Below are 66627 nucleotides of genomic sequence, written 5' to 3' on the forward strand. Positions count from 1 at the left end.
TTTGTGTCCTGTTTCTATAAAGCAGCAGCCTTTAAATCGGCATAAAACAGAGGAGCAAATGTTAAAATGTTCTGACTAAACACACCCCGTTCTGATTGCCTCATGGATTTGTATATGAACATTAAAGCATGTATTAAAACCTAGTCCTTTGTCTTTATAATATTGAGGATAGAGTGGTACCTTAGCCATAAAGACAGATATAGAGCAACAGAATAAAAATATTGCTTTGAAGCAATGTTTTTAAAAAAAAAAAAATGCAGTGAGAAATTAAGAAAAAAAATGTCCCCTTTGGCATTTCTCTCTAATGTGTTACTAGAGCATTAGAAGATACCTTCGTTAACATCAAGGGGAAGGCGAGAAGCATTTTTGCTGGATGTAATCGCAACAGATTTTGTTACATTTCAAGTCCGGTAATCCAGGAGGGGATGCGCTTTGGAGTGTCCACTGGGCACCAAACATCACTTTTACTGGAAGCAATCCCATTCTCTGCCTCCGTTAATGTGACTCCATTTCAAAGTCGCAGTTCATCAATTGTGAAAATCAGCGTGTGATTTTAAAAAGTCCTCCATAGAAATCTCAGCAGTACTTCTCACTCCACAAGGTGGGGTTTTCTCAGTTCATCTCCTGAATTAGCTGGGCCTGCATTCAGCCCAAGAATGGTCCTTTACCAAGCCGTGGTTTCTCCCATCTCCTGGCCTTGGTGGGACATGGGAGCACTGTAGCTGGAGTTACTGGCCAGGGAGAAAGGAGGGCTGGGTCCACCTCCATATGCTTCACCTGGGACAGCTTGGAGGGAGCTAGGTAAGCCCGGCTCCGGACTGGGGGTTTCTGCGTGGGAGATCATGTCCGTGAACCTTTGGTCATCTGCGGGGTGGGGGCCTGAGCCCTCCATGGCTCCAGGCCCAGAGCCTAAGATGTAGGGCGACTCAGCCGGAGACTGAGCCTGTGAGGAGGGGGGACCGTGTGGGAAGAAGTCGTAGTTAGTTCCTGGTCCGTAGTAGTCTCCTTGGTATTCTGTGGAGGGGCAGAGGAATAGGTGAGGTTAGACTAGAAATATACATAAAAAACCCCACAGCAGTTTTACACAGCTCCACCTCTACCTAAGTGGTGAAATTGATCATGTCCAATTTCCAACCATCCAGTCTCCAACAGCCTCATTTGAGTGTATAAACAACTCCACACCTCTCCACCTCAGTTCTCCCGCCTTTTGCACAGTGCATTCATCTCCCTCACTCATTCAGCCCGCAGCCATGCGTGCACCTCGATGGATTCCCCTGCTGAAACTTCTGGACTTGGATGAGAAACTCCAAAATGAGATTCCATCCTCCCTGCAGCCCAGCCAGGTCCTGTGCTCAGCAGCCTTGTTGCCTGAATCTCTGTCATGTCTGGTGCAGCTTCCAGCCCCAACCCTCTCCTCTGGCTCTCTGGGCTCTTACTATTTCCTGAACTACACACTCCACTCTGTATCTTTTCCAGCAGCCACTCCACAATTTTAACTCCTCTAGACACATGCATTCATTTTCCATCTGTAACATTTTGCTTTTGAGGTACATTTCAGGTCTTGTTTTCATTTTCATTTTCACATGTCTCTATTTTATGCATCTCACAAAGTTTTGCATCACAAACCTAAAAAGCTTTGTATAGAATCCTGATTATGTTCTCCTCATAAAGATTTGCAATATTGTTTCTGTAAATTTGATTTGATTTTGATTGATTGATAAAGCACTTTGTGACTCTGTCTGTGAAAAGTGCTTTATAAATAAAATTTACTTACTTACTTACAATATTCAGTAAAATAATGCAAAAACATATAAGAACTAGAGGAGGAATTAGAGGAGGTGGCTGGGGAGAGTGTAAGATGGATGGATGGATGGATGGATGGATGGATGGATGGATGGATGGATGGATGGATGGATGGATAATGCAAAAACATGTAGGTGTAAATGGGTCATTTCAGTCTATAAAATAAAGGAAGTTTACAACTGTATATGACAAAGCCTGTCAAATCCTTAAAACTTTCTTGCTCAGCTGTATCCCAAGTGAAAGTCTGATTCATGACAGTAGCCTCTGAAGTCTATACTTTTTTGGCATTTATCAGAATTCACCTCAGTGCACTGCAGAGAAAACTGGCATGTTAATGACACAATCCATTCCCAGTTTGTTGTTTTTCATAAAAAAATCTATGAAACAAACTAAGATTCTACAACATTTCCTACTTCACTTGTGACAATAAGTTACATTGTTTTTACTCCTGAGAGAAGCTGACACAATTTCAATCCCAGAAAATATTGGACATCTTTTGAAATGGTCCCATGGTAAAGTTGTTATTCAGCAGATGAAACATACGCATTTTAAATTAAAGGAACATTTCACCCAAAATACAAGGTGCGATGTAGACTTGCATATAGTTTTGGTTTTATTTACTCAGATACTTGTGTCTGATTTTTTTTATCCATTTATATCACTGTAATTGGGACGGATGACATTTAATTTACCTCTATCATAGTGGACACAAGCACAAATCAGAGGCTGATATTAAAATCTGGTTAAATAAAACCAGTATGCATGGCTGAAAAGGGTTAAAACTGGATGAAAACTTTGTATAATTTAGGAGAACAGGCACGTTTCTATTACTACGCACTATATATACAAACAGAGACCTGAATTAACACCACTTTGACCGATTTTATTGTCAAACATCTTAAAATCTGTCACTGCAGCTTTGTAGACACAGTGTGTGGTGTATTTAGTGTTTTTGGTGCCACATAGTTTCAATTATATTATTATTTGATTTGGTACTGAGACTAGACTAGACTAGAATCATTTAGATTGGAATGAATGCATAGATGAAAATGTGAATGAAAATGAGAATGCACCAGACTAGAACAGAACAGAACAGAACAGAACAGAACAGAACAGAACAGAATAGAATAGAATAGAATAGAATAGAATAGAATAGAATAGAATAGAATAAACCTTTAACATCACACTTAAAGGAACAATGAAAATCAGTTTAGTAGCTCTGTTTCTGTTTAGCAGCAGATACTTAAAGTCCAAACGAAAGACTGTGTGCAAAAAGCATCACACAAAATTATCCTGAAAACATATACTGAAAAATACTGACATTATACAAAACTACAAAAATATATTGAAATCTACAAAAGGCTAACTATACCACAGAAAGAAGAAACATATACAACATATAAAGATTCATAAAAAGGTAATAAAATATGTGTACAAGGTAAAATTAAAAACAAGGTCCCTGAGTGCTTAAGATCTCTATGCGCTCAAATTCTTATAATACAGCCACAGTCTTACAGCAAGGGGATGAAACTAAACATCTGTAACAATGCTGAGGTGGCAAAAAATAGAGAAAACCCAATTTCTAACGACACACTTTCACTAAACCTGTGTTCTGTGATTCGTGAGTTACAAATAAAGCTGCCAAAACATAAAAACACTTACAAAGCCTTCATTTACTCCACATAAAGGCAGCTGCTCTGCATAGCGCTTGGCCCCATTAAGAACTGCAAACCTTTACCTGCCTTCTTCTCACCATTTCCACATTCTCCTTCTAAATTTATAGCCTAAGATCTGTTACATTAAATCCATTCTGTTTCAACGCCACCTTGAATTGAGATCAATGGCAGACTTTTCAACCTAGTAGCCCAGCTGTTGCGCGAGTATTTCTCGAATCATACCATATGTTACTCTCACTCCTATTTCTGTCTAAATATGCAGAATCAGCAACTAATCGGTTGGATATCAAAGCCTAATAATCTAACGCTGCTTTTTATTTGGGTATGCGTCACTATGTGGCACTGTGGCTGGTTGATCCTGGATCAAGTGAACCACCATCAGCTGACATGAGTTTCACAAACAAGCTAATTATTTGATGTCACAAACAAGCCCCTGCCAGTTTGGCTGACCTTGAGAATAAGCAACAAGCTCATGTTGTGTGTTTTGTGTTTATATATGTGTGTGCGGTTGTGTGAGCGGTAGGTGCAGTGGTGGGGGTTGAGGGAAGGCGTTGGCTCTGCAAACCATAATTACGCTCACGCATCCACACCACCACACACAGGCATTCCAGTTTCTGAGCAGGAGCAGAGGAACATAAGGAAGCGGCGAGCTCAGATAAAGGCGAGCAGACTGGCCTGTGCTACTGCGGCACAAAAGGGTGTGAAAAGCAGCGTGTGAAGAAAGCATGAGAGATGAAGGTTTTGTCCTCTGTTTTCCCCTCCCACTCCCTGTGTGTTAGCCTTGACGGCTCCAGTTGATTGCATCCTCAATGCCCAGGCCCTTCAGGTAAATGTGCAGGAGCTGTATAGAAACAGCAGCTCTCAAACTGTCCATCAAAACAAACTGCTAATATACATGACAGGTGCATCTGGTTTATTCCTTCAGTTCAATGGAGAGCTGTCGCAGTGTTAGTGCTAGTGTTGTTATCTGCTGCCTACCTGGTATTGTCTTGAAAAATTTTTTTTTTCAACAACCAGGCTACCAATGGAGTTTCTGTAAACACCTCACAATTGTGATATATTTTTTCCAAGTGTTATGACAATCTTTTTCGAAAGGATATTGATTTGAGGCTGCCTCTAGACTAACAGGAGATCAAACTGTATTCTGTCACACGTGATTATAAAGGAAAAACTACAGTGTGAAAAAGGCTTACTATCATATTAACAGCAATTCATTTTCACGTATTGAAAAAAAAACATATCAGTTACCTTTTATTGCCAGTGTTGAAAAGAAAAAACCTTCGCTCTTTTCATAACTACAAATATTGTCAAAAAACAGATGTCAAATCAGTCTTTGATGCCAGGTTTTGATTTACAAATTCAACTTGACTATGCAAACTATTTTTAATTTGCAAAACCTGTAACAAACAGCCAATCAACAGCCATTTCAATGTATTTTCACACCATTTTAGCTGTCTCATGACTAAATCTACGACTAATAAGGAGGCACTGATCATCTGCAGATTGCAGGAATGCAGACAGACATAGATGTAGGATAAAAAATATATTTCAATACGAAGCTGTATGTCATTACATTGTTAATAAGCATCTGTCTTTCCATGTGACAAGCTCACATGGAAAGACAGCTATTATTATTTCACCATTCTATTATTTCTATAAAACTTCAAGAAACTAATCAAAAGTTTGTTTTTTCAAGGTAATTTACAGTGACAAATCTTTACCTTGAAAAAAAGTTTCTTTAAACCTAGAGCTGTGGCAGCTTTGTTGTGTATGAACGAAATTGGCAACTTCTCAGATAGAAAGTGATGCTCAAGAACTGAGTTTTTGTCTAATAATAATGTAAATATAATTAAAGATACCAGAGTAAATACCTCTCTGTTGGCAAAAGGCACATCATTAAAATCCCATAAAAGGCATTTATTTACCTGTTCTTGATATTTGTTAGGAGTGTCAAAATACAAACATGTCAATGCCATTAACTTCTTTAAGAAACTTTTGTCTTTTGACGAAAGTATGCGAGTGATGCTGAAGAAGGTTACTAGCTTTAAGCATTGACTAACTTTTTTATGTTAGTGTGTTTGTTCTTGTTTGGAATTAACCCTGTTAAAAGTGATTTGTGCTTACACATTATACTTTTTACCTAATACACTGAGGTAAATCAGAGTAGTGTTTTGTTTCATTTGGTTACTTAAGAATATTCATTTTAGAGCTAGGGGTATAACTCCTAGAAACTTAGGCTACATTCTGACTGAATACAGCCCAAGGCTAGTGGCTAAATAATTACTGATCATGAAATACAATGGTTTAAAGAAAACAATATGCTGCTAGTGTCAAACAAGCATTGAGGTTACATCTGTACTGTACAATGGATGTACAACAATCTTTATGTTATCTCCTTGGAGCCTGGTAACAGGCGGACACTAGTCCAGCTCCCTTTTGGTGCTGCTGAGGTTTTCATTTTAGTCACCCAAAGTCACCTTTTACGCTAAAACTGAAACCAAGGGGGATTTTTTTTCTCATAGATTTTGTGAACCCAGACTCATAATGATAAAGTGCATTTAAAAGATACATGAACTGAAAAAATAGTTTTCCATTATCATAAGATAGTACTTTGTGTTTTACCTCCGTAATAACCATAGGCTCCAGGTCCCAAAATGTCATCTTCTATCCTGCCACCCAGCGGCCTCATCCTCCTCGGGCCCCTGAAGAAGGCATGCCGTCGGGCCCCTAAAGCACTCAGCTGCTTCATTCGTCGCTCTTTGGATCTTCTGTTCTGAAACCAAACCTGCAAATAACCAAAGACATTTACACACAGTTATCAGCTGTTGTGATCTTTCATTTCTTTTTCTACCTTTTCTATCACTCTTTTCTTTTCAGTTTGCATGTCACCTTTCCATTCCTCACAAACTCATTTCTTGTCTTGTTAAGAAAATATGTTGTTGTTAGATTTTGACACTAATCAAAATAACAACATGACTGTTGCATCCTACACATGAAACGTGTGAAGCAGAAATGAGAGAAAGGAAAACAAATTAACATGTATTAGCTAAAACTGATTGTAGCTCTAACAATGATCATGTTAGATTTAGTTTAGGGTGTGTTGAACAAAATACAAAATACTGTTTGTTCCAGCAAGATTAGCATATTTAAGACTTTCCAAAAGGAACATTAGGTATGATAAAATCAATATTGGCCCATAATTAATGGCAACACCAGAGGCATTTGTTTCTGTAAATCTCTCAGTTGGAAAGGGTTCAGTTTATGTAAATACATCAAAAGTAACAGTGTGTGGCAAAAAATGAGAGAAAAGTTAAGAAGCAGGCTTTAAAACGAAGCATCTTATCTGAGACCAAGTAAAAATATGACGCTTCGACTCAAAAAAACCTGCTTTATTTTTCAGTCATTAATACATTTTCCTGTTACAAAATAGGATTAATAGGTAAGTAATTTAAATGCACCACAACTACACGTGTTAAGAGTTCAAATAGAAGCTATAAATCAGGCTACAAAAGAGCTTATCACAGACATTAAATAAACTGTTTCTGCAGAGGAACAAAGATGGATTTCAAAACTGCAAAACTACACACCATATGGAAGAATGTCTTTGCAATATAAGCACATAACACATCTTGTTTCGCCTTTGCATCACTGCTGCATAATGATGTATGTTCACACCAGCTAGGCTACACCAGAGGCAGAATCCCACTGTGCTGCAGATTAACAAAAACACACACACACACACATAAAAAAAACACCTAAAACCACTTAGGCACTGCTCTCTGTACTCCAGCAGCAAAGGCGACACCTGCTTATTGAGAACAATCGTCTAACTGTAGGGTACATTTTTATGGAAATGCTCTCGCTCCCCTCGAGAGAGCGTTGCTTAGGGATTACATACACATGCTGGAGAAGCAGCGTGGCTCACAGGGCTCCCCGCGTTGAGAGCAGTGGTATTTAACACACAGTGAACGAGGAGGAAGATGACGAAACAGAACCTCCATTTTGGCTCAGAGCATCATAGCAAAACACACACACACACACACACACATATACAGGGGTGGAGATCACAGATGGAAGGATGGACTGCATGACTCTCTGAATGCTTGATTTGCTTTATTGATTGATTGACTGATTGGCTGGCAGATTGATGAGCTCTGTTGATGCAGTTCACACATACACACACCATCATATGTGAGGCCCTGGTCTGCTGTAATAAGCAGTGGGAACTGGCTGTAAGTGAGTAAGAGCAGAGAGGTGGGAAAGGGGAGGGTGGTATGTAAATCTGTGAAATCAGCGATAATTACAGTGAGTGCACAAAAAGCCACATCACAGTTGGCAGAGATGGTGCTAATCATCCTGACACAGTCTGCACCCAGACACCAATCGTGTGTGTGTATCTGTATATGTGTTTGAAGAAGAGTGAATGAAAGAACAGCAGAGGTCCACAACACCGTGCACTTGTTTTGTGTTTGTGTCAGGGCTTCCTCTTGCTTTTGGCACAAACAAAACCAACCTATTACCAAATCAATGGCTGTGCAATATGTTTTATTCTTAAAGTAAATTGCTATGTGCACATATTTGGGTTAGTCCTTAAATAATCTATGCACCAATATGATGGATACATTTTAATATCAGACAATATATTAAATAGGATTATTTTGAACACCTGTGAGTTAGAAAATATGTTTAAGAGAGTATCCACACTGACAATAAAATATAATAAGAAAAATAATATAATTTAAATTAAACACTACATTCCTGCAATAATTACAAGCATGATTTCATTTGTTAGGCATAAATTTACATTTCAGTTTCATGTTAATCAAATCTACAGTATTTTGTTTTAATATTAAATTATTCTTTTATTTATTTCTTACATACAATTATTTTTATTCATAGGCATCTGTTAATTTAACCAAACATTTTTCACGCAGCACGCGCCGTGCACTGTGTGACTGTGGATCCTGCTGATATAGACCACATCATGTTTGGACATTTCTCTAATAGATAATGAGGCCTTCAATTAAACGTCGGTGCTTTTCAGTAGAATTAAAAAGTAATTTCACTGATTTATAATGTGTCGTTTCTCTCCCATTTGTCCTTGTCTCGGTGGATCGTCCCTCGCAGCCTTTTCCGAGCACCGTGGACCCGGTTTACGCACCGACAACGCACATCTGGTCTTACCTGGATGACTCGCATGTTTAGTCCCGTTTCCTGGGCCAGCTGTTCTCGGATGTGTCGAGTCGGTTTCGGCGTCGCCACAAACGCGGCCTTTAACGTTTCCAGCTGCTTGGCCTTGATGGTGGTCCGGGGCCCCCGCCTTTTGGTTCCAGAGTTCTGCTCCTCGTTCTCAATATTGTTCGTTTCCTTATCAGAGGACGTTGAATTGTCCGTTTCTTTTATGTCGTCCTGTATTGGGTCCTGCAGATCCGGCGATAAACTCCTATCTGTACACGACGACACTGGGGAGCAGGAGAGCAAAACAAACAGAGGAAGGTCACGATCCCAAATGTCAGGGGGTCTGCATTAATTAGAAAAGGAGATGCAAGCCTGCACTAGAAAAAAATCTGCATATTAACTGTGCGTCACTATTATTCCTGCAGCATTTTGTTAAAAAAAAAAAAAAAAAAAAAAAGCTTTGTTTTGTGTATTTTCTTTGCAGAAAGTGACCAAAACAATTTACATTTTTTTTTCCCGACAAAAATATCCAGCTAAATTATTATTAAAACTGCAAAGCACAGGGTCACAAGAACCACTAAAATAGCCTGTAAATAACAGAGAGAGCGTGGGGTGAGGGACTGTCCTTGCGGGTTTTCTTTCTATAAAGCTGAATAGACAGGAGGAGAGGAGCAGCACACACGGACAGCCTGCGTCCTCATCCCCACGGACCCTGGCGTGAAGCTACAGAAAACAATTGTCCTGTGGAGGCAAATATTGAAACCATTCATCTGACAAAGCTGTTGTGAAATGCTCTCCACGGATTACGGCAAATGTGAAAAACAAATCATAGTCGCCCTCATAGGACAGTATAAGCCTTCACCCCTGCCTTTGTCCCTTTAAGGTAATTAAACACATCCTAGTTAATATCAGCCTCCAAATGTGGATTCACACAACATGCAATATCTATATAGACAAAAGGGAGTTTTTTTTTTTTTTTTTTTTTTAAGATATAATAGGAAAAAAAGCAAAAATCACACGCATCATTGTAAATATTGACGTGAAAGCTGCAGAGCCATTTATTACTGTGTTGTTTACCTGAGTTCAAGTTGACTTCCTTAATGGCCCCAGAGCTCAAATAATCTTCTTTGCACACAAACTTATTTTCGTCTATCACATAGAGTTCCTCTCCCGTGGACAGCTGCTTGTTACACACCATGCAGGTGAAGCAGTTCAGATGAAACACCTTGCTGCGGGCTTTGCGGACCAAGTCGCTTGGTGAGATTCCCTGCAGACAACCCGCGCATTTTGTGCCAAACCGCCTAAGCAGAAAGGAAAAAAAAAATATTTCTCTTAAATTTCTGTCTCAGTTGCACATTGTTTAGGCCAACAGCAGCAGCAGAGTTCAAGGCCTGGTGAAAATGAGGCATTATAATCAAATGTACACCCATTATATGTCCAGGATAAAAAATATTACTGTTAGTATCACTGTTTGTCGATGCATTAAAATTATCCACTGTTGACACTTATGAGCATGTATACAATAATAAAAGTAACTAACGCCATAATACTTTTGGAGCGATTAATATTTGGCTATGATGCATTAATAATATTATTATAATACTGAAAATGTAACTGTAAAAATATACAAAAGCTACGAAAAAAGCTTTTAAATCTGTAATAATAATAATAATAATAATAATAATAATAATAATAATAATAATAATAATAAAATATAGCCTGTATATGCTAGTTGTATTTAGTTAAAATATTAAATGTACTATAAACGATTAATATACAATAACCACAAAAACAAACATAAGCATATTTTAGAATTGACTAATTATTTGCATCGGCGACCATGAAACAGAAAAAGCCCATACCACACGTATAAAAAAAAAAAGAAAAGAAAAGAAAAAAAACCCACACACACATCCTCATAATTTTGATGGAGGTGCTCTGACAATAACCCCACGCAAAACGTATTAGTGACAATCAACACATTGTAGCCAAGGATATATTATGGGATTAAGCAGAGTAGGAGCATCTTAGCGTGAAAATCTTCTCTTAATCCATATTCACCCTCTTAAATACTGGGTGGGAAGACTCATCAATTTGATACACAAATAGCCTCAAATAAATTCATCCAAATTTCTGCTCTGATTTGACAAATCTGAGTCAGTGTGAGTATGAGCTGGGCACCACAGAGGAGGTGCGTTTGCATTTCATATTCCAAACATGTGAAAGAAGCCCTTTGTCTGCTCTTTACAGTATCTGCGGGTTTGTGTCGCCTGCATCGAGGCTGTTATTAATATGAAGAGTTTTACAATGTGCTGGAGGCTCACACCGGGCCTGCTCCACTTGGAATTTGTCTCGGCCTTTCGGGGGCTGCTTAAGCCTTTGGGTGAAAGCAAGCACTCCCTTTGTGGAGCATTGTTTTTACACTAATGTAGTCTTGTCTCTCCATTTGCAATGGTATCGCTTCACCATCCCCTTTTCACATGCATGGCCAAACCTCCCCCAGTGTAAGGGCACAACTCTACTTACACAACAAATGGACACATTAGGGTGATTACTGTTTCGCCTGGCTAATGGCTGGCCATTTAAATCCACCGCTTGATGGGACGTGGGTAATATGACGGCCAAGGCCGACCGAGGCCAATAATAGCCCGTCCCAACAAAGGCTTATGTGTGTTACATGTCATTAGACAATTTGGGGGAAAATAACTGACACATACAAATGAAAATGATGCTAAGAGAGTGTGACGAGACAAACAAGGGCTTCACTTATCTCTCAATTACCTGAAACACTTTTTAGGAATTGTGAAGCGGTTAATGGCATAATGGGTGTTTGAAAAGTGTTGTGTGGCTCTGACAAATAGATAAAAGCACAACGGGCAGAATACCCTGGATACGGATACGCACAAGAAATAAAATTATTAAATAAAATTTTAGATGGCCGGTCTTTTACAGGAAAGGCCCACTTAAGGGTCAGGAAGTCCAAGACCTGATCAGTGTCTCATAGAGACTGATTTTTCATTTTAAAAATAATTATTCCTACAGTATACTTATGCGCTTTTATTAAATGTGGAAATATTTATCTCTTCTATTTTTAACATCAGTCTCGCTTTTAAATTTTGACATCTGAACAAATTATATGTCTAATCGAACTTTTCTTCTTTTTTTTTACTCACTGTCGTTTTTTCTCTCTATTTTATTTATTTATTTTTTTTTAACTATGTATAAGTCTCTAGATATTGGCTGTGGTACGATGATACATTTAATGTCAGCTGGAATTTGAAGAACTCAAGCTTGCATTGCTCACTCTGTTACCTGAAAAAGTCCATTTTGCAATAGAGCTTTCCGTCCCTGGAGAAGCACTTTTCAGTGAGGTTGCAGTTGCACTCACAGCACTGGACGCACTTGGCGTGCCAGGCTCTGTCCAGCACGTTGAGGAGGAACCGGTCCAGGATGGGCCGCTCGCACCCGGCACAGTGGACCATCATGTTTCCGGCCTGCAGGATGCCGAGTGCCGACCTTCCCGCACGGACTGCGCTTCTCGGACTGGAACAACCCGGGTCTACGCGGAACAACGTCTTGGCTCCGGGACGTGGGCTGTCAGGCTGAAAACTGGACGAACCTCCCGTTCGAAGGCGGAACAGTGTCAATCCGGGGTGTTGTTGTAGTCCGGGTCCTGTGAGGCTGATGTCCTGGCACTTGTCACAATCCACAATCCAGAGGAGAGGCAGAGGTTTCAGCCGCACCAGCTGCTGGACAGCCGAACTGACAAAGCGCACATGTTCTCTCACTAGCACACTGTTAAAACAACATCACTCAAACCGTTTCTTTCTAAACCCTCATTCTTCGTTTAAGTCGTGTTTTGAGTCCACTCATTTCCTTAAGGCTCATCTCGCGTCGCCACTTTCACATCACTGTGCCGGGGTTATCACGAGGTTTTGCAAGAGCGACGCGCACCCTGCGCTCAGATTGGATGACGCCCTCGTTAATTCCCGTGCCAGGAGAGCCAATCAGAGCACAGTTGTTATGGTTACACGTTCATAGCCTCCGAGCGGACCCGAATCACACGCTGCCCAAAAATACCAGGGCCGTGGATGCAGGGTGTTTCTGGTAACGCTTCTACAGACCAACATGGATGGTTTCATGGTGGGTCATGGAGGCGTCTCTGATTTCACAGGGATAATTAAACTGCAGGATGAAATCCAAGAGCACCTCAACAACAATCTGAAGGACTTCAGTGTCCATAAAAATGTGAAGGTTAGGAAATACCTGCAGCACCACGATGCACAGATGCAGTGGGAGTAGCAAATGCTACACAACTATTTAATGGCCTTGTGACAAAATGCCCCTGCATTACATTGTGGCCGTGTGGGTGAGGGGGGGGGGTCTTTTCTCATGCAGAAAGCTATTTACAGGGAAATGCGATGGATTAGCCGCAGCTCATCAATAGGGAAAGCCTGGTCACCCGGTGCTTTAACAGAGTGGCCACCAATCGAAGGGAATTTCAATATTTACCAACAGCCTCATTTTGTTAGTTGCTGTTAAGCAAACACGCACTACGCTAATTCATGTTAGCGGAGGGGGGAGACATGTTTAAGCATTATTTCGCCATGTTAATGGGTCATTTGAATGATATTAAGTGTGAATTTTGACTCATTTAATTCGATTATGTGCCATTCAAGACAACATTTAGTGGGCACGTAGACAACAGGGATGTTAGTTTACCAAAATGAAGGAAAAATACAAATACTATCTATCTATCTATCTATCTATCTATCTATCTATCTATCTATCTATCTATCTATCTATCTATCTATCTATCTATCTATCTATCTATCTATCCATCCATCCATCCATCCATCCATCCATCCATCCATCCATCCATCCATCCATCCATCCATCCATCCATCCATGTTTTATAGCTGCAGTGCAGGCACATTCTTTGGTGACAATCTCTCAGGTGTCACTATGATTTTTTCCCCTCAAAGGTAGCGGAAAAAGGAACATCACAAAAAGGGGGAAATATAGCAGCATATAGGTTTTCACTCTATATGGGCCTGTGTATAATTACGGTATATCAAAAATGTGTTTCCATCAAAATAGGCTAAAATGTCCACAAATGCACATGGTTTTGCCTGTGTAATTACAAAAAAAAAAAAAGAATAAGGGTAATTAACATTTTACACTGGAAACGTTAACCTCAGATAGTGACTAGGGTATTTTTTTTTTAACCTCATTTATGCCAACTCCTAACACTGCATCCTTTGCCTGTCAAACAAGGGAGAAACAAAAAAGATGGTAAGGAGGGGCTGATCAAAGAGGTGCAGATAAAAAGCCTGTGGTGGGAAAAAGAGCATGTGATTGTGTCCAATCACCTCTTGTTTAAATGTAGCCACATCTCATTGTACAAAGGAATAAAAAGCGCTGTTTGCTTTTGCTTTTTTGCCCTGCTCTCCTGCACACAGCAAATCTACCCAAAGACCCTCACCTGTGGAGGAAAATAAGGGAGCTGTCCAAGGTACTGGAGGCAGGAGGAACCAAGGACAGCTACAGGCTTTTGTATTTTCAATGAGACTCATGATCACACGGTTTATACTCAGTTCTGTAGACACAGTGTAAATATTAAATGAATTCTGACACCTTAAGCATTGATACACCATGACCTAATGTCAGTGATCAGTCCTGTAGGAACGGAATCTGTTTTCACTTTTCTGCATTTTTCTTCAAGGTCTTTTTATCTTCATATTGGTTTTCTTTATGATATATTCCAGAGCCTAAAGATTTATGTACATCTGTGGTTTATTAATCATGCTCACAAGTGTGACCTGGTTATAGGTCATTTTAGATTTTCATAAGACTAGCAGAGGTCTCTTTTTGAAACATGATGATGTTGACTTAATATACACGTCAATAAAAATTTAGCTTTACAGGAATAAACCAGAGATACTTGTTAAGTTATACAAATTGTTATATTAGAATATCCTCAGAGATACCAATTTAATGTCTTTACAAAGTTTCTAACTTGACTAAAAGCCAAACAGCGACATGACTTCTTATAACCCCTAGATTATTCAGTCAACACACAAACTGAAAAATATCTGATAGCATATTAAAAATTCAAGGAATTTAAGAAAAATATTGAGCAAAGCTCAGTTACCTGCATATACCTTGTAATTCAATTTGGGATTCAACACATTTAAGCTCAGTAGTGAAATCCTTTCTCATTCACCTCTTTCCAAAACCTTACACTGTAGTATTTCAGAGAAGCATTTATGTAGCACTGAAGAATGCATTGTTCTTATTCAATTTGTAAAATGTGGATCAAAACGGCTTTAAATTTGTAAAAACTGCAAAAAGGAACTCTTAAAAAATACAGAATGGCAATGTTAATTGTTTTGTAAACTGCTTAAAATATATTTTTTGCAGGATAAGAGGTTTTTTTTAGTGTACCACAACTGTTTATGCATCATGTGTGCAGACCATCACAATACATCTTTTTCAAGGACCAACATGTGAAGTGGGTTGAGCATCACTCCCCTTTCTTCACAAAAAGGCCTTCATGAAATATCTGTGCAGCTGTGCATCTCTCTCCCCTTTCTCTCAAATGTTTTTTTTTTTTTTTTCTAATTATGTAATGCACAGAAAGCTAATACTACAATTTAAACACTGCAGGCAATGTCCACAAACCCTGAACCTTCAGTGTCTTTTCAGCACAAACTCCTACTTCATTTGAACAAGCTGGATGAATGAAGTAAAGGTTAATGTTTCCACATATTGAAAACCAGAAAATATTTGTGAAAACAGGAGGAAAAAACCTTTCCTATGATGTGGCTGTAAGGAAACTTTGAAATGGTTTCAGTGCGATATTAGATCTTGAAATTAAAGATAATGCAGAGATGAAAAAAAAAGCACACCCAGAAAAGCTTATAGAAACTTATGGAGATAATAAAATTCCCTATGCCCAAAATCCATCCCCCACTTTTAAAACTCCACACCCGTCTGCCCTCCACCGTGACAGCCTGGACACCTGAGCAGACCAGTTCCTCCCCCTCCTCCTTTTCCTCCCCCTCCTCCTCCTCCTTTCCCTGCAGCCGCCATTCCATGCATGCGGTGTCACCCCAACCCCAGAGACACGCACACATGCGCGTTCACACACATGTACGCCTAAGACCACCTCCAGGGCCCCTCTTTGGCAGGGCTGGTCCCAAGAGAGAGGTTAGTATGATGGATGTCTGATTGGTAGCCCTCCCTTAGGGCCTCCCTCTCCGTCACCTCTTTGCGCTCTGAATTAAAAGGCCGTTTGTCTCCTCTGAGTCCTCAGCTGTAGAGCGCCGGCCTGCAATTTCACAGCACTCAGAGAGAGAGGGAGACCATTACAGAGGAGGTTGTCAGGGGAGCCATCAGAGCCCGGACACGCCTGAGGGACTCTCTCTTTCCCCTCTATCTTTCCCTGCTCCTGTCTCCTCCTGCTCAGCCCACCAACACCTCTATCTCACTGGAGGCAGCCAACACCGTGCTCACAAATATAGAAATATTCAAGGCCTCAGTTACGCTCAAGCCTGTATGTGCCTACATGCATATGAGCACACAGCTGGACACATGCACCCAAGTATGAATATACAGTTGCAGGAAAAAAATTATTAGACCATCAAAAGTCATCAAAAACAATGGTTATGCAATCAAGTACTAACTCCTGTGTGTATCATGTTGAATAAAACAGACAGAAAAGAAAACATGGAATGCCTACAGGCACTGTTTTTGGCAGTACAATGCCATAGCTATTGATATAAGAACTTCAGTGATTTTGGTTATTATAAAGAAAACATGGAAAATGGATAGATATCAGAGAGATAGGCTTGACATAAATTAAACTCTTATGAGCTATTTTTGTTATCATTATATTTGTCCAAACAAATGTACCTTTAGTTGTACCAGGCATTAAAATGACTAAGAAATTGAAGAAAACAAGGGTGGTCTAATATTTTTTTCCGTGACTGTATGAACATACTCACATAATTTGGGGATTCATCATTTTCACATCTATATCTCTGTTTCAACTGATTCTCAGGATGATACACCCAAATAATAATTATAATTAAAGAAGGAAGTGCAACAGTGTGAACAAGTGATGTATTTTTCATATGTTTTGTAAAACAATAAAGCCTTATGGCACAGGTGTATATTTATACCACTAATGAAACTAAGAATTATATATAATAACAAAATAAAAACAACAATAAAAATGTTGTCAGCTCTGCTCTTAAAATGAACCAAATAAAGTCAGTGAGTTTGCAATACACTACACTTCATCTGATTTGGAATGCAAGCACCTGTTACCTGTTTTATAACTACAAAACTGATCCCCCCCTCCCACGCATTCAGCATTTCCTTTTTAAATTCATCTATATTTAAAACCACAGGGAACTTATTTCCAAAGATGTGCATGGAATTACTTTTGTGTGAAACGCCTCTGCTCAATAGGAACCTGCACTCATGTGAATAAATGTGTTCTTATTAGATGGATGTGCAGAATGGGAAGCTATTATCAGGGAAAACAAGCATGGTGGGAGTCTTGACTAACAAATATAACCTTCTCAATTACCCACAAAAAAATTACTTAATCCAACAACTACACTTGTCAACCACCACGTGAGTATTAAACCTCACATGATTCTGCATCCAAATAAATGGATGCAGGCCTTTGAGTACATGTTTGATGCTGTATCCTATGTAAGCCAACATGTGAATACATAACTGGACTATTCATCTCTGGGTGATCAGGAGTCAGAAGTCCCGGAACATAAGTATTCATCAGGTTGAGTTTCCTCCTGCAGTCAACCGCTTGGTAAAGTGGTGTGACTTTTTATGGAATGGTGGAAAAAAGACAGGTGGATGGGACCTGAGTAGTGTAAAGAGTAAAAGCCTGACTGGATGGCTCATACTGTGCTGAGTTCAGCCCCTGTCATTGAGGTATAATGAGGGAGATCACCTTTTGCAGTGGGCCATCCTAATGAGGTAATGAATGGGGGTGTGCATCACACCTTTGCCCTCACCTACTCTATTAATCAGAGTAGGGTCGCACACAGCCGCCAGGACCCAACCTCCCCCATCTGGCAGCACTAATGGACCAAGCGATGGATTGAAGGTGCTTTTAGTTAAAGAGATCTGGTTAGCAACCAGAAGAGGAGAGGCTTCCCTCCTCTAGAACAGAAACCAGAGGAAAAAAATAAAGGGATGGTAATGTTTGACTGGGAAAACCTTTTACACCTCCAAAGTAGGAGGAGTGAGGAAATGTGTTACGTTGACCTTTGATCCCATCTTAGACACCCTAAGGAAAGATTAGGATTCAGGAGGGTCAGCCAGCTATATCTGGTTTGGCACAAGCCGTATCAGCATCTGACAGGAGTTTACACTCTGATATAAACTACAGTGAGCAACGGTGGCACTGTGTACAGTGTTGTATTGGGAACATAGACTGTATATAATTAGTGCACCTCACACACTGATTTCTGAACTGCCATTTGAAAGCCAGGAGTTTGTGATTGTCTGCCACCATGAAGGCTTTTAGGAGCTGGGTGTGACCATGTTTGGCATGAGCTACTGTACGTGTTAGCTTAAAGCAGTAAACTTCACTAAGGCCTGAATTACAAAGATATTTTACAGTCTTGTTAGTGGAACATGCTAACCTCAACTACAGAGTGTCAGGGAAACGTGTGTTTTATTAGATAAACTGCATTAGGAGGCAAGCAAACAGTCATACAGACCTGTCATTTTCATTTTCAGGTTTCTTAAAAGAGGGTATAAATAAAATGAATAAGACTGGACTGACGCTTTAAAAAAAAATTCTTTGTGTATTTTTCGAGCCAAATGGAGCCGTCAGCGGTATTCCAACTTTAAGATACCTCTGCAGTGGCCTCATCTTGGAGTTGAAGTACTTGCCTCTTAGTTGGGATGAAGAGTTACATTTATTTGATGAGTACAAATACACACACACACACATATTCAATGTGTAAAATAAATGAAGAAATAAACACTTTTGTATTCTTGATTATCATGAGTAAACATCTCACTTACCTATGTCTCTGACAGCAGCCTGTACTCTGATCTCTGTTTAGAGGTACTTGGTCAAATTCTCTGCAAAAGCACTGATGCTTTCTCATGAGTACTTCATGGCTCCTCTTGTGCTATCAGTAGCTTATAAATGGAGTCAGCCAATGTCAACACTGTGTTCCAACACAACACAGACTGCAACACAAAGATCAAGTAAACACGTGAATCTTACATTTTGCACCTTTAATCACAACCAGCAAATACAATTAAATCAGCAGCTAAATATTTCTTGAAGAATGGGATAAGACTGCAATGAAACCAAATGCCATAGAAGCTTTGGGAACATAGACATCAGAGCTATAGTTTATAAAGCTCCAGCTAGCAAAGAATAAACTGTTAATGCTGTTGTTTCTGAGAGACAAAATTGTTATTATAGAATCATTCCAGTCAATAGAAATGGCAAAAACACATTTTAAAGCATTATAACTGTTTCAAGACAAAAGTGTAACTTTTTGCTTCAGAAACAGGTTGTGTCTGGTTTGCAGAAATATACAACAGTAACACTTAACTGAGGCAAACTTGGAAATCCAGTATGATATTCTACTCAGAGATTTAAAAAAATGTATTTAATCCACACATGCTAAAAAAAAATATATATATATATATACATATATATATATATATATATATATATATATATATATATATATATATATATATATATATATATATATAAGCATGTTGCATTGCACAGTGTGTACATTAGAGTAATCTGATGTTGTTTATGGTTTAACTAATACTTTGGATTTTAAAAACCAATGATTTTCATCATCAGTGACTGGTGGTGTGGATTTACTGTATGGATTTTGGACTTTTAATGTAACTAATAATATATTCTTTTGTAGTTATTAAAGTAGATGGACAGATACGTGGCAAAGAAATCTACCTACCAGGAGCTGTGAACATGAACTTTCTAATCAAAGTGATGTTTCACTTCTCAGCAAAACAAGATCAAAAGGACAAGGAAGATGGGAAAAAAACACATTTATTACATCCACCAATAAAGACTCCACACAAACAAATATCTGACAAAAAAGGTCTCCAATCATCTATTCAGAGGTTGTTGCCTCCATCTGTATGCTAGAAATGTTCAGTGCCATGACCTTTCCATGAAAATACTGTAAAAGAATTCAGCACATTTTCCGCTACTGGAGGTGTTTGTCAAAATTATTCAGAAATGGGTTTGTTGTCGTGTACTTCTTTAAGGCTCACCGGGTTAAAAAGCAGCTTAATTACCAGTGGTTACATCAACAAAAAGATAATTACAAGATGTAAACAAACAAGATAGCAATGATTTTCTGATCGCAAACACATTGCCAGTTATGTATTTTCATCACGTTTTTTTTTTTTTAATCAGTTGAAATAACCTACTTATACTTTTTACATTCATCTGCTCTGTAAATTTACAAGTTTTTTCATTGGTCAGTTGTGTACAAACAAGAAATATCAGAGGTGAATTAGACTACACAAAGTACCGAGGCAGGGCAGGAAAAGAGGGGAGGGGGCAAGAGACATGGAGGGGCGGAAATAATCTCGGCTGTGTATGTGTTCTCAGCATCCCGTCCTCCCCTGGCTAACCACACTGGCGGCCACTTGAATTAGCAGCAGAGGATTATGGGCAGAGAGCCTCATTAATCTGGGCAACAAACAGTGGCCAGTGTGAATATTTGCACCCAGAAATTGAAAAGATTAAGTCCTATTTGACAATGACTGGCAGGATCTATGCGGCGAGAGGCTACTGTTAAATATTCATATCCTGGATTCCTTCTCTTTTTCTGTCGGTCTGTGTGTGTTTGTGTGTTGACGATTAAATGTAAGTGATGGGCAAAGACAATGTTAGTCATTAGCAATCATGCACTGATAGTTGATATTTTTACTCTTAACACTGGAAAGACATAGGTTAAAACTGTCACAGGAAGTAATTAAAGATTCAGTGATTGATTGATTTATTCATTAGGAAAATTTTTACTATTATCTTTCATCATATTGTCTTTCTTAAAGTTTAGAGTAAAGACCTCTGAACCTTACCTAGACCCTGTTTACAGAAGGAAGAACCTCAAACATGTGACACCACAGGGTGAAGATGACCAATCTCATAGATAGATGGGTGGGATTTAATAAAAATCACAGTTAAGATTATGACAAATGCTAGTCTGCTTATCCATGGCTCATCACGGAAGCAATATGGCAGCTCCTGTAACAATGATATTTTGGCATTTCTTTTCCACCCTGTAGTGGAATGATATCAGCTCATTTATCTTTATATATTACCAGTGTTGCAGTGAATTCACTCTTAGTGTCATGGGTTTGACAATCCAACATACATTTACATAACACATAACATGATAAAGTCAGCAGTGGAGGTGATAAAATAGAACAACATAATGTGACAAAATGAGCGTAACAGTTTCAATAATGTCCATATCTTGTTGATATGTGAACAAGGAGATGGTCTCCCTCACAGACATCTGCAGCTGAATGTGATATGAACATGACTTTATAATAGCATTCAAACATTTTGCACAATGTTTTGCAAGTTTTAACTGAATGGACTTTCAGTTTTTGTGCTTAAAGGCTAAAGAATCACTAAAAAGAGAGAGTTAAAGAGACTGTTACCCTAGCCACAGTAATGCTAATGTCCCATGATGCTGCTGGGCTGAAGATAACACTGCTATTTTAACAGCGATGGTATTGTGTGTATCAGGACACACCACCTCCTGTTTAACATTAAAGATAGCGTGACCTTTTGTACAATTACCTTATTGCTCGCCACTGTATAATTAAAAAGACTGAATGTTTGAATATTAAAGCTGAGAACCAGATGTTCCACCTGCTGAATGAGTATTCCAACAGTCGGGGTCCAGGCCCAGTTTTCACTAAATGCAGCTTTAATTGTCAGTTTAAAGATTAAACTATGTGTATTTTATGTTAGGTTATGTTATTCAAGAGAAAAAGAAAGGATAAACCCCAAAAGTCAGTCATGCATGTACTTGTAGGGAAATGCCGTCAAAGCCTCTTCTCTTAAAGTGCATATTAACAACCAAAAAGGGATGAGGATCTGCTGTGACATCCCATCATTCTGTCCGCCTTGTCAGCCTGGTAGGAGATTCCCTCCTGCAAACACTCAGCAAATACACCTGCTATTCATTTCCTACAAGGCAGAGAAGGCTCGCCAGACCTGACAAAGCTATTTACCCACCTCCAGCCCAGCCTGTGCAGACGCTATCGCTAATGTTTTCCCTTCTGCAGGAGATCAATATGTTTGGAAGCAGACAAACAACCCTGCTCTGCCAGGCAGGCTCTTCCCGTTTAGCAGGCCACCACTGGGGGCCCTGACAGCAGATGTACACAACCGAATCAACAAGCAACGCCTCCCCTGAGTCAACACCGGACACAATAAACAGCGCAGAATCTACAGTGCTAAGAATTAACACTGTAGGCCCATATGTGCCATAGCAAGGATCAACAGTCATCCTCGCTCACGTGCCAAATAATGTCGACACTGGATCCAGAAAACAAACCACAGACGGAATATTGATTTAGGCACAAGCAGGGAGAATCATCGCTGAAATTTTAAAGCTGCTGGAATAAACAAAAACACAAAAGCTTCATTCAGGTAAACATCAGCAGAGCGCAAGCTGAGAGCTGAGCGGTACAGTATCTTTAAAATGCTTAAGACAGGTGAAGCGAAACGATTCACACAGACTCAGAGCTGCAGAGAAGTTTAGAGCAGACAAAAAAACAATGATATAAGCTTGAGTAAACAAGAGCAACCAAACCAGACAATACAAACAGTGAGAGCCAGACTAAACCAACATCCATACGTCCCCTGATCTTCTCCTCTGGATAAGCCTTCTGGTCTCCAGGGTCACCTCTCCTCTGCTCTTACATCTGTAGTGACATCAGCTTTCAGTGCGTCTGTCACTGTGGTATTTTACATTGATAAATCTATGGTAAGAGGGTAAATGAGGGGGGGAGAAAGTCACAGGAAGCAACTCATTTGTGTGTGTCGTGTAGAAATGCTACGAATCAGAGTGGTCGGCACTGAGAAAATGAGAGTGAACTGGTCAGTCAGTGTGCATTTGAATAGTCCTTTTGACGTGAAGCAGCTGTGTGCAAATGTGATTGTATGGGCTGAAGGTGGTCACAGGGTTGATTTCTAGTTTTACATGCATGGATGTGTGTGTGTGTGTGTGTGTGTGGGAGCGCTGGGGTGAGTGTGTTAAATTGTTCTGTGTTGTGGAGATAACACTGGATCCTTATCAGCTGCATCAGGGGGCTTAAGACCCCGATGGGCGTGAGGGGAGAATGAATTTTCCTCACTACTCTGCATATTACAGGATTACACTGCACCTTTAGATATGCTTGGGTTGAGCCTATCTCTGCCTTATGGCTATACGCATGTAGATTATTGAAATAGACTGTCACAGTGAATGAATTGAAGCAACACCACGGGGACTGCACCAGGTCCTGAAATGAAATACACTGAAGTGAGATAACTCTGATAGGATTTCGGTTTTAGAACATTGTTCGGACAGAATGGCACCGTATAATCCAGGCTTGTAACTTATTTTTTCTATTATTATTTTTATTTGGGTTATAAATAGTTACCCATATCATAGCAACTATTAAAATCTTTTTGTATGAAATGTCAATCTGAAATGCTGCCGCTAAAAAATCCTGATTCACCTTAAAAACAGCTGATTTGAGCCTGTGGGGGAAAAAAACAGATCTGCAGAATCTCAGCATGCTTCGGTTAAAGGAACAATGTGTAACTTTTGCACCTGCTTGCTTTGTTGAGTTTTGTGTTACCAGCTATTAATTGTCGATGTTAAGACAGGGGCATCAAACTGATTTTATTCCAGGGGCCACTTTCAGCCCAATGTGATCTGAAATGGGCTGGACCAGTAAAATTATAACAATAAGAAACAAGAAAAGCACTTGGAGAGCGCAGACCTCCGCCAAGACAGATCTGCGCCCCCCCCCCCCCCCCCCCCCCCCATTCACCACCAAAATTTAGTCATTTCTTCCTTGTGCCAGTATCAACATTTTCTGAAAATTTGTGACAATCCGTCCATAACTTTTTGAGTTATCTTACTCACAAACAAACACACAAACAAACAAACATGCACGCAAACCCACAAAGCAAAGTGATCACAATACCTCCTGGCAGAGGTAAAAATCCAATTACATCATAAAAATGTTTACATCTACAAAGTTTCCTTAAAAATGTGCATAACATGAACAACCTGAAATGTTTTAAGAAAAATGACAGCAATTTTCATATGCTTATTATATGCTATTTCACATGTGCAACAGGCTACAGCTTACAGATCACAGTGGATCTAAAAATACACAAAACATTTAGCAACAGGCAGAATATCATTGAAATTAGACTTACATCTCTTAAGACATTTCAGGTTGTTCATATTTTGTTCAGGTTATTCGTTTTTTTTTTGTAAAAGGATAGTTTGTAAATGTAAGCATTTTCATGTAAATTAACTTTTTTTGCACAAAAACATAGAGAAAAATTTGTACTTGAGATCATATTGGTCTGTATGTGTCCCCTGAACAAAACTGAGTGTTAATATCCTCAGTGTAATTTTTGCACTTAACAAAGTCATCGCACAGGCCAGATTGGACCCATTTGGAGGGCTGATTTTGGTCCACGGATCATAGGTTGGACACCTGTGTGTTAAGAGACGCACTTAAGAGTGGATCTGACGATCACCCATTGGATTTTCATGGAGAATTTATCTAAAGTACTCTACACAGAAATCAGGATTCATGCTGTTATTATCATATACTGATGCTTGGTGGTGCTTGGGTTGCAATTGAAGGTGGAAGTAAGCTGGTGAGTGACGTGGGCCAGGTGATGGAGTTAAGTAAGCAAAAATGAGAGGATGTGGTTGGGGTGATTATGACAGAAAACAAAAGTTTATATCGGAACACATAGAGGACCGTGGTTTGTTTTCCATTTCATGCTGTGTTGAATTTACTTCCTTCTTGTTTTAGCCCTTCCCTGCCCATGACCTTTCAGACCAGACTGAGTGCAGAAAACTGACATCCTAAGAAAATGTGTACTGTTATGCTTACTTTGTTTTGTTTTCAAGTCAGAAAACAACACTGCTCATAGTAAAGCGAAAGGTCTATTGGGTTTGGGTTAGAAATAGGAATCAAACAGGGAATTCCCATTTGACAGACTAGTCCATTGAATCTCACCACTTGTCCATCTAGAGTTTGTGGCATTGTTGTCTTCACTTGGCATTTGCTGCAACAACCAATGCTGTCATTTTTAGTTTTGCATCACACAAAGAATATTTCCTTCATCGGACTGAATGTTAATACTGTTTTGAATTTTGAGATGTACAGTTTTAATATATTCTTGGGGTTTTTAAAACTTTAACTTACATCATCACTGGCAAATCCACAGGCCCCTATCTATGTCTGAGTTATTCCTTAGACTCATCACTCCAGATCAGATCAGATCTGACCGTGTCCTTGAACTATTATAAAACTGGCACCAGAGGAAGTGTGTGGACCAAAGTGGACCTGGCCTTTGGCTTTGATGGCAAACAGGGGATGCACAGAGCAAGTACGGGCCTTCTTCTTTTTCGTCTTCTTCTCTTTTCCCTCTTCTTTGCCTCCTTCGCTCAGCTCACCACCCCCCTCTCATAGCCTTTGGCTAATTACTCCTTTTTTCAAATGCAAAGCAGCGGCAGAAAGTGAGATGATTTCTCGTCGGCCGCTTTAAGGAAGAAGCGAGGAGAAGAGAGAGAAAGAAAGCCAGTGTAAGAAAAGAGGAGCACAAGAAGAGACGAGAGAGGCTGAATGGAAGAAAGAGGTGACTTTCTTTCCTCGGCTGGCAGAGACCTTTGAAGTTGGGCAAGATGGAGAGGGGAGGGAGTCTTTCTGTGAGGGGATGGAGGTAAGAAAAAAGCGAGGGAAGATCGTGTTAACGAGATGGCCTCTAAAGACGAATTAAATGGCGAGAGAAAAGAAACACGATCAGGCCTGGCCCTACTTATAGACTCCTCACAGACTCACTCCTTTCAGTGCCGCAGAGGTGTTCCAAAGCCTGAATTCCTTAGCTCAGCTTTTTAAAAGGCTTGAAGTGTGGGGTGTGTGAGGATGGGGCTGTGTTGGGGGCAACAGGGTGTGTGTATGAGTGCAAATGTGTGTGCGGGAGGGTCACTCGTACTTTAGTCACACATCCCGGCCCCTCAATGGGGAGGTCAGGGACTTACACACCGATGAAGGGTCAGAAGTGGCAGGGATTACACGTCTGCTCTAAGCCCCCTAGATCCTAGTGTTTTCACTCCCTCTCGCTGTTTGTTGTTTTGTGGCGGAGCAGACGAAGGAAAGAAAAGGAGACGGTCGGGGGAATTAGTGTAAAGCTCAGGAGATGAATGGGCATCTTATTCGCACCTCTTGTTGGCTGTTTTTCAGCACCCCCCAAAACAGCCCTCCCATTCCTTGTCGCAGTGAAAGCGCGTTAGGGTTGCCTTTGTGTGGACAAAAGGAGACTCCCCTCCTGGCTTTCATGCTCCTGGTGGAGCAACAAGAGGATTTGGCCCGCCGTGCAGCGCCCAGAGCTGCTCCAGCTTTGATTGGACATCGGCAGGAGAGAGCTCTGCCTCTCTTTCTTGATTAATCAAGTGATTCCAGTGCTCTCAATAACACCTTCTCTTTTTTACACACTCTTTCTGTGTCTCAATAATCCTACCCCCTCCCCCCCCCAACACCTCTCTGACAACCCACGTCTGTCTTTTTTCCCCTCACTGAAGAACATTTTTATTATCTTTTTTTTTCATGTGTGTCGTGTGACTGTGCACTAATCTGATGTGTGGGTGTTTTTATTTCTCTGTACTGATCACCACTGACACATGAAACATTAGCAGGACTAATTTCAAATTTTTATCTTTTTTTAGATAGAGTTTAAGAGTTGACCAAGAGTTGACCCATAGTGTCACTCAAATACAAGTACCTTCAACTGTCTGGTTTTAGATGACATTGTAAATAGGCAAACAGGGAACCAGAGATGATCGTTGAGTATTTAATGCCTCACACTCATGCATTATTCTGTTGTTGTATATGATTTATACACTTTTAAATGAAGTTACACTCTAAAGATTATTCTTTTATTATTTCTGACAATGCATTTGACCATTGAGCAGATTCAGTTCAATTCAATTAAATTCATTTTAGTTTTGTTCAGTTCAACTCATTTTAAAGGCGAACACACACTCATTTGCTGGTGTGAATGTTGGAAAGAATGAAATAGGAGGTGCTGAGCACTTGAAATTGCAAATAGTTTTTGTTATAATTAAGTGGGTGACTGGTCATTGTACTCAATCCACTTGAGCTACACAGCTCTGACAATGCAGAGAAGAAAATATGACACTTTGTGAGAATACATATGTGTATGGAAAAAAAAATATTTGTAACTTGTCAGTTACCCAGCTCTTCCAAGTTCACTTCTTGGTGCCATATTTCATCTGTTTCCAATCAACGTTATAATACTAGAAGCTGTCTGGTAATACACTGTACATCAGTAAGCAGCATCTGAATAATGAGTGTTTTGCTTAAGAGCACTGCAGCAATGTTAAAGGATTAAATAAACTTGGAACTAGCTCTTGTCAGCACAAGAGCATTTTGTTGTAAATTGTGGAGAATTTTCTTTAAAAATAGTGGCAAGACGGACACACAAAACCAGAACCATTGGATTGCACGGTGAAATATGAAAGGGACAAAAGGAGGAAATGTAATTTTCATCACTCGAATGAGCCAAGTAACAGGTAACAAAGTAAAGTACAGTTCTCAGGTACCAACGAAGCATCACCTTCCCAAATTATGACCACCTTTGCAACCTATTGCATATCTCAGTTCAGTTTACAAGTCCCATAATTCTCCTAGAAGGCTCCAAAAAGCACCAGGGTGACTGTGTAAAAGCTGTTTTTTCCAAATGAGAATATGCACCACTAAAATAAAGAATCATATTTGGCTCTCATGTAGGATCTGGCTCAATCCTTCTAACATTAGACATCTATTATTTCAGCTAAGCCTTTACATTGTATACATTCTACAGAGACAGAAGGAATAAGAACACAATAAGAAAACATGTATACAGTACACTCTGAGAGGAATGAAGATTGAGTTCGTATAGGGGCCTAGTGGCTCATTGTGTCCTAGTGTCCTCTGTAAGAGAAATCAATCCCTGCTGATATGTCTAATGCATACTGTGTTAAATTCAAAGTGCATCAGTTATGCGATCTGTTTTATTCAATGCACAACTATTGTCAAGGTCTCTGATGCCTTTTATTTGCAGAAAACAAATATTTGCTGGTGTTGTACACTGTCTTCAATAAAAATCGTAGTTCAAAAGCAAACTAGATAAGGTAAGAATTAGATCAGATAGGTACAAGTCCACCCATTAGAAAGATAAATATCTATGATAGGGATCTGCAAATTCAACAAAATTGTCACTGTTCTTCATTCAACTGTCCTGTTAACAGAAAGAGTGTTAAATGTTCTCCATGCACCATCTTACCTGTGCCTTTATGTGCTCAGTCTCACATTTTACACCTGTTCTTCAAGACAGAACTTCCTTCTTTTAATAAGGGACGTTGAATAACAGTGTTGGTTCAACATCCCTTTGCCTTATCAGCCCAGCAGCATTGTATCTCTTCGTGGGATTTTCAGTGAGTAGGTGGGTGGCTGTTACAGATGCTACAAAGACAAGAGAAAAACACAGTGAGGGAGAGAGAGAAGGGGGGGGGGGGGTGAGAGGTGGTGATAAACAGAGTTGGGTGGGGGGCCTTGCAACGATAAATCAAGTTCCAGACTAATCTATTTAGCATGCTCTTACCATTATCCTGTCACTGAAACAGCTAATTAATTAACTGATTCCACAATGAAGAGGTTTTGAATGAGCCCATTTAGATAATTACTACAAGGAGCCGATCGGGCCAGTCATTTACAACTGTCACACAGGTTCCAGCATTGGCAGCTGCCCTTCACTCTGGCCCCTGCCTTCACCATCAGAAACATACAGTGCAATGACACCATCCACAAACCCATAACGCTCAGGTTCATACAGCAGGTCAAAACACAATCGGAAAAAACAAACCTTTAATGTTGGGTTGGATGATTACGCTGATATGATACGCTTAAGAGACAAGACAGTATGTTGAACAAAGTGTGATGTAAACTATCAGTTTTTATCTGTAACATCAACATAGTGCACTTAAAAAAGAATAACCTGAACAAAATGTGTGTGCAATATGAAGAAGGATGTTCACTGGGTCTTTATGTAGTTTGCTGCATTTTTTTTTTTCTTATGTTAAAATATTCTTATTTTTTTCAGATGGTAACGTATGTCAGCGGTGATACAAATGTCATTTCTTATATCATCTACAGAAGAAATTAAATTAAATAAAAACACAATATGTGATGCTTTTAACTTATTCTGTTTCTCTTAAAGTGATTGTTTATGGTGATCCTGTCCATACCACAACACTGGTTTAAAAAGAATGAGGTGAAACAAATAAGCCAGAGTGAGATTCAGACTATTTTAAGTCAAATTAGTACCAAAAATAATGGGGTGATAAAGGTGTTGCGATTTGTGTAAACTTATTTTTACCAGGACAATTGCAAATAAGTAAATGGACCATTGCACATTTTATCTGCAGAAAACAGGAAAATTTACTTTGCCCATGTAATACATTTGGGATTACTGATGAGCAAAGATAATGAGCACAAAATACAAAAGACGCATAATGAGATTTTCCCTTTTGGGTGTGACATTTATTAGTGTCATTGGCTCCAAAGTTAAAGCAGGATGATTAAATGTAGTTTTAGGTCAATTTCAGTGAATGTCATGTTGATTTGACAATAAACAGAAATAATTCCATGTTCTGCGAAAATAGTGTTGACAATAGCTGACTGGTATTTTCAAAATAAAAGCTGCTGCCAGAGACTTGGCAGGAGTGCAAACTCTGCAGGTAGTTCTGCAAATCTCCTGCAAATCTCCTTGCTCGTGTACCCCAGTGTCTCTGCTGGACACTGTATGAGCTGCTCTTGATAACAGCCAGTGATTTATGAGGTGCTGAGGGAACTGTGTGAGTAAGATTGAAGTTGGTTTTATTAATCTAAACAAATGACAAAAATCTGGGTCTTTTACACAAACAATGCCAATCTCTGCTTCATATAGATGAGTGTCAGTTTTTTTCTTTTCTTTTCCTTTTTTTTTTTGTTTTTATCAAACTTTAAAGTCTACTTCTCATGAGGAACACATCAGAGTGGGAGATCCCACAGCTCAAGACTTAAAAAGGTAATGTGATGTTTCCCTGGAACTAGCACAAATATAATGTGAGTCACATTTTTTACTGACTCTTCTACCTTCAAAACAGTGTTGAATATATGCATTATAATGCCTGATCCTGGGATGCTGTCAGTAAAAGTCTGTTCTTTGCAAGGGAAACACTCATTAGGACAGCGTATTAGTAAAACAATATTTGTATAGGAGTCAGGGGGAAGGAAAAACAACCAAAACAAGTTATTTATGGTTTATTTGTGAGACTTTTCTTTAACGTGAGAGAATATCCCAGTTTTCTGACATGTTTATGACTTAAATCACTGAGAATTTTTTTAGTGTTTCATGTAAATTACACACACACACACACACACACACACTCACACACACACATATATATATGGTGAAGTCAGCTTTAGAGGAAGTCAGTTTATACTAGCTCTGATTTTACACAGTTTGTTTTGACTTTTTCACATGGGATTCATTATGGTTCATTTTACACTCTGTATGTATTCTTATAATATATTCCCTGTGATACTGACTGACTGGAATGTGCAGAGGATAGAAATCTTAAGTAGTGTGATGGTCCAAGATCAGGACTCAGAAGAAACATCAGCTGTCTTACACACTGCATGTAGTTTGTAGTAATGTAAGAGCGCTTCTGAAGGTGTCCATAAAAAGATATTTATAACACAAAGCAGGTCATCCAGTGCTTTTGTGCCTGTATTTGACAGTGGGCAGCAGAGGAGAAGACAAGGATGGAGAGATGTGGGACAGACGCAGCAAAGGTCACCCAGACTGGGAGTCAAATGAAGGACGTTACTGTTTCACCACTGTTACGAAGCTGCCTTTAATGTGAGTAATAATCTGTGAAGCCTGTTAAAAGTTCAGTGTGTGATTTTTAGTGGCATCTAGTGGTCATTTGGAAGATTGCAACCAAGTGTCTGCCCCTCGCCTTACGCTCTGTGGTTACTGCTAAAATCACAAGAAAAAACCTTGTCAGAGGCAGTACATGGTTTGTCCCTTTTAGGCTTTTAAGAAGAAAGAAAATATAACAGCTATGGTCCACATGCTAATAACAGGACTATGTAGGTTCAACATGACAACCTGCTCTGTCTGTAGATACACATGTCTCATTCTAAGAAAATAGAAGCACAATGACTGTGATTTTCATATGATTATACAGTAATGAAAATATAATAGTGAAAATTTTACTCTGTCTCTGCATTTAAACTCCTCATTAACATTACACACTGAAACTTTAAATGTCAGAAACATCCCAGTTGTTTACTGACAGACAGTTAACACCACCAGAAAGTTCATTCAAGAATAACTGTAGAACCCTACAAGGTGGTGAGCTGCCATTTTGTTATTTTATTACATCAAGCTACATAAGCTATTCCATACTACAATAGAACATTTACAAAGACACAGAGCACTTGTGCGCTTGTAACTCAGTGGAAATGATGAGTGAATGAGCCTGTTTACATGCACACCAATACTCCGGTCATTATCCGATTTCTGGAGTTTTCAGATTATTATTAGTCAGATGATTTAAGTGACAATATAAACAGGATAATCTGATATGCTTTATCGGATAACAGTAGTAATCTGATTGTGTGAAAAAACCCACCTGGATTTGTCCCCAATACTCCGAAGTCTTCCTGCATGTATACGGGTTAAAGGGACTGTGAGGACTTTCTAAGTGATCTTGAAGAAGTCTAATATATATATATATATATATATATATATATATATATATATATATATATATATATATATATATATATATATATATATATATGCCTGATCATAGTCCACAGTTTAAAATGAGATTATCAGCGCCAAAATAGGTTATTTCCGAATGCTATTTCTCAGCTTCCCTGGTCGGGTCGGACAGGACCAGACTGATTTGCGGCAGACTTAGGTCTCACAACACCATGCCAACTGGTAAAGTTTAGCAGTGAGCAGGAAGCTGACCAAGCGTGAAGAAAGATCTGTCCTTTCTCATGAAGAAAGGGATTTCTTGGATTTATTTTGTTGTAATGGTGGACACTGGAACTGGACTGGCAAAAAGAAAAAGGACAGAAGAGCAGAAGGAAGCTAAATGCTAGAGTGATAGAGAACGGGCTAAAACACCGGTAAACTTCTGCATTGCTTTGAACCGATGGAAAGAACTAAGGGAGTTAAAAGGAATGAAAACAGACCTGGAGTTGGCCCTCTTCCAGACAGGTATGTAATGCTTCTTTTCTTTATACATATGCATTTGAACATTGCATTTGACTACAGTGGCTGGTGGTAGCTCAGTCAAACATTTCGTAAATGCTTCTGCGTTAGCCACATGGCTAATAGTGCTAATATGCTACGGTCACAAGGCATCAGTAATCTGTTTTATTTAGATCATTGTTTCAGTCCCAAACTAAGGGCTTCATAAGGCGAGACTGAAATGGTTATATACGGAGTACAATGTTCATGCCGGGGCCTGGATACTAAACTGCCCTTTGGGAACAAGATAATTCTAAAAGTAGAATACTGTGAATGCAGAAGGCTGAGGCAGCTAGTGCTGAACCGCTAATGCAGAATGATGAAGATGTTGAAAGACTGAAGTGATTTCTGAAAATGGTTGAATACTTTGTGGAAAAGCTAGTGCCAGTTTATATTATTGGGACATGTCTTAGAGCACTGGTCTGTGACTAACACCAAACAGATGGACACTAAACTAACAAACTGACTTTATGAAGTTGGCTTGTTGTCTTGTTTCAAACTATAGCGCTATGTAACACAAATAAATAGATTACCTTGTCACTTTGCATCCTCCAAGTTATTGTCTTGAAAAAAGATGCAGAGCTGTAAAGAATAAAGTGTTAAATCAAGGTTTTTCCACATTCAAGCTGTGGGCTCCTTATGTTTTACCTTAGAAATAATCACATTGTGACATTGTAGTGTAGTTTTTTTTTTTTTTTTTTTTTACCACCTGTACAATGCACATGTTTCCAGTGAATGAAGACATGAAGAAATTTGCCTTCAGCAAGAGATCAATATGAGCAGTGTCATGCTAAAGGATATTTGGTCAAGTTACACTTATTGTGCAAAACTACTGCCCCGGATTTCATGAAACTTGGTGGTAGAGTAGGGTGTGGGCACAGGACAAACTCATTAGAACCAAAAAAAGTGGTGGCTCATGAAATGTAATTTCAGTGTTTTTAGCTTTTTAAGATTGAGAATTAGGTTGAATCACAGGACTGTGGGGCCTTGGTGGAGGCAGCAGCACCATGCAAGTCATGATCCCATGATTCACCCCTTTCTTCAAAAGAGAAGGAGTTCTTGCTTTTCTTGTGTCCTACACTTCCACCAAGTTTCATGAAAAACAGTGTCACATTATCTGTACAATACAACTAACAAACAAACAGACATAAAATGTACATATAATCTATATTATAAAAAGGGAAGTGGACTCTGTCTGTGTGTCTCGGGCATCACACAAAATCTGGAAAGAGCTGACTGCTGCAGTTTGGCATACTTATGTCTTTTTGGTCAAGGAAGAGACTAGTGAAAAAGGCAAGTTGATAGGACCAATATTTTTGGAGAAATGAGTAATTTTGGAATACAATGGCCTCCCAATGGCCAATCACGTTGCTATGCCCAGAATCATAGAATCATCATTGAAGTGGGTTACCTAGCAACAGATAAACCACAGGGCCCCGTTGCCATGGTGTCAAATTTCATGTGCAGAAACAGACATGCGTGTGGAATTTACCAAGGAAGTAAAGGAATGACCTGTATCAGTGGGTCAATGCACTAGTTACATATATGCATAAATAAAAGATTTTTAAAAACTGCCATTGTAGGAGGTGGTTACTTAGCTTTTCAAGAAAAATACAAATACTTGACAAACTATTCTTATCAGACAATTACGTGATCATTTGTAACTGATTAAAAAGAACAAGTATAGAGCGGCTCATTCCAACTCTGATTTATATTTAGAAGTTCTTCAGCTTAGAGTCCATGTAGGTGGCTTGTTTTTGACCTTTGCTATGGAGAACAAGAATCAGGCTTAAGCATTCATAATGACTTTGAGACAAAGTGGATACTCACAACCCAAGGCAAGAAAAGAAAGTTTGTGTGCAACTTAAACCAAATAAGCTTAGTAGATTAAAAGAAGAATTAAAAGTGTAATTCCTGCATTGTTGCACTTACATGTCACTTGATCATTCCACCATGTTTTAATTATCTCACTTTAATGTCTTGGTTGCTGCTTCATTGCACCCACTGTGTGGAAATGAATGGAACTTGAGGCTGCTGTGATCATGTGAGCTGATGAGGGTCTTCGCTGATCTTCACCCACGGGTCACTGTGGTCACATCACCCTTCATCCACACACACTGTCCGCTCCTGTTCATAGTGTGGGAAAAACCAAGCGAAATTCAGACCACCGCTCTCTGCGCACAATGGCCCAAAGGTGGTTATCTCATTGCCTGAGTCAGTGATCAGGGTTTTGTCTTGTCACCTCTCTTCACTTCAACAGCAGCAGACAGCTCAATCCACTCCATCAGATCAGTGCTCTTCTCACCATATCTCCCCTTTTCCCCTTTTTTTCCATTCCCTTTCTTTCAATAATGGTCAATCCCACATCAATACGCAGGCCTCCTTTCACTGTCTACTCCCAGAGGTGGCCTCATTACCCTGGGGTGTTTTGTTTGTTTGTTCCTCAGTTAAAGAAGCTGAATTGAGCAGCCGGCAGTGGTGGACTGCAGGGGGACGAGGAGTAAAAAGCTGTGATTTGAGGTGGGGGGTGCTGAAAAGACAGCAGAGGGCTTGGTGTGGCTCAGGAGAGGACAGAGGGAGCAATCACATCTCAGGGGGTCATGGGAGGTCATGAGGACAATGACAGGAACAGGTACAATCATGGTCACACTCAAGATGGAGATGAAGATGGAACACAGATAATGGTTTCACAGTTAAAGAATTCTAACTGTTGGCTTCATGAAGACAGTGATTGCAACCCTCTGCTTCCAAAACACTGCAGGACAGAGTCATTTCTCTCCACATTCAACCTACAGCACAGGAACATATTTTTTTGGAGGGTTGATACCAATTATTAGTAATCAAGGAGACTGATTCCCAATGTTTACCATTACAAATATCCAAGATTTAAGATTTTTATTAGTCACATGCTCATTGTATGAACAGTGAAATCAAGGCAGTGGAATGGAAATTAGACAAACTAATAAAAAAAACCATACTCTTAAGAAGTGAAGATTAAGCAATTATATACATATTTAACCCTGTAAAGCCTGAACCATTAATTCATTGACAGAAAATTCCAGTTCTTTTAAACCGGAGCCTTTATTGGTCCTTCTGAACAATGCCACCCCCCCCCCCCCCCAAAAAAAAAAAAAATTCACTTTACAGCTTAAATCCCTTTTTTTATTAATTTTGTTAGATTACTTTAATGAAATAATTAAAACCATTACATTGCTTATTTAATTTTAGTGATTCATAACATTGTATAAATTTTAAAAGTAACCTCATAACACCAGATATATTAACTAATACAGTGCAATGATTCAGTAATAATATATTACTGAATTGTATTAATGTTCATTCTTACAGAAGTTAACACAAAATAGTCCAGGATCAAGGTTCGCTTGCTCGCTTTTTTGAAGCTTTCAAATGTATAATATGTCATTCATTGTACCTGGTGTTATCTTATCAAACGTCTTTAATCATAACACATCATCTCCATGACAACTGAACAAGCCTCTGCTGATGTGACAGGCCTGGGAAGCTCTGGGAGAAAGAAAATAGGACAAAAACTACTTTTAATGGTGACACTGAAGCACATTTTGATGATTGTAATATATTTTCTTCAAGTGAAATGGAGTGGTTTTGAAGTCATTCACATCTACTTTTACTTAAGAAGGTCTAAATAGTTTTAAAGTCCCTGAGAACAGTGTTAGTTTTATAGAGGTTTTCTGCGATACCACTCTGGCCAACCAAGGAAACAATATGTGTGCCTCATTTCAGTGACAATGATTTCTCATTTTTGTGATTCTTAACAGACGATGACACATTCACACCTGTCTACACACACTCACACACAGATGCACACTTTGCACCTTGTGAAGGACACTCAGGCCGATTAATTACTAGGAGCAGGTCGTTTTAAATCTGGTGGAAGGACAGCCTGTTGTTCCTGCAGAATGGGTTGTAATTAAAGGAAGCTGAGCTGCAGCAGTGGAAAAGGCCACACATCAGAGCTTCGTGGACCTGGACGCCACTGATGGGAATTTATGGTTCCCCCTCGCTAGTGTACGTGCTCCATGCACACCTTCAGTCTGTGTAGACGGAGACCAAACATGTTAAGTTGCACCAGGGAGTGAACAGTACAGGTGCAAAGGAATCTGAGGGTGCAGACTTTTGTGAAAGATTTCAAAGGCTCTTCTGTGCACAAAATGTCAGAGTCACATTGTGATATAGTATTTATTCACTAAGAAGAGGTTAGTGAGGGATAACATGCAGCTGTTGTCAATGGAATGAAAGTCAACAGAGAATAGGAAGCCACAAATCAAAGCTCCCATACAACAAGGAGTACAATTTAGGATAGACAAATTTGAGCATGCTCTCTTCCCAAACAAACAGTGAATTGATTTTATATGACTCCTCTTCAGCAGAGGGATTTATTTGAACAAGCCAAAAGTGTCTACTTCACTAGGCAATGAAAACTGGATCCCCCCCACACCCATATTAAACACCCCTTCTCTCTTTCCCTCTCACTCTCTTTCCATAAAAATTATTTCTATTTCATCTCTGTCTTTGCATTCCTGCAATTTCCACTTTTCTTTCATGTTCTTTGTCATCATGTTCTGTCTCAAATACACATCCTCTCTTCATTTCCATCCTCCCTCTCCTCCCCTATCTCCTGGCCTGTGTATATGTCTGCCTGTTTTTTGTTTTTTTTACCTCTCTGTGCATTTTTACACTTCCATCTCTTTCTTTTGCCTCGCCGTTCTTTCCCTATCGCTCCATAAAACACTCCTTCTACCCGCTGCTTTCTGACGTCTCTCCTTCCACCTCCATCCATCTCCTCCTCACTCTCTCCCTCCCGTTCCCTCTCTATCCCCTCCCAACTCTCACCCCCTCCCTCCTCCCTCCCTCCTCCTCCTCCTCCCCTCACCACCACCACCACCGCCACCTCACTCGCTCTCGCAGCCGTTCACTCCATTTTTCTGCACATGAGATTTGCCTAACAATAAGTGGCTCTGCCCAAGGTCAGATAAGAGAAGCACAGCCCAGGAAGCCACAGCCACTGTTTCTTTCATCCCTTTTTTCTCCTCTCTCTCCTCACAGCTTTCGAATTATCTCTGCAGCACATAATAATAATTACTGAGGACGGCAACATAGAGATAAGAATGCAGGAGCTGAAATGGCGAGAGAGAGAGAGAGAGAGAGGGAGAGAGAGAGAGAAAGGGAAGGAGAGAAGGGGGACAGGTTAGAAAAACTAGAGAAGTAAGAAGGAGCGTAGTAAAGGTATATTAGAGGGAGACTGAGGCATGAGGGAATAAGGATGAAAAGTAGAAGTTAGGTGATAATATAGAAAGGAAGAAAGAAAAAAATATATAAAGGAAATCATGGAGACAGCGGCAGAGCTTCATGAAATGAGAAACTAACCGAGAGAAAATGGAAATTAATAAAGGACAGCACTGGCACATACTTCTTTTCTTGGTACTGTCAACAAATCTCTGTCTCTGACTATGTTCCTACAGTCCAAGTCCATGTATGGCACCAAAAGTCCACTGAATCCTTGTCAAGATCTTTAAAAAGAAGTCGTGCATATGTGTTTTAATATATACATACATAATGCTGGATGGTATTTTCTAAAAAGGCTGAGCACTGTCGCTTTTCACATAAAAATATTGTAATAATTCCCAATATTCAGTGTATGGTGGACTCACCTTAGTCGCAGATTTATAAAGTGAGCCGTGGAGTATTTATTTACAGCAGCAGGATGATGGTTTATGTGGTAATGACCCAAAATACAGCACAGAGCCTCTTTAAAGGAATAGAGGATTATGTTCAATGAAGTGGTTGATTCATGTGTTTTAAAAGTCAAAAAGAAACTAAATGTTGTCTTATTTTTAATGAAGTGTAAGCCACTGTAGATTTCTCCACCCAAGATGCTGGTTTTTGGATATATTTGAGGAAACAGTGTGGCGGGTATTGCTTATTGGTTATTGTCAGTGTACCTCTGTAAGTTATTGTATATACAGTCATGGAAACAATTATTAGACCACCTCTTGTTTTCTTCCATTTCTTGGTCATTTGAATGCCTGGTACAACTAAAGGTACATTTGTTTGGACAAATATAATGATAACAACAAAAATAGCTCATGAGAGTTTAATTTCAGAGCTGATATCTAGACATTTTCCATGGTTTTCTTGATGATAACAGGAATCACTTCAGTTCTTACATCAATAGCTATGGCATTGTACTGCCAAAAACAGTGCTTTTAGGCATTCCATGTTTTCTGTCTGTTTTAGTCACATCATACACTCAGGAGTTAGTACTTGATTGCATAACCATTGTTTCATGACTTTTGATGGTCTAATAATTTTTTCTGACTTTATACAGTATAGTAACTATTGTTTCTAACAGCACTTAAGTTAACTGTTTCTTTTTTTGTTTTGTTCTGGTTTTGGTACAACGGGATGAGATATTTTGGACTGCATTTTACTGTCAGTATACTATGTAATGTTCCTATGGCTCTTTCTCTTCCATGAGTCCAGATATATGATGACTGGCAAATCTAACACCACTTTCTTTACATTTCACTCTTTTCTATAACCTCATTCAATGTGGGAAGTACTCAAACGACAAAGACCAGACAAAACAGATTCTCTTCAATTACTGTAGGTACTTTACTGTACTTATTACTTTTCAATAACAAGAGGTCAAGGCCCTTACTAAAAGAGTTTTTTGGAATTTTTGTCTTATCTTGTTTCCATGAGGTTTGTTCTCAAAAATCTATAAAATGTTTTGCATTCACATCCTTGGCCTTAAATGTGAAACAGCAACAAACATACTAATGAAAACAAATCTTTGTTTCAGACTCTATCGTTTCTCAAAGACAAGTTACAAGACAATTTTCTTCATTAATTTTTCTCAAACTTTTGCCCAGTGTCGTCAAATCCCAACGAGACGAAAAAACCAGTGGACACCAAACAAAGGAAATTGCTTTCTTTCTTTTTAATGTTGGCATGTGGTTCGGGAGCATTTCTGCACCTGTGACAATACACCACTCAGTGTCGCATCAGACCTGCTCTCTGTAGGGGTCAAATTGCCATTTTGCTACAAGATGAAGTGTCCCTTGAATTCATTATATCTCCACAATCACTCTGAGATGAGAAGAAAAGAAGACAATTTCTCTTTATGAGTTGCTACACCTGCGCACACACTCGTCTGCTGAGCTAACTGCGGAGGATTGGCCGAAGACACAGCCGCAAAAACCTGCCGTGTCAATCATAATGTACATATTTAGATCTTCATAATCATCCACTTAAAATATATGACACACTCTATGAGCTAAAATAAGTAGGTATGTTTTAAACCCAGGGACAGACAAGTATAGAAATACACAGCTGCACACACACACACACACACACACACACACACACACACCAATTGCCTTCCTCCGCAGCATGCTGGTCTTCCTGCCCCTCCTAACCCCTGACCTCCATATCTGAGGGAGCAGGGTAAGCCTCCTAGTCCCTGAGCTGCTGCTCCCAAACCCCTCCACACACATGCACACACCAGCATCGCCACGGCCACCTCCACCCACCCATGTCTCACCCCTCAGTACTCCACCCCCAACCCCCAGAGGACCTGCTATCAGCTGGGCTGAGCCCTTCTGCACCAGCCTGATATCCACACAGGATTGGAGGGAGGGGCAGTCGCTGGGTGGAAGTACAGAGAGCTGTGATTTACAGTGAGAGACAGACAGAGAATAAGAATCAGCCTCTTTCTGTATTTTCTGTTTGTTGTTCCTGTCTGTTTGTCTCAGTCTTTGTGTGCAGCAGACATGTGTGTGTGTCCTCTCTCTCTCCATGTAGTGATGATTATCACTAATGTGTTATTACTTCAAACGATGGCAGATTAGCCCCCACCTCTCTTGCTCATTCCCCCTGTTTCATCCATCTCTCCATCCAGCCACCGCCCTGGTGTCACCCCTCAGAGTGTTGGGTGTAGTAATGCCATTCTGGCCTCTTCTTATCTCCTAACTCAGACCCTGTCACCCAGGTGACCCATGAACTACCTCAAGAGGGGAGAGGAGGAGGAGGAGGGGTTCAGCTTTAATGGGTAACTAGAGGGTGGACAAGACAAGAGGAAAAGTGGAAGAAGAGAACGTGAAAGAAGACTGAAAGGTTTGGCAGAAGGGCTTTTCCAGGGAATGGGATGAGTTAAAATCTGCCTAAATGATCTGAATCAAGTCTTAAATTGAGTTAGACTTGACTTTGGTTGTAATCTGAGTTATTATGAGTCATTGTAAAGAAACTTGCATGTTCTTGGTCATCAAATCATAAATAAAGTCATTCCAATCTAATACAGAAGAGTGATTATGATAAACATTTGTCTATAATATAAGTGAATGAAAGTGATAGTCTCTCTCACTTTACAGTTTCTAAAACAATGTTGCAGTTGTAGAAATACTAAGGAAATTCACCACATCATTGTTCATGAGCCACAAAGCACCTGTCATTACATCCTTCATTAAAAAGGTGTAAGTAAATCATTTCCAGGAGTTAAAGTTACATTTTCCATTTGAGAGTAAAGGATGTCAGATGTTTAAGAAACTGTGCCAAATAGGATTGTGTTTCTCTGTCTTTTTGTCATTGAGACTTACATAATAAGCCAGTAATTAGACTTCCTCTACAGCTTCTACAGAAAGACACCCATTGAATCACCTGGTACAGTTTCTATACAAACACTGGTTTCTTCAAAGACACCAGTTAAGTGTGTAAAAAAAAAAACAAAAAAAACCCCACAATGAAATGTTTCTTTTTACCCACTGTATTCTGTTTGTTTCACATGCTAAAATCTTTTTGGGAAAAGTTGAATCCCTGCTGTTAATGTTGTTGCTCTCTGTCCCTTTCTGTTTGTCCACCTCCACAATAAACACACGCCATCCTTAAAACCTACTTTAACAATCTGGTGTCTGTTTCTGCTGATTATCTCAGATTGTCCATCATATTTAGTTAAGGCTGGTTAGTTACATGTACATGTTACATGTCACAACCGTGTTTAAGGAATTATGTGCATAGTGTCTGATTGCTGCCGTAAATCAGTTTTATTCATGGTAACATTTAAGGAACAGGCTTTTTAAAAAATGGCTGAATAAATTTAGGTTCACTTATATGGACAAAAATACAGGGAAACCTCACTCCTACAGCTTGTAGAGTTTCCTATTCCCACTGATCTGAAATATTATCATAACAAAAATGTTCATGTCAGTTCTTGTTAGTAATTATCATATTAAATCATCATTTCTTTCAAGGCTGGTTTTCTTCCTTAGTGAGAATTGAATAAACCAGACAGTTACTTGTGGTTTAGGATCATAATTATTATTCATGGTGAAATGTGATGAATATTTCAGAAATCTAGAGCCTTTAAAGCAATTATAGTAATAAAAAAAAAAACCAAAGCAAGTAAAAACAAACTCTGTTGCATTTCATGAGCATTGTAGGTGACAATGTAGACAAACTTAACCCTGAAGGTGAAATAATATTGCAATGATATTTATTGTAGTGGAAAATTATTCCTTATTGTCATTATATTCATTATCATTTTGTAGCAAAGCTTTTTGTTATCAACAAAACACCTAAATTCAATGTGTTCCAGGTTTTTATCCATACAGTGTATTTCTGTGCTTATTTTTTAAAGCAGAATATAATTTGTTTAAAGAAACTGTACTTTGGATTTGAAAATCATATTTCTGTACCAAAAATAACTGTAAAGTCGTGTAAATATCTCTTGGAGTGTTGCATGTTTGTGCTTGAACAAATCTGTAGCTGTGTTTATGTGTCTGCAGACTGTGATTTTGATCTCTCAGCGCTGAATGAATATGTTGTTTTAAGCAGAGATTAAACAGAGAACACATTCAGATGTGTCAACAGTATCACAACAGCTACTCCATAAGAGATTTAAAGCAAAGCAGCTAATAGAAATTTTTCAGTGGATAAAAATACAAATGGCGAGATAGAAATGAAATGCCTAAGTATTTGACGGCGACTGAACATCTGATTTGCATACTTGTCTATACGTTCTCCCCGCTGATTCGGAGGCAGACCTTATCTCTGTGTTTTTAGCTTGAAACCTGCCAATGACTGACTGTTAACCCTTCAGAAATTCATCATTTGGCCGGATTGATTAAAAGATGAGTGAACTTATTATGCATTAAAGCGTCATGTCAAAGCCCTGGCACGGCGAGATAGTGGCCTTATCTCTCCTCTACCTGATAAGAGACAACATGGGAGAGAGACGGGGCAGTGGGGGGGGGGAGGAGGAGAGGGGGGTGATGGAGAGGTAGAGGAGGAAGCAGAGCAGGAGGAGAGATATAAGAAGGGAAAGAGGGGTGGGAGGTGGAGAGGTGAAGGCTGTGGAGCTGTAATAAGAAGGGAGGGAGAGGAAAGACAGCATGGAGAACATTTAAAGCTGAGGGGAGGAAGAGGAGGAATTGAGAAGAATGGTGGAAGAGATGGGAGACAGAATGGGAGCGTCTAATGTTTCCACCGTCATGGCATCAGCCTTTCTTCATTCACTGGCCTTCCTTACATTGCTTTTTTCCTGCCTCCATTTGCATTTTTCTCGATTTCTCTCTTCACTGTTCAATGGTCTGCCTCGCTTTTTTCCTTTTTTGTACAATTTCTCTCTCTCTGTGTCTCTGTATTGCTCTCTCGCTCTTTCTCTCTCTTCCAGAGGTCTTTGAAGGGAGGTCATGAGGGAGACAATGCAAACACAGGCCCTCTGAATAGAGAATGGGAAGAGGACAGCTGTTGGAGATGACAGCGATGGCTGTTAAAACGCAATCTGTCTCTCTTCCCACCGGCCTGTTGCAGAACACACACACACACACACACACACACACACTGCACCTCATGTCTTTTCACAGAGGCCACAGTGTCACGGTGACACTCCCAACTGTCAAACACAAGTGTGAGAGCACACACTTACTGGCATGTGTCATCACACACACACACACATACACACATATGTTAATTCAAACACACAGGCTGTATAATGTGCAGTGGCTGCTCATGAACAATGAGCACACCATGAAACACATCTATATGTACGTCCACTAGTACATGAAGTGTCAATGTCAGCTGAATAACAGGCTTAGATAGCATCTTATAGGAATGTGTTTAATAGAAACTCATATATTATGCCCTAATAATATCATGTCATATGTTTTATTAAATTATTTGACTTTGGGACTCACATTTACCCTGGTCATGAAGTCATGAACAACTTATAAAGAATTCAAGTAAAGGAAGTGAATATAATCTCAAATAGAGAATGTAAATGCATATTTTACAAGCAAAAGCTATACATTTTCATCACTGAATTCAGAGCATGTGGCTATAATATCAAACATGAATAAGAACATCACAACTGGATGCTGTTAATTCACATGAAAATGAAGGAAATTATCATTAATTACTCTGTTTACATACAAAAGTGCAGTCAGCAATACAGTGAGTTTTCTCTTAAACACATACAGTATGTGGAAGATGTTAAGACTTTGCCTTTGCAATTTTAAAGGTTTTAGGTTTCTGTCCCTTTTCACAATAAATTTACAAAACCACATGACCAGGCTGGTACATTTTTCAGTTGATTTACTGCTTGTCTGTCAAAAGGAAAGTCCAACACAAAATAAATGAGCATTTAAATTGATTTTTTAAAACCACATATTCATCCAGAACAAGTCCTCAGCCCACTTTCAGGTCACAACCCACCATTTGAGACATCTGGCACTACATAACATCATGAACATTATGAGACACTGTGTAAGCATTAAAACCTATTGCATTTTGAGTTTTTATTACAGCAAGAATCATTTTACACATGTGCATCTATAGTTTACCACAGAGACAGAAAAGCACTATTTAATATTAATGATGTACAGAAATATTGTTATCCAGTGAAGTTTCACATATTCTTGTTTCAGTGTGATAAGTATAAAAATTAGATATGAATATTTGAACTGCTTTAACTCTGTAAGATTAATAGCATCATAAGTCAATTTAAAAGTTAATTAAAAAGCTGAAATGATTAGCTGACTAATTGCTAGGTTAATAGACGTAAATTACCAAATGAATCGATTAAGGATTTTATCAGGGAAAAATGCAACAACTTTGATGTTTCTGTACACTAAGGGGACAAACTTCCTTACATTTCAGTAAATTTAACTTCTGTTTGACATAAGAACAAAACCTGGCAGCCAACATCATTACTTGTATTTAACCCCTTCAAGACCAGGAACATCATGTGGATGAAAATGGCTATTTCTCAGAAATGTTCTATAGCATTTGAACCTGCTTGTAATCTTTATAAAGTCAGGTAAAATGGAGTTCTTACCTTGCCAGAGGTAACGCATATGTCCTGTTTGCACATTAACAGGCTTCATAACAAATGTGTTCAAGCCAAAACATTAAATTTTTCATATTTTCTTAATTTTAGAAAGTAAATTGCTCTAACTTACTTAGAAATGGTTAGACGTACACAAAAAAAATGCATTTGGAAGTCTAAAACATCCACATGTAGCTTTTTAAATAGGAAGTTTAAAAAGACAAAAACTCCCTGAAGGTTCTATAAATCAGTGTTTTTACTGCAGGTTTTGAGAATATTCCTGGTCAGTGTGGAAAACTATAACATTAAATGAACCAGATGAATGAATGTTTGACACCTGACTCTGACTGATGCTAAAAACTAAATTACATAAAGTATGGATCCAACATTAGGATTGCTCTGAGGGTTAATAAATGAGGCAAGTAATTGTTTAGTTAAGGAAACGAAACAAGAAACAATATCTTACCCTCCTACGGCTGCAGCCAAATTCTATACTTTGTCAATAAAATACATTGAAAAACATGGACTTTATTAACAAGCAAACAGCAAAACAAAGCTGCAAATTGTATATTTTTTGTGTGTACACATTTAATTGGATGTACTTTGCATAAAAAATAAAAGAAAATCAGGGACTAGTTAAAAGTCCATTAGTCAAATAATGATCAGTGCAAACAGCTGAGTGATGTGATGGGACGAGGGGGGGTCGGGCGAGGCAGAAATGGGAAGCAGAGATTTCCTCTATCTCTGGCCTCCACATCCCTCAGACTGAGGCGGGCGAGGGGAGGGGGTGGAAGTGGAGGAAAAGCAAGGTATCTCAGGTAACAACAGTCCTCTGTCGTCCTTGTTGATATGTGTGTGTGTCTGAATGTGTGAGCGGTATCTCAGGCCCCATACTCCACTGACAGCAGGAGATAAACATAGGCCTGTGCTACTGACCACATGATTTATCAACATGAATTTCACCCCCATCCACTATCTCTTTCTCTCCCCCTCTTTCTCTCCCTCCTTCTTACTTCTTCTTCTTTTTTTTTTTTCTTTTTTTTTTTTTTTTACCAGCACTGTATCGTTAGACAGAGCCCACACAGACACACACACACACACACACACACACTCACCAGTTCACTCATTAACTGTCAAAACACACTAATGAGAAATAAAGAGATTGTCTGAGTATATTGGATAGAGGTGAAAGAACAGCATACCAGCAGAGACAAAGAAGGAAATGAAACAAAGACAAAGAAACACAGGGACAGGCGGCAGAGAACAAAATGATGCAAGAGACTTATTCTATCAAGATGAGGAAGGGAAAAAATTCAACTGCAAGTGAGGAAATTCATAGGCTGAAAGTGCAGAGAATTATGTGAGGGTCTAAACAACTAATACCTGAAAAGAAATAATGCATTAAAACTGCTGTGGAAATTATCATAGAGAAAGCCTTGAGACACACACTGTTATGCACATGTGAGCACACAAACCTTACAATTAGACTGCTCTGTGTGCTTGGTTCCTGCGAGGGGGCTCTGGTGTTGAAAAGGGTGTTAACACCTTGTCTTCCTGCCTCCTCACTCCTCTTCCTCCCTTTCTCTCTTTCTTCTTCTCTTTCTTTCTCTCTCTGACGTTACCCCGTCGGCTCAGCCTCATTCAGCCAGATTTAGGGAAAAGGTGCCAGACACTTAAAAGAACCAGACCAGGGACTGACTCTGCTGGAGATGGAGAGAGTGAGAAGGAAAAAATAATGATGTAAAAATGACTGGAGGTGTGTATGTGTGTGTAGGAGTGGTCTTCTGTGTGTTGCACGTGTTAGTTTGTTTATGTACTGTTTGGACTTGGTTGATTGTGCCCCTCTAACCTTGCTTTGCGTGATGAGTTTAGCTCTGCAGAAGTGCTAACTAGGGCCCAGATGATTCTGCAGACCCCAGTCTCCTCTTCTGTTGTTACCCTGTTAGTGATGAACCCATTGCAGTGACCCTAAACATGAGTGCCAAAACATTTGACGCAATTACACAACAGAGTTCAACCACTACCTCTAAACTACTTTTCTATTATTTCAACACAGTCTTAAAAAAAATGAGTTCATTTGTTATTAAACTGCAAAACCACATATATAAATAAATAAATAAATAAATAAATAAATAAATAAATAAATATATATATATATATATATATATATATATATATATATATATATATATATATATATATATATATATATATATACACATATATATTTTATATATATATACACACACACACACCTACACACACACACACATATATATGTTTTTGTTTCTTTTGTTTTTTTGTTTTTTTTTAACAAACATTGCACTTTACATAAACGCAGACTATGCTTTAATTTTATTGCGACAAAACATATTTTGTTGTTGAAGGATCATGGATTCATTTTGCCGGTCCTCATGGCCGTTGTGGGTTGGTTTCAGCATCAATAAATAATTTGATTCTTTTTTTTTTTTTTTTTACAGGTTTGCAGACTGAAGCCACGGTCTCTTACCTAAACTTATCAACTGGTTTTAACTCCTAAATCTAACCACAAAAACTTCCATAATGTTATTAAAACTTGATGATATTGTAAATCTTGGCAATTAGAAGCAACATTTTACCATTTTAAGAGTTCATCAGTTAAAAATACTCTAATTATTATGTTGATCGAAAATGTAATTCCAGCTACATTATATTAATAAGAAGACACACTTGCAGTTACAATTTACTTTCATGTAACATCATTTTTGTTGTGTACTTTAGTTGTCAAACAGCTACTTTCCATATCTGTTTTGTGGTTATATAATTTCATTTACATATTTTCTCCATTTTTCATTTTTCCTATAGCTTTTGTGGTGCATCACTGCAGCACTGTCTGATTTCACATCAAGACAGAAAATTTAACATTTGTCTTCTGAAACAAACTTGAACTGATGTGAGAAACTTCAACAGATAAAGATCTGATGTTCTCTGAAGTCGACTGCCAGGACTGGTGTTTGTCAGTGTATATACATGCAGGAGCCTTGATGAGGTAAGTGTGAATCAGTGAATGTGTATCTTAATTGTCAAAATGCAAAACAAATGATAGTAAATGCAAAGTGAGCTCTGGTTTAATGACAGATTCACATGTGTTTTATGTTTTCAGCCCTAACATTTACTTCAACTTACTCCCAAAAATTGACAGCTACTAAAAATTGACTAAAACAGAAGCTATTTTCAGAGCTTATCCTTTTGTGCACACACTGTGTATTGATCAGGGATGTTTTTAACAGACTGCTGCGAGGTCCATTAACCTGTGCTGATGACAAAGCATTAAGAGACTAATGTGTCCCTGGGGGACTGCGGGGCCAAGGAAGGATGAGTTGGTCAGTTCAACAGACTATACACTGCTCTGCTTCTTTTATTCAAAGATAATGTGCTTTAAGAGATGAAGGTGACTCTGAGGAAGACTCATGACTTGTTTACCTATTGATGGAATATGACTTTCTTCTTGTTTATTATTCTAAAAGTTTATGTGAGTTTATCATGATGCGCAGGTCGGAGATCAACAAAGTAACTCTAATGCAACATCTATTTTATCAGCTGTACTAATACACTGATGGACAACTATTTCCATTATCTGTCTGGACTGCCAGTCAGCCAATCAGAGCTCAGTATTTTCTATTGTGGTTACTAACAAAAAGGACAAGGTTAAATGTAACTGCATATCAGCTTGTCTGTGTATTTTACACATTAATTATGTGACGGAGCTGCAAGTGATGGCAATGACTCTCAGTTATAAAAGATCATACATGAAACATTTATTTTCACTGTGTTAAGAACTAGTATAAAGGCCGTTAGAAAACAGAAATAAGAGCTGAGTGCTTATATTACCATCCATCAACATCTCATCTGATTAGGGGCTAAATAAAAAAAATGCCCTTTTGTTTATTTTTAAACACCGTTGCATCACACCAGCTACTGTTTTTTCTTCTTCTCTATTAGTTGGAATAACATTTTACTCACCAAAGTAAAAGACAACCCTGCTTAAACAAAGGTCTAACTGTGATAAAATGCAGCCACACATTCAGAGAGGTGGTAAACAGGCCAATAGCTCTACTGTTGTTTATCTTTAGTCATGTTTGCACATCTCAGAAGTTAAATGGGTGAGTACAGTGTTACCAGAAATCACGCTGAAAGTTGGAATAAAGCAGAATCGTATTTTCAAATCTTGTTTTGTTGGTCTCAGTTGAAAACAGATCTGTGAAGAGAGTTCAGTAGTTACCCACCAACTTACTGAGGCGGTGAATCCTTTATCCTTAATTTGTTTGTTTTCATTTTGGAAATTAATTGGGCTGTCATGACAAGTGTCAAAAATACAACAACCTACCTGTTCTCCTCCTATCATCCACTTATTTTTCTTTCATCTATTTTATTTCTTGCTCAGCCTGAAGATATGTTGCTTCCGTAAAAATCAAAGCATCTGCGGGAATAAACACTTCAGTAAAACACAAATCATCCCTTTTCATTTTTAAAATCTGGGCAAATGAAAATAAGAAGAGCACAAGCAGTGTTATTCTTTTCCTTTATTATTCTTTTTACTTTTGTCCATTTTTTCTCTTTACACTGGGCTCCTTTTTCAGCCTCCCTTATTTCCTCATCAGATTCCCTCCCTCCATAATTACCACTTATTAATTTTAAATGAGAGCCCTAACACGTTGCATGGTTTTAATACTGCCTGTTAATATGAGAGGTAATTTATGGGGTGTGTGTGGAATCGAGGGATGATGGAATGAGTGTCGTCCATCACAGAAATCATTAGAGACTGGGAGCTCTTCTTTCACCCTCAGTCTGTCAGAGAACAAGTGACTCACTGAGTCCTTCTCAACACAAGCCGATGACACACAGGTGAAGCTCAGGTATGAAACTGTATATAAGAACGAAAAGATACACATCACAATGAAGTTTAACAGTAAGCGCATGGCAGGAAAGAAACTGTATTAAATGTATTCCTCCTTCACCACTTGCAGTCCTTCTTTCCTTCTCTTTCCTAATTTCCTTTCTTCTCCTCTCCACTCCTGTCTTTGTGTTGTGTGCCCCATTTCAGAGGCTTTTCAGGGGCTGAAGTGGCGCTTGGCTATGCTGAAGTGTCGGCACTGCTGTGCCTGAGCCTGCAATTCACCAACTGTACGTGTGTGTGTGGATGTGTGTGTGTGTGTGTGTGTGTGTGTGTGTGTTTGCGTGTGTGTGTGCCCGAGCCTGCAATTCACCAATTTCACCGCTAATTAGCCCACAAAGGCTACCGGCAGGGAGGAGCAGAGGAGGAGGAGGGAGTAGAGGGTGGAGAGGGGTGGCATACGCGGGAGGTCCAGGCCTGAGGGGGGGTGGTGATGCTGGCACAGCTGAGACACATGGCACGGGACCAGACAGACGCCTTTGTGTGTGGAGGTGTGTGTGTCTGTGTGTGTGTGTGTGTGTGTGTGTGTGTGTGTGTGTGTGTTTGTGATGGTGGAGTGGAGAGTATGTCTTTCTGTGTTTCTGCTCCACTGTGTCCGAGCATGTTTCCCATGGCCGCTCTGTCTTGCTCTGGCGATGGCTGGGTTGGTTGCAGCTGTAGTTCAGCGAGGCTTAACTCCTGAGGCTGTTCCCAGCATGCCCAGTAGTCCCACTATGTCTACTGGCAGAGGCTGCTGGTCCTCTGCCATGCCTGCCTCTTCCCTGTGTGTGTGAGAGAGAGAGAGAGAGAGAGAGAGAGAGAGAGAGAGAGAGAGAGAGAGAGAGAGAGAGAGAGAGAGTGAGAGACAGAGAGAGGCAGACACAGATTCACATCCCTCTTGCCAATTGTTTTACTACGTATCAGACAGAGGCCTGCAGGGAGGCGGGCTGTCTGGCATTCAGCCCACCACAGTGTGGAGTTTGTCCAATGTTTTGCTTTTGTTTTTTTGTTTTTTGTTGTTGCTGCTTTGTTTTGGTTGATGATTTGTTTGTGGCCTGGTTGTTAAGTGTATTTACACTGATGTATACATATACACTGTATCTTCATGTGTATAGAGAATGTATATTTCAATGAGTATTTTCACACACATACCTGCACAGATACAGATCTATACCTTCCATGTACACTACACACACATATTATTATTATTATTATTATTATTATTATTATTATTATTATTATTATTATTATCAGTAGTCATTGTAGTAAATTGTATTTGACAGGTACAATACATATAGTCATTGTTACACTTTTTAAAAATAATACAAATTATTAAGTAAAGGACTTGTACCCATAATAGCTAATGTCCAGACATTGTGCCATGTTAAACTGCTGAAAAAATAACAGCAAAATAAAAACATAAAGTCTTAAACTCAGGCACCAATCAAATAACAACCTAATAACAGAGCAAGTTGAGAAAACAAAATATAGCTAATGCAAATACCAACTGACAACCAACAAATCTCAGCATAATGACAGTTACAATCAATGCTGGTGGGTCACTGTTGACAAATGTGTCTTTGTTTTGGCCATAGTTTGGCCCTTGTGCAAAAAAACTTTCAAATGTTAAAAACATTTTCATTTCTAATAGCAAGGTATTGTCAATAGTTGTTGTTATACAGCTTTTACAAAATATAAACACATATGGCAACTGTATTACACTATTTTATATCTTTATAACAATAATTAATGCAGACAATAGCTGTCATCTACATTTACTTTTCTATTATGCCAACATGTAAAAACAATACTGCAACATTGATTGACTCATAAGCAAATGTAGTGTGTCTATCAATATATGTTCTAGATAGATAGATAGATAGATAGATAGATAGATAGATAGATAGATAGATAGATAGATAGATAGATAGATAGATAGATAGATAGATAGATAGATAGATAGATAGATAGATAGATAGATAGATAGATAGATAGATAGATAGATAGATAGATAGATAGATAGATAGATCATGTCCAAATCCATTATAAACTGAGTTGTGCCACTGTGCATAGAGACACATTTGACTGAATCAGAGGACCTTTGCTGATTGATCCTCCTGGTGGCCGTTTAACAGGCTGAGGGCTCAGGTCTATGTGTGAGTGATGGCTTCCTCGCCCTGTGTCTTCTCCCAGCTCGCCACTGATGGATTAAAGCTCTGGACAGGTTTCAGCCCTATTGATCTCACCTGCCATGGTTGCTCACATCAGTGAGGGGTGGGCTGAGGGGGGGGTGGTTTAGGGATCTTTTCACACTTGGCCTGATATTAACTTTTCAAGTGAACGCAGGTTGAATAATCAGCATGTTTTGTCATTAAGTGTCCAATTCAGAACTTTGTCTAAATAATGGAAATATGACAATAATTTTTAAAGTTATGGCTAATTAACACAAGGTTTGTAGAGAGAGTGGGTGGACGTTAATTAGTAATTACAATATTTCTATACAAAATTAAAAACATTTTTGTTGGTTCGTGTTTTGAACAAGTTTGAGCAAACTCTGTGTAACTTTATTAAACTTCATTAGACTTCATTAGACAGTAGCCTCATTAATATTACTGTTATTTAATAATTTGTTGAGAAAAATAATCAAAGCCGTTTAAGTCAAATTCAATAAAGGCACAAATGTTCTGACTCTGGCTTTTACCCTGAAGAAAAAAAGAAAAGAAATGAAATATAAAGGTGTCACTAAAGTCTGCTAAACTATCTTCTATCATGCTTTGCTTCGCTTTTTGGCACACTTATAGATAACTGAGTTTAGTGAGCACGCGTGAAAACACCCCAGGCCTATGTTTGTCACTGTAGATTCAGTATCAAGACTCATTTTCATGTTGCAGACTATCGCCATCCTCCACGCCACCTTATCTAACTAACTGATAAATAACACAGTCTGTCACAATGATAACAAGGTCAATTCAGTAGGCTGACCAACAGCAATGTTTTCCCTAAAGCGTTGAGTAGTCACATCTGATGCCTGCACTGACCTCCATGCTAATGAACAAAACACAGAGTGAGAGAGAGAGAAAGAGGGAGAAAATGAATATGAATGAAAGGCAAATCTATCAGAAACACGCCTCCTTTAAATAACCCCCTCCCTCATTCCCCTCCTCCACTCCTTTCCTCACGCTTCCACCCCTCCACCCTGTTATATTTTATTCTCCAACGCGTGGTGAATTTAATAAATATATGCAAATGTGTGCTGTGGAACATGACGAGTGTAAATCAGGCGAGGATGTTCTTTGAGCGCTGCCGAGATTGAGGCTGAGAGCTGACCCCGGGTTAATCATTTTTCACTTCCCTATCGCATTCAATTCTGCAGCCTCTGTGTGTGTACGTGTGCCTGTCTGTCTGTCTGTCTGTCTGTCTGTGTTTGTGTACATACGTGTACGACAATGAAGCACGCACATGTGTGTATCTGTGTGATGGTGGTGCAGCCATCATGATCTTTAGAATACATATTAATATTTTTCTTCATTTTAGCAAAAAAAAAAAAAAATGTCAGCATAACAAGATTTTTTTTTTCTTTTAGCTTTTGCAAGTTTTGTTAGATTTCTCCATAAGAGTTTATTTGCACGTTTTAAGTGAAGTGACAGCAGGTTTTCTTTAATAGTACTTTGATTATGATGTGAAAGGATTTCAGTGCAGTGATCAAAGGTTGCAGATCTAACAGTGTTGTGCGGTTCTTCCCAAGGCTAAAAAAGAAAAGTACTTTTTGTAAACTGCACAACCTTACTTCAAGAAAAGATATCATCTAAATCTAAGTAAAGTTGCACTGTGTGACATCTTGCACTGACTATTTTGTCATGTAAAATGGAGTCAATTTTACCTTTTGTTTGTCCCTGTTGTTAATGTGTGAAGTAAACACACTAACAGTGCTGTAAATGGACCAGGTGCGTAATGATGCTATCCTCCTGGACTGATACATAATTACTTGTCATAGCCTGCAAAATGTTCACTCACCACTTGCCAGTTTGTCAGTGACTGTCACATGTTGAGTTGTATTTTACACTACTATTAGTCTCAACTATAATTGTAAAATAGTAATTTTATAAGTGCCAGGACTGAAGGAGCTGAAGCTAATCGTTTTTGGATTAGACATACAGCTGCAGCAGAACTGTGAGCCTTCTGCAGAAAGAAATATGCCTGTAGTCATGGCAGATCTGATACAGTATGTAACACTGTGCAGCCAGTGAAATCAACCACCCAGATGACTAACAGATTCGTCTTTTTTCTTTTGTGTGTTTGATTAGTCAGACCTGGACCTCCTTCTGCATTTATATACCATATAATGACAAACATCCTGAAACAAAATTTGCCATTTAAAATTTTCAGCTCAAATTTTCCCATTAAACAAATTTGTAAGTAAGAGACAAGCAATGTGTGAGATAGTATCACATAAATCTATTTTTTCTTTAGTTTTATTTTATTTTTCAGGCCTTCTACAAATCAGTGAAAGGTCTTCATCAAATTGTATAAACCATTTCAGATGTGCATCAGCTCAAAGAAATGCTTCAGGTAATTCAGCCTCTGAAATTTGGTGTCTTTAGAAGATTTTATATCATGACTAAAATTAAATACTACCAATACTACACTTCGAACCAAATGTGTAAATGTATCAATAAACAGATGGCGGCTGCTGTTCATACCTGAACATTTATGTGATGGATGAATATGAGGCTTAAGGTTATCTGTCACACTTTCATATCTATCTACAGTAACTCAGTTTTTTTTTTTTTTTTACTCACATCTTCAAATCTATTCCTGCCTGGCATTGGTTTGAACAGATCTGTGTCAATGTGCACTGATCAGCTTTTACCGTCAGCAGTTTACCTGTTACATGAATTATAGCACAGACTGTGAAAACAATCATAGAATATCTTCTGTGGCTCATAGGGGCTCATCAGAACCTGACCCTGATGAGACCAACTGGGTTACCTCAGATTTAGTTAATTTTTTCACAGAAAGCCTGTTGTTAACTTGAGGGGTATAGTTTAAAGGATTTATTACTAGCCGGTGGGTGCTCTATTAGAATATGGGTGAATATTTCAGTCCCGCAGTTGCAGGATTGTCATTTTCCTTCCTTCTACTATTTGGGCATTACTGTTTTGAAACTACTTCTCTTTGACTATGTGAAAGAACAATAACCTCAAATATACCCCAAAAATGACATGTTTTGACAAAGACACACAACCTTTTATGCACCACTTTCTTTGGTAGGGATTTAGTTATTTTAGTGCCACCTCACATTCACATTTTTTAGTTTTAATTTGAAAATGTGCTGTTGCTGCATCCAGTTCTCAGTGCCACCCAAAAACCTACCAAACAATCTAGATAACTTTTACCCCAGTTCAGAAAAATAGTGGTGTGTGTCAGACCTGGCTACAGCACTGGCACAGCACTAATGAAGTGTGTAGATGTTATGATGTTATGATGTTATGGCTATGCAACACTATGCAGACAGGGAGAGATTAAAACCGTCACTCTGTTGTCATAGAAAATCCACTGTTTTTGAGCTTGACCCATGCAAGTGATTAAATGTTAAGAAAGTTCAACCTCTGTCTCGCCAGTTTATGATTTTAACTGTTTCTTGTTAAACTACCATTGACTTTTAGTGAGACAACCCCATAGTGCAATAACACCATATTGGACCATGAGGTGGAAAACTTTTATTTAACAACATGACTAAACTATCCCTTGTCCACATCATTCTCATAACTGCACAAATAGTATGAATGCAACCAAATGCACACTACCGTCCTCCAGCCAAACAATTTATTTTTTATCACAGAGTGTATACCCACATGTCACAAGTATTGCCTCTCCTTCTCCATTTCTGCTGCATCAAAACACACAACAAACTGTTTATTATCTTAGTTAATCAATGAATGATGCAAATCACAGTGAACAGCACATTAATGCCTTTGCACACAGTTCAAACTGCAGATGATTTGTTTGCTGTGGTCTTGTGCTTCTTAAAGTAAACATCCCCAGTGAAAACCCTTAAGAGTTGTGTGGAGCATCTGCCTATAGAGCGCTCCTGCTGTGTGTGCACACATACAGCACATTCCTGTGCTTTCACTGCTGCTGGATGCCTCTCCACAGGCGAAGGCTTTTCTCTGCTCTTTTTAAATGATTGCGCTTCTAATCAAACATAATTTACTCACTATCTCAGCCCTCTCTGCAGCCTTTCTCACCCGCACTCGTCACCCTCACCCATCCTCACCCCTTCCCGGTAGCCCCTAGCCCAGGGCCTGTTGCCAAGGCAACCGGCATCTCATTTCTGAAGTGTCAGTTTGCATTATTGTCTTCACGCTTTCCAGCAATAACCTCTCTCTCTTTATCTTTCCCTCTCCCTCTCTTTCTGTGTGTCACTGGTCTGTTTGTCTGTCCGTCCCACAAATACAGAAAAACACCATACATGCCTACATTTCTCTCTGTGTGTAGTGTCTTGCCCTTTTCTCTCCAGTCTTGTGCAGTTTATCCGTCAGGGTTTTTTTTTTCATGTGCGTCCCTTCACCATTTTTTCACTCTCAAATACATAAAAGAACAAAAACTAAACAAGATGTCTAGTGTACATAACAATCTAGAAAATGTTTTTCCACACAGTTTTCTTCTCATCTGTTTTGATTTACTTATTAATAAAGCAATAATGGTTTGGAAAACCGAATACAATTTTGCTGAGAAAAGATCAATATATAAATTCAGAAAAGTACATAAAGATGTACAAGTATGTGGTAAGTGTGTGTAAATGTATGTATAGGTGTGTATGTGTGTGTGTGTGTATATGTAGGTGTATATGTGTGTATAGCTCTGTGTATGAATATGTATTTACATATATGTGTTATTGTATTATGTGTTTATGTAAATCATATTATATTTGTTCATAATAATATAAAGCCAGAAACCTAATTATTTACTAGTAAGTATCAGTCATATTATGGCATAGTGTATAGATATGATTAGATGAGGAAGGTTATTATTGTTATTAATTATATAAGGAGAAGGGGTGGGAGTTTATAAGTTGTACTTCCTCTCACTCCTTTTCGAATATGTAATATATGTCTTATGTTTCAGTGTTTTGTTTATTTATTTTCTTCTGTTTGACATTGATGTTCGAAATAAATATATCAATCAATCAATCAATACATAGGTTGAATTTAGTAATAATAACAAACAGAAATAAGTAAGATTAGATCAAGATAATGTGAATACAACAAGATGAATGAAAAGCCCATTTAGATTCATTAGATGCTAAAGCTCATAAAAGCCTCATAAATGATAATCACCCCTTCAATTCTAAATATTTACATGTAATATTATGTGAAAATGTCAATTCTTTATTTTTTTATTAAATTTTTTATCAAACTGTTTTGTGGAAGCTTAGTTTGATTTGATAAAATACATATAAAAAAAAAATTAAATGATCCCACAGATGATACCATCCATTAATTAAGTAAAATATTACTGAGGCCAGAGAAACACATGGAGTAGCACAACTTGACCTTTTTCTTGACAAAGCCCCGCTCTAGTGAAAGGAAATAAGAAATCAAGAAATCTGTCGTATTAACTGCAGGAGAAAGGTCTGATGATTGTCTCTCACAGTCAGATAATAATGAAAACACTGGTTTTAGGATTTTTGTATAGCACAGACTTATGTATGACTTTATGTTGAAGATCTGATTCAAGGTCCTAAAGAACCATGACGGAATTAATGAAATGAAAGAGAGAAAGAATCAGCCTTTCAGAGTTTTAAAATGGTATGCCTGATAATGTTTTTCACTTGACATGCTGACACTCTGTTTGCAGACTGAGACACAATGGCAAGTCCGTTCCTCACAATAAATCATGTATATTGTGTTTTTCATCTCCTGTATAATCTTAAGGTAAACTGCAGGTTATAGTATTTTGTCAATGACCTTTCACATGAAGCCAGAATGCAACCACTTAGACAAGACATTCTGACTAACTGAGAAACGTTTGCTCCATTTAGAGGGAAAATTCCCTTTATTTAACCTACAGATGCTCTCTGACTGCATCTTACCCACTGCTTCATGTCTCTTAAAACCCATAAAGCTGCTGATCCTCAGCATCCCTAAAATCTCCAGTGCCCTCCCCTTCTGTCTGCACTCCACAACCTCATGCCCAATTCAAGACAGTGACTGTGGCCTAAAATGCTCTCAAGGACACAGCGCCCAGTGCTGCTGATGCACTGTTGTGTTGACTATCCCATCTTTGCCATCACTCTGCTAAATTCATCTCACTACTGACTGTCTGATATACTTATACAGATAAACAGGAATTCCCTAACTTCAGTCTATCAAATATTATTCACAAGTACAAGCACTTGATTGTCAGTTTATATTAGGATTATTCACATAAGTTATCTTAAAGTATAATGTATTAGACTGTTTTGTTTCTTTTTTGTTTTGTTTTTTTATATAACTCTCCCCATGATCATCTGTGACCCTATTACTATTTAAGTGTGGTGCTCTATTTCCGAGTCAAGAGATCTCTGCCTTTGTTTTCACATTGTCCCCTTTTTTCTGTATTTTGAATGTTTCTATAAAAACAACTCCACTAGTATGTCTTTTTCCTTTACCTCACATATCTGTAGGTTTGTGTATGACTGAAGAATAAAGGGCTGCAGAGGACTCCGTGCAGGATTAAGAATTTGCATTGGTTGTATTCACTCAGAACCTTCCCTTATGGTTGTACAGCTTGCTTCACCTCCCCCATTTTCACTAGAAACATAAAAAAAAATCATACATATTATGTAACACCTATTTGGTGTACACTGTAAGCCCGGATAAGTAGCGTTTACTCAAAAAATTTGAGGCAAGTGATTGCACTTAAATGATTTGAGTAATGATCGACTAATCATTTGGTTTAAGTAGGTTCAACTTTAATGCTAAAAGTATTGAACTTAAACTCTTAAGTAGAAAACACTAAAAGACAAGTTATTTGTACTTCAAATCTGTTGTAAAATCAACCCCACGATCCAACCGTTCAACTCAGCATTTTAGGTTACACTGACTAATTTTCTCAATTGCAGCCAGATCAATTTATTATTGACTAAACAACTTCTTTTTAAGACAATCAAACTCAAAATCCTTCTCCTGACCAAAGTAGTTATGAAATTATTCAACTTCATATATTGTAGCATGATTGTAAGTTAGCTCAGTGTCATTTGCCAGTACGGAGGGTGCTATTAATTTGACAAGACATTAATGTTTCCTCAGTTTCAGATGAACAGGAAAGCCATTGTTCTTCCTATGGCTCTGACTCATTGTGCAGCTCTACAAAAATATACAAAAACAAACACAAAAAGGCCAATAAACACTGCCATACACACATTAAATCCAAATTAACACTAACACCACAACACTGCTGAACCCCTGCACATAAAAATAACACATTTTCAACAACATGCCCAATACCCACAATGCAATGCGAAGATAAAAAGGTGTGGTCATGACTAAAACTTAGTGATTTAATTCCATTCAACTTAAACTTTTTCGTACTTTCAACTATGTCTCCAAATCAGTAGAATATACTTAACATTTTATAGTAACATCATAAAACTTAAATCTTTTAAGTGCATTGTAATCAAAGCATTTTAGTAAATACAAATTCCGGGCTTACAGTGTATTGATTAAGGTGGATATTCATTATACTCACAACAGACTTTGAGGACCCCTAACTTTTTCCCCTATTGTTATTATTACTTTGATTTCCTCACCAGCTGTAAAATGTTGACATTTTCAAACTGACAGCAACCAACAGCCTTAGAACTGGAAAAAAAAAACAAAAAAAAAAACAAATATGTAGGTATAAGTCAAAGTAATGCAGGCATTGTGTGTAAGTACCACCAAACATGATGAACAAGCACTCCCCAGATGGGTGCTTGAACATAGTGAGGGGCTTCCACAAAGTGAGCACTGGTTCATGAAACAGTTACGTAAAGTGAAGTGTTTTTGAAGGTCTTTAGTGAACATTACCTGTGATCTCGTTCTCATTAGAAACTGAGAACGTTGTGAAGTGCTGATAGTCCCTGCAGTCTGAAGATGCGTGTGAATGTGCGAGAATGTGTCTGATGTTGGAGAGAAGAAATTCAGTCCTCGGCTTGATGTCAGCTCCAAACATCAGCAGAAGTAAATCAGACAGGAAATGAAGGATGCAAAGAAAACTGCTGATATATATTAAATGTGTGAACCATGGAACCATTAGTGAGATAACAGAGGAGCAGATCACTGATGAACACCACTGTGATGTGTCACAAGTTTGTAAAACCATGGTAGAACAAGGTATATTTACACCTCCAACAATGCCAAGAGCTAATTGAACTTCATATTGTTGTGAGAATTCACCACCTGTGTCTTTTAAAGTTGGAGTGGCAGCTATGTGTCAAATATGTTAAAGGCCGTATCATAAATTCTGAACTTGTAGTGGAAAGAACATTTTTAAACAAAAGGAGCACTTATTATCCCAACTGCACAATGGTCAGAAGATAATAAAGTGAAAAAGAAAATAGACACACCTAAAGCCACAATAGGAATATCCCACACAACAGCCGATGAATTGATGAAAAAAGTAAAACAAGCCTGAAAATCTGGATCTGAAGGATGAGTCAATGAGCTCAGCTGGTTCTGCTGAAACTGGAGATGGGTCACATCAAGACAACACTGAAATGACAGCACAAAAAAAGAAGTTTGAAAGTTTGAAAACGAGGAAATCTTTGGCTCTTGCATGCCGCTAAATAAAGATTAAAAAGAAAAGTGCAGTTAGGCCAACCTTTATTTATTTAGATAAGGGGTGCTTCTATGAAACTGGCCCCTAAAAACAGGACATGGGGCCTAAAAATTCGAACCAGATATAGACTAATGTTTGGAAGCCCTTTGGGTCTATTTTAAAAATAAATATTTACTGAGATAAAAGAGAAACTATTTTTCAGATAAAATTTTCAGACACATTTTTATATTATTTTACATTATATTTAATACAAAAATCAGCATGTAACATGATCAAAAGGACATGAAAATTCCGTGCTACTATTTTTTCTATATCTTTTTATTCTCTCACAGGTATATGTTGGGAATTAAACTAATTATACAAGGCAGCGTGTTTCACAAAAATGACCGCTGTTGCAAAATCATTCGCGATTTTTAAGCATTTAACTGGGCAGGTTCTGCATGTAACGCCAGTGGACACAATGGGTTACATACACAACCTGAAATATGACTGAGATTCATGAAAAACCCACATGTCTGGATTAGAAAAACCACCAGGATCATCAAATTTAATACACTGTCTTTATTTATAGCGGTATATAAGACCATTTCAAGCCATGTTTTCCAGATCAAATGCACTGACACCTAGGCAGTTTTTCATGTCCCTATTTCGGTCCTATTTTTGGCCCCAATACTTTATTAAAAATTCATTTATTTTGGGATGGCTCAGAGCAAGAGTGTAATTTTTGTTTTTTTGCATTTATCTGAGGTCATCATTAGGTATATCCTGGGGGGAAATATGCCTAAATTTCTGTTTTATTATTGGGTCTAAAAAGCTGACAAAGTGCCAGATGCCAAAATGTACCCAGTTTCATAGAGGCACCCTAATAGAAGCAGACAAAGACGGTAAACTATTACGGCTACACAGATTCACATTTTCCTTTTGTGCCTCTTCTGTACTGCTTCAGAAATGTTGTAATTTTTCAGATGAAATGAGACAAGAAAAATGTGTAGACTGATAAATGACAGCTAAATGAATTTGTCTATCCCTCCACTTTGACATTGACCCTCACATACACATGTTAAAATACAGTTTAACTACGTCTTAGCTTAAGCAGCCAAACGGTTTTAAAAGACTGGGTCACTACACTGTGTGACAAGACCATGAATAATTTTTAGATTTGATTAGATTTTTTTTTTTTTTTTTTTTGTCATGAGGTCACAGTGGAGCTGCAATATACAATTATGTGTAAGTAAAATGCTAATTCATATAAACACCAGTCCACAGGAGGTACAGATACACAGTCTGGCTGAAAGACAAGTCCCCACCTGGATTTAACTCAGCAAATACCTCAGATCCATCCACTGGATAATTACTGCTGTGATTGATATGTTTTAGTTGCAACTAGTTCTTCAACCCTAACTGATGCAGTGACTATTTTCTCATTTATTGAGCAACCACCAGTTTGATAGAGCACAAAGACTGGGCTGTTTTTTAGTGGAAAAAAATCATGATTGATCCTGTTCCAGAGAGTCACAGAGTCCAGACCTAGACCACACAAAGACAATCAGGAAGTGATGAAGATGACAGCAGTCCAAATCTCCCATCATCAGTATAAGATCTTGGCCACCTATGCACCTATGGATGGAAATAAATGTTGTGACATTCCATAAGCTTATCTGAACCATGCCACAGTGAATGCACACTGTAATCAAAGTTAAAGGTGGTGGAGTGTGGGTGTTTCGGCCAGACAGTGTATAATGCAGATAATTAAAATACTTCTTCGTTGTAAGCAGCGAAACTTTATTAAACTTTCAGCTCACTTCCATTTGCAAATTGTAATATAAGAATATTTGGAATTTGAATATTTTTACCCCACAGTACGGGAGTTCATTTAGTTTAATTTATTTCACTTTTTACATCATGTATGGCAAATATTTGACACATAAAACACACTAATCTCAAACTGAAGTATGTGACTAGTCCTAATATGAAGGGTATATTTGCTGTATGAGTTCAGCTCTGTTGCCCAGTCCAGGGTATCCAGGCCACAGTGCTGGGCTGACTCGTCCGAAGCCTCCCAGGACCGGGAAGGTTAATATCTGAAGGAAGGATGGCCCATAAATATGAGCAAAGGGACTTTTAATTAAATAAGCACTTCTTAAATATTCTCGTGGGCCTGCTGCTTTTGTTTAAATATGATTGATTGACTACTATCTCTCCAGGCAGGACCATTAGTTTCGCCACTCCCCTCAGTACTCCATCCCTCCCCACCTTCTCTGTTTCCCCAGCTCTGCCAACATCTCTCCTCCCTTTCTCTCTCTATTACCCTCCTTCTCTTACCTCTCTTTTTCCTCCCACCTTTTTTCTCATTCATCCCACCTCCACCCTCCCATTTTCTTTGCATTCTCCATGCGTCTGCTGTCAGCTCCCCTTCCTTTTCTCTTTTCATCAGTCCACGTCCCTGAGCCTCTCTCAGGAGGCCCATATTTCTCCAAACTCATGACAAGGTAATGAGGCCATGCTAAATCCTACCACGCCCTGGAGCTACATCTGAAGGTGGAGGGGCAGGTCGGCTCTGCCTGGCCTCGCTGCCTCTACGTCTGTTTCAGCCACACTGTGAGGCATCTGTCATCCCTCATACTCTAAATAAAACTTTCTGATGTGAAGAACTAACCAAAGAAGAAAAAAAGATTCTCTCCAACCAAAATGAATCCTTCCTCTTTAACAATCCCACTCCTCTCTTTCTATTTGTCTTTATCTCCTTCTCTCTCCCTTCCTCCTTCCTCCTCCGGAGCTGTGCTGTAGCAGCAGTCTGCCATGCTCTGCTGATTTCTAGCTGGAAGATGGGGATCGGCGGGGGAGCTCAGTCTGGCTGTGGGCAGCTGAGCCATGGACAACACACACACACTTATTCACACACATAGACAGAAAGACAAACACAAAGAAACAGGTAAAAACTTGATGTGAGGCCATGGATGGTAGGAATTATGGGCAATGTGACATTTGCTCCTCACTGTAGTCATTGCAACTTCTAATTCCAGTTAACCTTGAGTTTCCTCTGTTTACATGAATGTTACATGCATGTGGGTGGAAATATGTCAGCTTACTGAAAATTCTTGTAATGTCTGTATGAATCTGTTACACAAAGATTATACATGTTATTCTTGAATAAAGACAATCAAACCAAACAACATGAGGTTGTTTGTTGCTTTCAGATGCATGAAGGGCTTGACCTAATATCCTGCACATACATTGCCTTGTTTTTGTCAAATACCTGAAGTTTAAATATAGTGTTTATTATGTATCAGAAGAAATCCTAATCATTACTGTAGCAAAAAGATATTAATTATGCACTGAACATTGTGCTGAAATTAATAATACTAATGTGTTTTTAACTATACTTGTACCAATAAAGCAGCGTGATTAAGAAGAAATGATATGACAGTATATAATGTGTGATGGTTTCATTTCGTATTATGAATTAATATTTATCAAGTTACAAATCAGACTCGAATGGTAATCATTTTAGTTCTTTCTCATGCACAGTGGGCAGGTTTGTGTTCACATGAAAATTCAAGATAAAAAGAGAAAATAATCAAATATGACAAAGTACATTAAAGTTATTTCAGACCATTTCTTAGATTACGTAGATTATGTGATTAAATTACGTGATTATGTGATTTTTTAAAAAAATGCATAAACCATTAAAAATGATGCACATATATTTATCTGCCATACAAGCAACAATATACTGTTCAAAATAAATTATAGTAAACAAATTATGGGATTAAATCATGTTAGTTACAAAGGAAAATCTTCAAATGTGCCATTCTGTAACAACATGGACACCGCTGTGACTTCATTAGCATGTATTGATTAACATGTTTACCAAACACTTTAATACTGAAACCTGAAATGCAAACACAGAGATTGACACGAATTGGTCCATGTGTGGGATGGAGTGACACTCCACACATAGGAGGAGAGCAGAGAGAAGAGGCAGGAGAGGTGATGGTGTGATAATGGAGGCGGTGGAGGGAAAACACTCGCAGGGTGTTCAGGAGGAGGATATAGAGACGATGGTTGCACTCCCAAGTATTGGACTGAGAACCAGGTAAAGTAGGCTGCAGGTGAACGGAAGAGGTGTGTGTACGTGGTGGTGGTGGTGGTGGTGGTGGTGGTGGTGGGGGGGGGGGGTTGTGCAAGTGTCTGTGCGCAGAGAGAAAGAGAAGGAGGGGGTGGGCAGGCATATTAAAAATGCAGCAGTGGGGAGCAGGCCGGGGATTCACAGTAATTAGATGACAAAACGGCGGCGGGCTGGAGATGAGAGAGAGGGGTCACACACAATGCCACTGCCGCCGGGTAATTTGTAAGTGTCAATCACTAGCCTGCCAAGGGAAAAGCGAGAGGGAGAGAGGGAGTGGGAGGGTGTGGAGGGAAGGGAGTGAAGGGGGGTTGGGGGGGTTAGTGTATAGAGGGAGGGAGGGGGCCAAGATAGACAGAGTGAGACTGAATATGTGGGGTGCTAGCTACTGCAGGAGAAGTAAAAAGGTAAAAAAAAAAAAAAACAAGAAAAAAAACACATGGAAGTTAGAAAAGAGAAGGGGTGAGTGAAAATTTAAAGACAGTGAGAAAAGCATGAGAGCAACAGAGACAAAGAGAGAAGATGACATCTGTTTTTAATACTTAAAGTTAAAGCAGGATTATCGTTACAATAGTTTTCTCATATTAAAAAAAAAACTGAAATTCACAGTGTTGTAGCATTAAAGTGAGCTTTAGGCTATCCTCATGCAAACACAAATGAAGATACTCTATTCATTCACACAAACAACTTCAACCAAACATCACAAACTACACAGTCGCTGCCATTGGGTACGGGTAGGTTACATCCCTGGTCTATACCACTGTGTGTATACGTCTTAAAGGATCAGTTCTCAGAGTTAAAAAAAAAAAAAATTACCTTGAGTTTTCTTTTGTGTATTCCAGATATTTGAGATACAAGTATTCACCTGTTTGTTGATAAGAAACACTGAATAGAATCTCAGTGGTCGTCGCAGCATTGAGAAATGGCATTCAAAAGTACAACAGCATGTTTTTCCAGAGACAACGTCCTATCATTCCATTGAATTCTACTGTTTTCACTGAAAGAAGATGAAATTAAATGAAATGAATGAAAATTGATCACACTTTGTTTCTACAAAGACTGTGCAGATGTATTTATTGCTATACATTTTATGGTTTGATCCCTAAAACAACATTTCATCCAGCTTCTTTTGTATTTTGGATGCAGAGGAAAAGATATCACAAGACCCGAGTAAATAAAATCAACTAAAGTATCACATACAGAAGATGCAGTTAGACCATGTAAGTAATTAAGAAAAGATGTATTTTTCTAACGTGGGGGATAAGTCCTTGTTTTAAAGACATTTTTTAAGAAGTTGTAGAACCAGACTTGCAACAAATAATACCCCAGTGTTTGTATCACAGCCCACCAAGACACCAGGATGTCATGGTTATTATTAACAAACTGTCAAGTCTCAAATTAATGGCAAACTTTTCATTTCAGGTACAACGGCACAGACACATTCGGATCACTGAGGCACAAAAGGAGCTGAATGGAAATGGCATTAACCTTAACAGGATCAGCAATGTATGTAAATATTCATCATGTTATAGGGTAATTGTATGGCTTTTGCCGTGTGGCTTGATAGACAGGTGAATGTGCCTGCGTGTATGTGTGTGAGAGCTTTTATATTCTTTTCAGAGGGGGTACAATAGGCGTAGTTGTTGGCATATTTCCAAGGAGCCAGTGTGTGAGGAGCCAACACAATGGACAAGCAGCACAGCAGACTGTTAGGTTGCACGGCCAACACATGAACAGGACACTAATGTAACCCTCTTTTTGTGCACACAGACACACACATGCACATGCACGCATACATAAACAATCCAAGGTAAAAAGCATATTGCAAAAAAAAAAAAAAAAAAAATGTACATAATCTGCCTTTACACATGCAAAATACTCATGCTGGTTGTGTGAGCTGGTGCAGTGGCATGACATGACATAACAGCACTGACATATAAGCGAATCCTCAGGGGAGACACAACCACTGCTATCTTTATCTGCAACTGTGCACACTCTTGGAGCCGCATGTATACACGAACTAAATACCTGCACATCCACACAAGGTTGAAACAAAGCAAGAAAAGCAACTCTTAAGAGAAA

General features: G+C 38.8%; 1 protein-coding gene across 1 annotated transcript; it reads right to left on the reverse strand.

Annotated features, from left to right (window-relative positions):
* Positions 1 to 664: 664 nt before the first annotated feature.
* On the reverse strand, positions 665 to 12142 carry lhx5 (LIM homeobox 5). The gene is made up of 5 exons (XM_030150411.1): positions 11970 to 12142; positions 9735 to 9958; positions 8664 to 8941; positions 6102 to 6264; positions 665 to 1014 (listed from the first exon to the last, which is right to left on the reverse strand). The coding sequence occupies exons 1-5, from the start codon at positions 12140 to 12142 to the stop codon at positions 665 to 667; spliced, it is 1188 nt and encodes a 395-aa protein (XP_030006271.1).
* Between the last annotated feature and the right edge of the window lie 54485 nt (positions 12143 to 66627).

This window comes from Sphaeramia orbicularis, chromosome 12 (assembly GCF_902148855.1).
Source record: "Sphaeramia orbicularis chromosome 12, fSphaOr1.1, whole genome shotgun sequence".
NCBI classification, from domain to species: Eukaryota; Metazoa; Chordata; class Actinopteri; order Kurtiformes; family Apogonidae; genus Sphaeramia; species Sphaeramia orbicularis.

Excerpts from the sequence above, each read along its gene's own strand:
- lhx5 (XM_030150411.1), bottom strand. The coding sequence starts at position 12,142 with ATGATGGTCCACTGTGCCGGGTGCGAGCGGCCCATCCTGGACCGGTTC. Across the intron at positions 9,959-11,969 it reads TGCAAAATGGACTTTTTCAG|GCGGTTTGGCACAAAATGCG; the intron begins GTAACAGAGTGA and ends CTTTCTGCTTAG. Across the intron at positions 6,265-8,663 it reads TAAACATGCGAGTCATCCAG|GTTTGGTTTCAGAACAGAAG; the intron begins GTAAGACCAGAT and ends GGTTATTTGCAG.